A 72,089-nucleotide genomic window follows, 5' to 3' on the forward strand; every position below is an offset into this window, starting at 1 on the left:
TGTATTTGCAGTTTGCCAAGGCCGTGTATTCCCACGGCCAACCCATATTTGGAGCCTCCGCATCACTCAGCATATGGAATCCTCACGTTGAGAATATAGCTTCTGAGATGAGCGCGGTCGACGTGTGGCTGACTGCTGGATCCGCCTTAGACAACACCCTCAACACGGTCGAAACTGGATGGTCGGTAAGCTCACTAGCCTCAAACCTTTGCATACATATTGAGACCTTCAGGGGGTCCCTAATTAACATCTAATGTGATTTCTTATCCCCTAAACATCTAACATCAAATCTAAAAATTACTGTACTAATAAGCTGTGGAACAGTCCTTATAAGACATTATTCTAACACTTCTCCATGTTAGGTGAACCCTGAACTCTATGGCGATAACTACACCCGCCTTTCCACCTACTAGACGGTGGGTTATAAATCTTTGATGGGATCAAGTGATTCAAAATCCTCATGTACAAGAATTGCTTCCTTCTCATGTTTCGTTTCACTTCGCATGCATGCAGAAGGACTTCTATGTAGACACAGGATGTTTTGATCTCACCTGCCCAGGCTTCGTCCATGTGGCATTTCAAATTGCCATAGGTGCAACCATATTCCCTACTTCTACCGATAAAGGCCATCTAGTTGATGTCTCTTTTCGTATTTGGCAGGTGAGGTTATTGATAAATCAATCAAATTGGATTCTCCTTGAGATAAATGTTGAGCCATAATGCATTTTTTTATGTACAGTACACATTTGGATATGTTGAGCTCATTGACTAATAACTCATTGTGATATATGCCTATGCTGACGTTGCTTGTAGGATCTTGTAACTCATAATTGGTGGCTAGCATATGGCACAATTGATGTGGGATATTGGCCATCAGAATTATTTACAAATCTAGCACAATATGCAGACACAGCTAGTATTGGAGGATCGGTGATCAACTCGAAAGTTGGAGGAGTACATACTACTACTGAGATGGGCAATGGAAACTTTCCTAGCGAGGGTGTGGATGTTGCAGCTACTTATGCCCACTCCCTGCAGGTGATGACTTCACCAAATATACTCACAGATGCAAGGGCAAGTGATGTCGTGCTCGTCACTTCTGACCCTGACTGCTACAATATACAAACTACCACTCATGCTGCTATGGGCACCACGGTAGTCCTCGGAGGGCCGGCACATGGCCCTGGTTGTCCATGATCCTCACTTCATGCCCTCTAGTTCTGCATAAACCCATATCGTGCACACCAGCTCATGCATAAACATCCCATGGTGGGAGTTGCATCATGGGAAGGACACTGATATTTTTGGATATTGACATTTTCTGATGTTTTCTGTCATGAGTTGAAAAGTGATCCATTGATTGAAAAACTTTTGGTTCTTGTTTTAGTTGTCAAATATTGCATGTTTTATAGTATATTTATGATCAGCATCCAAAGTATGCATGTATGTATACTTTGTGATTATCTAACATCCAAAGTATGCATCGAGTCTTTACATGTTTTATGTGAAGGCATTATAGCCTACTTATAATTAGGCTTGATTTTAAGTATACATACTTGTGATTATCTAATATCGTAAGTATGCATCGAGTCTTTACTTGTTTTATGTGAAGGCATTATAGTTTACTTATGATTAGGCTTGATTTTTGTTAGATGTTTTACCTATAATTTCTCAATGGTTTTTAGTAGACAAATTAAATTTCATATGCACATCACAAAATACACTATCTTTTTTTCCCAAAAATCATGATATGCACATCACAAAATACACTATCGTTTTTCTCCCAAAAGTTATGATTTCTAACGAGCAAGGCAGTGCCCATCAAAAACCAAGCATTAATCTTATGGTGTCAACACCCGAGTATATGCATACTTATGATTGTAAGCATCCTACATATGTATAAGAGGGCCCTTATAATGTGTTTATGTGAAGGCATTAAGTGTCTTAGTTGATGTCAAAGAATACTGCTTCCAAGACATTTTTCATTTTTGTACTAGATGGAGATAATCAATCAAAATAAAATGGATTAAGAAAATATCAATTAAAGGTTCACTACACTATAGTACGATGCAACTATAGTGGTACTTTTATGGGTGATAACTAAGTTTTGAAAAAGGCAAGCACCAATGAAGCACCATTGTTAGCACAAATATGAATCCACCAAAAATTGAGCCTTATCAGAGGCAAAACAATACACCAAAGAACCATCATTTTTTGTGTAATCCTTATTTAAAAAATTCAAGCAAGCTTAATCCAATTGTATGTAGTGTTAGAAAAAAAATCCCTTTAGAGTATGAAGGCTTATCCCATGAGGGAGAGCTCACATACACGAACCCCCACTTGACGATTCAACCATCCAACACCTCAATCAATCTCTCAATCCCTTAAATCCACTATACTAATCAAGAGAACAAGCAATGCATGACAATCTCTTAATCCCATTCAAATATTGATTAAATCTTAGCTTTCCCTAATGCCAGCAAACCCATAACCGTGCATCTACTAATCCACAAGCTTAAGCAAGCATAGAATGTAACATTCACAAACCCGCAAGCTCATAGAGAGAGTCTATCCATGAATAACTCATTGCCAATGAAGTGGGCAAGAGCTTGCATCAATGGAGACTACACACACACACTACAAGCATGCAGCATACACAAGAGAAAGAAAGAAGCATTCAACTAATCTTAGATTAATCTACTTCAATGATGCTAAAAGAGATTAAGAGAAAGAAGTGGAGCTATACTCATTGGAGCTTGATGCTCATTAGAGTACAATAGAGAGAGAGTTAGAGAGTTGCCATAGCTTGAGAGCTCAAGAGCTTCACTCAATAGCTTATGAGAATGGCCAAAAATGTACTCTTTCTTTAGCTAACATCTCTTTTATAGAGATGTCACTAACCCTAACCCTAGGCCTCTTTCACACATGGGTGGACAACCCCATAAGTGAGCCTTGCTTAATACACTTAGAACTCTTTAGAACCCACATTGGCCTAAAACAATTTACATTGCACTTCGGCACAAAAATATAAAAAAATTATGTGCGTCTTTATGTTCCCATGGCTACAATCCCGCTCTCTCGCATTAATTGCTTCCGGCCTCCTTCCATAATCTGTGTTCCCGTGAGTGTTCCCGTGGAACAACCATTGCACATCAAGAATGAACATTCAAATTACCTAAATCCTACGTTTATGATATCTTGTATAGTTTCACAATAATCGAGAATAAGAAGATTTGTATCACTTGAACTAGCCATTACTCCATAATCAAAAGTTTTGCTTCTCTTATCTATATGCTCCACATGAAAGTGATGACCATGCGGCCATAATGCTTAAATTTAACGATACTATAGCAATTTTACTATCATTAATATGTTAAGAAAAGCTATTATTAATATGCCAAGAACAACAAAACATTTCTTCAAATGGGACATGTACTTGCTTACATGCCAATTGCATCCTTTGGCAAACTCCATCTCTCTCTCATTGAATCCTTTACCATTATCCCTTGATTGCCTAAGAGTATCTTCTAGCCACCTAAGTGATATATTATTGAGGAGAAGTGCGAGCTCTAGTGGGTATGGAAGATCCCTATGAAACTTCTTCTAGCATTTGTTCTTTCCACTTATCCTCCTTTGTACCTATTAATCCACTTTTTTCATTTTTTAGAAGGATTTAAGATACATAACTTGTTTACCATTTCTTGTAATAATTCATTCATCTTATGAGTGATCCCATTTTGTTATGGAACCTGTTCAACTACTTGCTTATAATCTTTTTTGTGACAAAGTCAAGGCATATGAGGATCTATTTGGCTAAGAAACCATGAGATATATACCATGATTCTTGGTGTTGTGAGGCTCCAATTTACTTGTTTATGGAAACTGCATCTAACCTTAGTTAGAGAAGAAATAAAGAAAAACTAAATAAGAAAAGGTTTCAATAAATTTGAAGCCTCTTCATACACAAGACCATGTGCAATCTCCACATAAAGATCAAAATAAAACATGCCGTCATCATCTAGCAACATCATATAGCATCATCGTGATATAAAACAACAACTTTAAACCATAAAAGTGAAATGATTCAAATCATACACAAGACATACTTCTCATTCTTAAATGCATCCATTATCACATGGTTTTTTATAGAAGACAAGTTCATTCTCTACAAGAGCTAAATTCGCTCGACCACCCTTGAGCTCCAGACAACCAAAAACTCCATGCAATGGAGAGCTAAGAAGTTGTAGATCTTAAGTGTGTGTTAGTACACTTAGGACCAGTGAGTCCTGCAGTTCTCACCTAGGTCTCCCATCATAATGGTAACCTATCTCACTCTGCAAAGTGGGCTTCCATAGAAGCATGTGTTCTACCATAGTAGAATTAACCACCATAGTGGATTAACAATATGCAAGCTGACCGCATAGAGATTTTTAGATGCAATTACAATGCTTCATATAAGTTTATATCATACTAAGAAAACCCCATTAAAAAATATCAAAATAATCAAAGGACATGTACGTCTCTAGTCCAATAACGCAATGAATTTTGTCAAACCAAGCCAATTTCCTTCCATATGCATAGTGGCTAGTTCATTCTAGCTTTGAATTCTTCTTGTCCTTTTCCTTCCAAATATAAGAACTCTATTCCCTAACCTTCAAGCTCTTCTTGGTTTAGCTTACGTTATCTTTTAGGGTAATCTCCTCTCATGAGTAAAGATGGACTTTGATTTTCCTCATTATCATGGATTTGGAGTGGTGCACACTCTTGTTCATATGTATGGAATTTCATCCCACACATCATGTCACTAGGGCAACTCATCATGTTCGGATACTCTTTAGTCCCCCTCTTTTACTTAGGGCTTGCCTTGCTCTGGGTCTTTAAATCCACTTCCATAATATAACTTCACCAAGCATATAACTTTAAGGACTTGATATTACATTCTAAGCTTTCTTGATCCCACTTGACTAGGTTCACAAGGTTCACTTTAATTCCAATACTTAATTCTAGTTATTATGAAGTTTTTATAGCATTTACAAGTCCCTTGAATTCATAAATGCATCCCCTTATCAATCCTTTAAATATCCCAAGAACGGATACTCATAATGTTTCCTAGAACTATAAATATGTCCTCTAAATTCCCTCTTTCATTTACATGCAAGTAAAGTTTGAATGATCCTTCACTAATCCTTATGAAGGCTTAAACCTTGTTCAATTTAAGCTCCTAGAATCATACTTATGTGCTTAATCACTCTTAAAAGAAATCTCCTCTCAACATGCAAGGCTTAAACCTTGTTCAATTTAAGCTCCTAGAATCATACTTCTTATGTGCTTAATCACTCTTAAAAGAAATCTCCTCTCAACATGCAAGATAAGTCAAAAGATATAGCTTCAATAATTATCTCAGTGTAGCATGATTGGACCCTTCCTAATCTCTAATTTTATAGCTTGATCTGTGTAAATTTTTAGTTAAATAAACATTTCATATGTTCCTTCAAAGTCCCATGGTAATCCCCAAAAGACAGGGTCAAAAAATCATTCTTCTAGCTATGATATTCATCATATGGTGTGTGCGTTTAAGTTTCTATACTTCACAAGAGACCCACATTTTTCCCTTTTTCTCCCAACATGGAAAATGCCCCTGTTAGCTTAAGGTTCCCATGTCCTTTATTATCACACATACTTTCGACACAACTCCCAAAACCACTACACATAAAAAACTGGAAAACATTCTACCTTCAACTCCTAAGAGAGAGGGAGGGTGTTCCTCTCCATACTTCATGATGGTAGACATGTGGGCCTCTTAGACATTCTGTACACATACATGTGCTACCAGCTCCCCTTGGCTTGTGCACTATCATGGCCTTGATTTTTGGATGCTTCTTGGGATTCCATTGCCTTGTAATTGGTGCTCTTGGTTCTCTTAGTTGGCAAGTTTGGTTACCTTCTAGGTGGACTCTCTAGGCTTGGTGGTTGTGGTGATTTATTCTCCCAATTCTTTTACCAAGAAATTTCCCACAAAATCTTAGTAGCATCTCCCCCCTTATTTAAAAAAATATTGCCCCCTCTATCGACTGTAGCTCTTCATGATTAAATAAGAAAAATTACCCCCTCTATCGAGTGTAGCCCCTCATGATTAAATAAGAGTTTTATTTTTTGATGATCTTTTATGGTGAGCTTATAAGGTCATTGGACATGTTTCATTTGATTTTAGTATAAACATGACCATATTCAGGATGAGTTTTCATCAAGTATGGCCAATTTAGGTTTTGGGCCTAGGGGCCTCCACAAACCTGACAAGGCACCCATTATGGTGGTACACTGACTTGTCAAGCCCCCAAGCCCAAAACTTAAAATAGCCATAACTTGCTCAAAACTCATCAGAATATGGTCATGTTTATACTCAAATTGAGTGGGATGGCAATAACTTGCTCAAAACTCATCAGAATATGGTCATGTTTATACGCAAATCAACTTGAATATGGTCAAGTTATGATAAGTATGAAAGTATGTTATAAAAATATTTGGATGCAAGTTATGTGTAGTATAATTTATCGGGTGTTTTAAAGAAAGAACTTTTGTCTAGGTCCTAGTAGGGAAACCTAATTTGAATAGTCTATATGGCCAAAGGCTATTGGCTAGTAGCATCGAGCCCGCATGTGTAAATGTCGCAAGACCAAATCTATATTGTTTTCAAGGCTTGGGCGATTGGGGGATAGCATAATGGTTAGTGTAGATGATTGCTTTATGTGAGGCTTAATTCCTATTTGGGGCCATATAAGTGTGTAGGTCGCGCACATTAATCATTAGTATACCACAAGTCACTACTTTTCTGTAATAATATCCTTGTGGGCTTGGAATTGTATTGTTTTCAAGGCTTGGCAGTGATTGGGGGATAGCCCAATGGTTAGTTTAGATGAGTGCTATGCATAAGGCTCTATTCTTATTTGGGACCATATTATTAACCAATAGAGTGTAGGTACACATTAATCATTAGTATACCACGAGACACTAATTTTTTGTAAACCAATATGGTTTACAATATTTTTGTGGGCTTGAGAATTTTCAAGAGCCAACACTAGTGCAAAAAGTGTTCTCCCATCACTAAGAAAAAATGTGAACAAATGTCCAATATATCATTAACCATTCTTCAATGTAGGCGAGCACATTTTCATTGTTCAATATAGATTTTGGTATACCGTTTGTGCACTTGGCAACATCCCCCACACAAAATCTAGAATGAGCACACCGACATTTATGCTAAGCCCCTTTTTTAAAAAAAAACACCATTTAATGTGTATTTCACCGTGAGGGCTCAGGGATGGACAAGAGTACCCTCGAGGTTGGGCGGGGGGACATTTATATAGTGTAAAGGCCCTAAGAGAGAGGGAGGGTGTTCCTCTCCACACTTCATGATGGTATACATGTGGGCCTCTTAGGCATTGTGTGCACATACATGTGCTACCAGCTCCCCTTGGCTTGTGCACTATCATGGCCTTGATTTTTGGATACTTCTTGGGATTCCATTGCCTTGTAATTGGTGCTCTTGGTTCTCTTGGTTGGCAAGTTTGGTTACCTTCTAGGTGGACTCTCTAGGCTTGGTGGTTGTGGTGATTTATTCTCCCAATTCTTTTACCAAGAAATTTCCTACAAAATCTTAGTAGCATCTCCCCCCTTATTTAAAAAAATATTGCCCCCTCTATCGAGTGTAGCTCTTCATGATTAAATAAGAAAAATTACCCCCTCTATCGAGTGTAGCCCCTCATGATTAAATAAGGGTTTTATTTTTTGATGATCTTTTATGGCGAGCTTATAAGGTCATTGGACATGTTTCATTTGATTTTAGTATAAACATGACCATATTCAGGATGAGTTTTCAGCAAGTTATGGCCAATTTAGGTTTTGGGCCTAGGGGCCTCCACAAACTCGACAGGGCACCCATAATGGTGGTACTGACTTGTCAATCCCCCAGGCCCAAAACTTAAAATAGCCATAACTTGCGCAAAACTCATCGGAATATGGTCATGTTTATACTCAAATTGAGTGGAATGACAATAACTTGCTCAGAACTCATCAGAATATGGTCATGTTTATACGCAAATCAACTTGAATATGGTCAAGTTATGATAAGTATGTTATAAAAATATTTGGATGCAAGTTATGTGTAGTATAATTTATCGGGTGTTTTGAAGAAAGAACTTTTGTCTAGGTCCTAGTAGGAAAACCTAATTTGAATAGTCTATATGGCCAAAGGCTGTTGGCTAGTAGCACCGAGCCCACATGTGCAAATGTTGCAAGACCAAATCTATATTGTTTTCAAGGCTTGGGCGATTGGGGGATAGCGTAATGGTTAGTGTAGATGATTGCTTTCTGTGAGGCTTAATTCCTATTTGGGGCCATATAATTAGACTAATAGTGTGTAGGTCATGCACATTAATCATTAGTATACCACAAGTCACTACTTTTCTATAAACCATGGTTTATAATGTCCTTGTGGTCTTGGAATTGTATTGTTTTCAAGGCTTGGCAGTGATTGGGGGATAGCCCGATGGTTAGTTTAGATGAGTGCTATGCATAAGGCTCTATTCTTATTTGGGACCATATTATTAACCAATAGAGTGTAGGTACACATTAATCATTAGTATACCACGAGACACTAATTTTTTGTAAACCAATATGGTTTACAATATTTTTGTGGGCTTGAGAATTTTCAAGAGCCAACACTAGTGCAAAAAGTGTTCTCCCATCACTAAGAAAAAATGTGAACAAATGTCCAATATATCATTAACCATTCTTCAATGTAGGCGAGCACATTTTCATTGTTCAATATAGATTTTGGTATACCGTTTGTGCACTTGGCAACATCCCCCACACAAAATCTAGAATGAGCACACCGACATTTATGCTAAGCCCCTTTTTTTAAAAAAACACCATTTAATGTGTATTTCACCGTGAGGGCTCAGGGATGGACAAGAGTACCCTCGAGGTTGGGCGGGGGGACATTTATATAGTGTAAAGGCCCTAAGAGAGAGGGAGGGTGTTCCTCTCCACACTTCATGATGGTATACATGTGGGCCTCTTAGGCATTGTGTGCACATACATGTGCTACCAGCTCCCCTTGGCTTGTGCACTATCATGGCCTTGATTTTTGGATACTTCTTGGGATTCCATTGCCTTGTAATTGGTGCTCTTGGTTCTCTTGGTTGGCAAGTTTGGTTACCTTCTAGGTGGACTCTCTAGGCTTGGTGGTTGTGGTGATTTATTCTCCCAATTCTTTTACCAAGAAATTTCCTACAAAATCTTAGTAGCATCTCCCCCCTTATTTAAAAAAATATTGCCCCCTCTATCGAGTGTAGCTCTTCATGATTAAATAAGAAAAATTACCCCCTCTATCGAGTGTAGCCCCTCATGATTAAATAAGGGTTTTATTTTTTGATGATCTTTTATGGCGAGCTTATAAGGTCATTGGACATGTTTCATTTGATTTTAGTATAAACATGACCATATTCAGGATGAGTTTTCAGCAAGTTATGGCCAATTTAGGTTTTGGGCCTAGGGGCCTCCACAAACTCGACAGGGCACCCATAATGGTGGTACTGACTTGTCAATCCCCCAGGCCCAAAACTTAAAATAGCCATAACTTGCGCAAAACTCATCGGAATATGGTCATGTTTATACTCAAATTGAGTGGAATGACAATAACTTGCTCAGAACTCATCAGAATATGGTCATGTTTATACGCAAATCAACTTGAATATGGTCAAGTTATGATAAGTATGTTATAAAAATATTTGGATGCAAGTTATGTGTAGTATAATTTATCGGGTGTTTTGAAGAAAGAACTTTTGTCTAGGTCCTAGTAGGAAAACCTAATTTGAATAGTCTATATGGCCAAAGGCTGTTGGCTAGTAGCACCGAGCCCACATGTGCAAATGTTGCAAGACCAAATCTATATTGTTTTCAAGGCTTGGGCGATTGGGGGATAGCGTAATGGTTAGTGTAGATGATTGCTTTCTGTGAGGCTTAATTCCTATTTGGGGCCATATAATTAGACTAATAGTGTGTAGGTCATGCACATTAATCATTAGTATACCACAAGTCACTACTTTTCTATAAACCATGGTTTATAATGTCCTTGTGGTCTTGGAATTGTATTGTTTTCAAGGCTTGGCAGTGATTGGGGGATAGCCCGATGGTTAGTCTAGATGAGTGCTATGCATAAGGCTCTATTCTTATTTGGGACCATATTATTAACCAATAGAGTGTAGGTACACATTAATCATTAGTATACCACGAGACACTAATTTTTTGTAAACCAATATGGTTTACAATATTTTTGTGGGCTTGAGAATTTTCAAGAGCCAACACTAGTGCAAAAATTTTCCCCCACCATGCCTTACACCCCACAAAATCTAGAATGAGCACACCGAAATTTATGCTAAGCCCCTTCAAAAAAAAAAACACCATTTAATGTGTATTTCACCGTAGGGCTCAGGGATGGACAAGGGAGACTCAGTACCCTCGAGGTCTTTTTTTTGCGGGGGGGCGGGGAAAACATTTCCATAGTGTAAAGGCCCTAAGATTTCTCCCAATGGATGCCGATAGTTAGTAGTACCGACTACGCGCAGTCCGAATCTTTACAAGGTTTCTGGACAATAGTATGACGGTGGTGATGAGAATAAGGCAAGGTTTATATTATAGACACTGCACAATAATATGACGGTGGTGATGATGACTTTGCGAGGGCGCAATGACAGACATCTATCGGCCAGCGACGTCCTCTTGAGCATTTTAGTATTGTCTAGTTTCGTCGTGCATGTTGTGCGAGGAAGAAGTCTTACAGCCGATCAAGTAAGAGACTCGCTAAGTGGGTACACCAGGGAGGATGTCGCCAAAGCGCATCTGCAACTCCGCGAGCTTATCAAACCATCGGTTCGGAGCATCCAGGTGGACGAAATTATCTCATTAATTAGGTCAATGCAGTAATTAATATAGATCAAATCATCAATTACTTTGATTCGGTGCGTTTATTGATCATATAAACGTCGATGCATGTTATGTTGTCTTGTGAACCCTACAGAGTCCCGATGGAGACATCATTGATTGCGTGTTGCGGGAGAAGCAGCCTGCGTTAGATCACCCGTTGTTAAGAAACCATACTATCCAGGTCAATTATTCTCTCTCTTTTTAGCTAGCTAAGCACCTTAGATTCAATCATGCGTACTGTTAAAAGCTCCTTAAGATTTAGTATATCGACGTATTATTAGGTTAACAGAGATTATTGCATACACTAACAGGAATTCCCGAGCTTTTCTCCCGATGCAATTAAACGCAATCCACATATTATTAGGTTAACAGAGATTGCTGCACATACTAACAGGAATTCCCGAGCTCTACTCCCGATGGAATTAAACGCAATCCTGAGATGGATAATTATCCGCCAGTTTTGATCGCGGGTGCGCAGCTTTGGCATCTCAATGGCATCTGTCCAATTGGAACCGTGGCAATACGAAGACCTTCTTTGCTGTATATTCTCAAGTCCCGTAGAGTCGTGCATTGTAAACAGAAGCGCTTCTCACGAGATTTTACAGGAAACATCGAGGTCAGTTAAATAATCAAATCTCGTGCTTGATTAATTTCAAGTCGATTAGGATAATGATTGAGTCCAGCTTAAGCCCATAATTTTTTTAAAGGAAGTACATGTATTTGCAGTTTGCCAAGGCCGTGTATTCCCACGGCCAACCCATATTTGGAGCCTCCGCATCACTCAGCATATGGAATCCTCACGTTGAGAATATAGCTTCTGAGATGAGCGCGGTCGACGTGTGGCTGACTGCTGGATCCGCCTTAGACAACACCCTCAACACGGTCGAAACTGGATGGTCGGTAAGCTCACTAGCCTCAAACCTTTGCATACATATTGAGACCTTCAGGGGGTCCCTAATTAACATCTAATGTGATTTCTTATCCCCTAAACATCTAACATCAAATCTAAAAATTACTGTACTAATAAGCTGTGGAACAGTCCTTATAAGACATTATTCTAACACTTCTCCATGTTAGGTGAACCCTGAACTCTATGGCGATAACTACACCCGCCTTTCCACCTACTAGACGGTGGGTTATAAATCTTTGATGGGATCAAGTGATTCAAAATCCTCATGTTCAAGAATTGCTTCCTTCTCATGTTTCGTTTCACTTCGCATGCATGCAGAAGGACTTCTATGTAGACACAGGATGTTTTGATCTCACCTGCCCAGGCTTCGTCCATGTGGCATTTCAAATTGCCATAGGTGCAACCATATTCCCTACTTCTACCGATAAAGGCCATCTAGTTGATGTCTCTTTTCGTATTTGGCAGGTGAGGTTATTGATAAATCAATCAAATTGGATTCTCCTTGAGATAAATGTTGAGCCATAATGCATTTTTTTATGTACAGTACACATTTGGATATGTTGAGCTCATTGACTAATAACTCATTGTGATATATGCCTATGCTGACGTTGCTTGTAGGATCTTGTAACTCATAATTGGTGGCTAGCATATGGCACAATTGATGTGGGATATTGGCCATCAGAATTATTTACAAATCTAGCACAATATGCAGACACAGCTAGTATTGGAGGATCGGTGATCAACTCGAAAGTTGGAGGAGTACATACTACTACTGAGATGGGCAATGGAAACTTTCCTAGCGAGGGTGTGGATGTTGCAGCTACTTATGCCCACTCCCTGCAGGTGATGACTTCACCAAATATACTCACAGATGCAAGGGCAAGTGATGTCGTGCTCGTCACTTCTGACCCTGACTGCTACAATATACAAACTACCACTCATGCTGCTATGGGCACCACGGTAGTCCTCGGAGGGCCGGCACATGGCCCTGGTTGTCCATGATCCTCACTTCATGCCCTCTAGTTCTGCATAAACCCATATCGTGCACACCAGCTCATGCATAAACATCCCATGGTGGGAGTTGCATCATGGGAAGGACACTGATATTTTTGGATATTGACATTTTCTGATGTTTTCTGTCATGAGTTGAAAAGTGATCCATTGATTGAAAAACTTTTGGTTCTTGTTTTAGTTGTCAAATATTGCATGTTTTATAGTATATTTATGATCAGCATCCAAAGTATGCATGTATGTATACTTTGTGATTATCTAACATCCAAAGTATGCATCGAGTCTTTACATGTTTTATGTGAAGGCATTATAGCCTACTTATAATTAGGCTTGATTTTAAGTATACATACTTGTGATTATCTAATATCGTAAGTATGCATCGAGTCTTTACTTGTTTTATGTGAAGGCATTATAGTTTACTTATGATTAGGCTTGATTTTTGTTAGATGTTTTACCTATAATTTCTCAATGGTTTTTAGTAGACAAATTAAATTTCATATGCACATCACAAAATACACTATCTTTTTTTCCCAAAAATCATGATATGCACATCACAAAATACACTATCGTTTTTCTCCCAAAAATTATGATTTCTAACGAGCAAGGCAGTGCCCATCAAAAACCAAGCATTAATCTTATGGTGTCAACACCCGAGTATATGCATACTTATGATTGTAAGCATCCTACATATGTATAAGAGGGCCCTTATAATGTGTTTATGTGAAGGCATTAAGTGTCTTAGTTGATGTCAAAGAATACTGCTTCCAAGACATTTTTCATTTTTGTACTAGATGGAGATAATCAATCAAAATAAAATGGATTAAGAAAATATCAATTAAAGGTTCACTACACTATAGTACGATGCAACTATAGTGGTACTTTTATGGGTGATAACTAAGTTTTGAAAAAGGCAAGCACCAATGAAGCACCATTGTTAGCACAAATATGAATCCACCAAAAATTGAGCCTTATCAGAGGCAAAACAATACACCAAAGAACCATCATTTTTTGTGTAATCCTTATTTAAAAAATTCAAGCAAGCTTAATCCAATTGTATGTAGTGTTAGAAAAAAAATCCCTTTAGAGTATGAAGGCTTATCCCATGAGGGAGAGCTCACATACACGAACCCCCACTTGACGATTCAACCATCCAACACCTCAATCAATCTCTCAATCCCTTAAATCCACTATACTAATCAAGAGAACAAGCAATGCATGACAATCTCTTAATCCCATTCAAATATTGATTAAATCTTAGCTTTCCCTAATGCCAGCAAACCCATAACCGTGCATCTACTAATCCACAAGCTTAAGCAAGCATAGAATGTAACATTCACAAACCCGCAAGCTCATAGAGAGAGTCTATCCATGAATAACTCATTGCCAATGAAGTGGGCAAGAGCTTGCATCAATGGAGACTACACACACACACTACAAGCATGCAGCATACACAAGAGAAAGAAAGAAGCATTCAACTAATCTTAGATTAATCTACTTCAATGATGCTAAAAGAGATTAAGAGAAAGAAGTGGAGCTATACTCATTGGAGCTTGATGCTCATTAGAGTACAATAGAGAGAGAGTTAGAGAGTTGCCATAGCTTGAGAGCTCAAGAGCTTCACTCAATAGCTTATGAGAATGGCCAAAAATGTACTCTTTCTTTAGCTAACATCTCTTTTATAGAGATGTCACTAACCCTAACCCTAGGCCTCTTTCACACATGGGTGGACAACCCCATAAGTGAGCCTTGCTTAATACACTTAGAACTCTTTAGAACCCACATTGGCCTAAAACAATTTACATTGCACTTCGGCACAAAAATATAAAAAAATTATGTGCGTCTTTATGTTCCCATGGCTACAATCCCGCTCTCTCGCATTAATTGCTTCCGGCCTCCTTCCATAATCTGTGTTCCCGTGAGTGTTCCCGTGGAACAACCATTGCACATCAAGAATGAACATTCAAATTACCTAAATCCTACGTTTATGATATCTTGTATAGTTTCACAATAATCGAGAATAAGAAGATTTGTATCACTTGAACTAGCCATTACTCCATAATCAAAAGTTTTGCTTCTCTTATCTATATGCTCCACATGAAAGTGATGACCATGCGGCCATAATGCTTAAATTTAACGATACTATAGCAATTTTACTATCATTAATATGTTAAGAAAAGCTATTATTAATATGCCAAGAACAACAAAACATTTCTTCAAATGGGACATGTACTTGCTTACATGCCAATTGCATCCTTTGGCAAACTCCATCTCTCTCTCATTGAATCCTTTACCATTATCCCTTGATTGCCTAAGAGTATCTTCTAGCCACCTAAGTGATATATTATTGAGGAGAAGTGCGAGCTCTAGTGGGTATGGAAGATCCCTATGAAACTTCTTCTAGCATTTGTTCTTTCCACTTATCCTCCTTTGTACCTATTAATCCACTTTTTTCATTTTTTAGAAGGATTTAAGATACATAACTTGTTTACCATTTCTTGTAATAATTCATTCATCTTATGAGTGATCCCATTTTGTTATGGAACCTGTTCAACTACTTGCTTATAATTTTTTTTGTGACAAAGTCAAGGCATATGAGGATCTATTTGGCTAAGAAACCATGAGATATATACCATGATTCTTGGTGTTGTGAGGCTCCAATTTACTTGTTTATGGAAACTGCATCTAACCTTAGTTAGAGAAGAAATAAAGAAAAACTAAATAAGAAAAGGTTTCAATAAATTTGAAGCCTCTTCATACACAAGACCATGTGCAATCTCCACATAAAGATCAAAATAAAACATGCCGTCATCATCTAGCAACATCATATAGCATCATCGTGATATAAAACAACAACTTTAAACCATAAAAGTGAAATGATTCAAATCATACACAAGACATACTTCTCATTCTTAAATGCATCCATTATCACATGGTTTTTTATAGAAGACAAGTTCATTCTCTACAAGAGCTAAATTCGCTCGACCACCCTTGAGCTCCAGACAACCAAAAACTCCATGCAATGGAGAGCTAAGAAGTTGTAGATCTTAAATGTGTGTTAGTACACTTAGGACCAGTGAGTCCTGCAGTTCTCACCTAGGTCTCCCATCATAATGGTAACCTATCTCACTCTGCAAAGTGGGCTTCCATAGAAGCATGTGTTCTACCATAGTAGAGAGCTCATTAACCACCATAGTGGATTAACAATATGCAAGCTGACCGCATAGAGATTTTTAGATGCAATTACAATGCTTCATATAAGTTTATATCATACTAAGAAAACCCCATTAAAAAATATCAAAATAATCAAAGGACATGTACGTCTCTAGTCCAATAACGCAATGAATTTTGTCAAACCAAGCCAATTTCCTTCCATATGCATAGTGGCTAGTTCATTCTAGCTTTGAATTCTTCTTGTCCTTTTCCTTCCAAATATAAGAACTCTATTCCCTAACCTTCAAGCTCTTCTTGGTTTAGCTTACGTTATCTTTTAGGGTAATCTCCTCTCATGAGTAAAGACGGACTTTGATTTTCCTCATTATCATGGATTTGGAGTGGTGCACACTCTTGTTCATATGTATGGAATTTCATCCCACACATCATGTCACTAGGGCAACTCATCATGTTCGGATACTCTTTAGTCCCCCTCTTTTACTTAGGGCTTGCCTTGCTCTGGGTCTTTAAATCCACTTCCATAATATAACTTCACCAAGCATATAACTTTAAGGACTTGATATTACATTCTAAGCTTTCTTGATCCCACTTGACTAGGTTCACAAGGTTCACTTTAATTCCAATACTTAATTCTAGTTATTATGAAGTTTTTATAGCATTTACAATCCTTTAAATATCCCAAGAACGGATACTCATAATGTTTCCTAGAACTATAAATATGTCCTCTAAATTCCCTCTTTCATTTACATGCAAGTAAAGTTTGAATGATCCTTCACTAATCCTTATGAAGGCTTAAACCTTGTTCAATTTAAGCTCCTAGAATCATACTTATGTGCTTAATCACTCTTAAAAGAAATCTCCTCTCAACATGCAAGGCTTAAACCTTGTTCAATTTAAGCTCCTAGAATCATACTTCTTATGTGCTTAATCACTCTTAAAAGAAATCTCCTCTCAACATGCAAGATAAGTCAAAAGATATAGCTTCAATAATTATCTCAGTGTAGCATGATTGGACCCTTCCTAATCTCTAATTTTATAGCTTGATCTGTGTAAATTTTTAGTTAAATAAACATTTCATATGTTCCTTCAAAGTCCCATGGTAATCCCCAAAAGACAGGGTCAAAAAATCATTCTTCTAGCTATGATATTCATCATATGGTGTGTGCGTTTAAGTTTCTATACTTCACAAGAAACCCACATTTTTCCCTTTTTCTCCCAACATGGAAAATGCCCCTGTTAGCTTAAGGTTCCCATGTCCTTTATTATCACACATACTTTCGACACAACTCCCAAAACCACTACACATAAAAAACTGGAAAACATTCTACCTTCAACTCCTAAGAGAGAGGGAGGGTGTTCCTCTCCATACTTCATGATGGTAGACATGTGGGCCTCTTAGACATTCTGTACACATACATGTGCTACCAGCTCCCCTTGGCTTGTGCACTATCATGGCCTTGATTTTTGGATGCTTCTTGGGATTCCATTGCCTTGTAATTGGTGCTCTTGGTTCTCTTAGTTGGCAAGTTTGGTTACCTTCTAGGTGGACTCTCTAGGCTTGGTGGTTGTGGTGATTTATTCTCCCAATTCTTTTACCAAGAAATTTCCCACAAAATCTTAGTAGCATCTCCCCCCTTATTTAAAAAAATATTGCCCCCTCTATCGACTGTAGCTCTTCATGATTAAATAAGAAAAATTACCCCCTCTATCGAGTGTAGCCCCTCATGATTAAATAAGAGTTTTATTTTTTGATGATCTTTTATGGTGAGCTTATAAGGTCATTGGACATGTTTCATTTGATTTTAGTATAAACATGACCATATTCAGGATGAGTTTTCATCAAGTATGGCCAATTTAGGTTTTGGGCCTAGGGGCCTCCACAAACCTGACAAGGCACCCATTATGGTGGTACACTGACTTGTCAAGCCCCCAAGCCCAAAACTTAAAATAGCCATAACTTGCTCAAAACTCATCAGAATATGGTCATGTTTATACTCAAATTGAGTGGGATGGCAATAACTTGCTCAAAACTCATCAGAATATGGTCATGTTTATACGCAAATCAACCTGAATATGGTCAAGTTATGATAAGTATGAAAGTATGTTATAAAAATATTTGGATGCAAGTTATGTGTAGTATAATTTATCGGGTGTTTTAAAGAAAGAACTTTTGTCTAGGTCCTAGTAGGGAAACCTAATTTGAATAGTCTATATGGCCAAAGGCTATTGGCTAGTAGCATCGAGCCCGCATGTGTAAATGTCGCAAGACCAAATCTATATTGTTTTCAAGGCTTGGGCGATTGGGGGATAGCATAATGGTTAGTGTAGATGATTGCTTTATGTGAGGCTTAATTCCTATTTGGGGCCATATAAGTGTGTAGGTCGCGCACATTAATCATTAGTATACCACAAGTCACTACTTTTCTGTAATAATATCCTTGTGGGCTTGGAATTGTATTGTTTTCAAGGCTTGGCAGTGATTGGGGGATAGCCCGATGGTTAGTTTAGATGAGTGCTATGCATAAGGCTCTATTCTTATTTGGGACCATATTATTAACCAATAGAGTGTAGGTACACATTAATCATTAGTATACCACGAGACACTAATTTTTTGTAAACCAATATGGTTTACAATATTTTTGTGGGCTTGAGAATTTTCAAGAGCCAACACTAGTGCAAAAAGTGTTCTCCCATCACTAAGAAAAAATGTGAACAAATGTCCAATATATCATTAACCATTCTTCAATGTAGGCGAGCACATTTTCATTGTTCAATATAGATTTTGGTATACCGTTTGTGCACTTGGCAACATCCCCCACACAAAATCTAGAATGAGCACACCGACATTTATGCTAAGCCCCTTTTTTAAAAAAAACACCATTTAATGTGTATTTCACCGTGAGGGCTCAGGGATGGACAAGAGTACCCTCGAGGTTGGGCGGGGGGACATTTATATAGTGTAAAGGCCCTAAGAGAGAGGGAGGGTGTTCCTCTCCACACTTCATGATGGTATACATGTGGGCCTCTTAGGCATTGTGTGCACATACATGTGCTACCAGCTCCCCTTGGCTTGTGCACTATCATGGCCTTGATTTTTGGATACTTCTTGGGATTCCATTGCCTTGTAATTGGTGCTCTTGGTTCTCTTGGTTGGCAAGTTTGGTTACCTTCTAGGTGGACTCTCTAGGCTTGGTGGTTGTGGTGATTTATTCTCCCAATTCTTTTACCAAGAAATTTCCTACAAAATCTTAGTAGCATCTCCCCCCTTATTTAAAAAAATATTGCCCCCTCTATCGAGTGTAGCTCTTCATGATTAAATAAGAAAAATTACCCCCTCTATCGAGTGTAGCCCCTCATGATTAAATAAGGGTTTTATTTTTTGATGATCTTTTATGGCGAGCTTATAAGGTCATTGGACATGTTTCATTTGATTTTAGTATAAACATGACCATATTCAGGATGAGTTTTCAGCAAGTTATGGCCAATTTAGGTTTTGGGCCTAGGGGCCTCCACAAACTCGACAGGGCACCCATAATGGTGGTACTGACTTGTCAATCCCCCAGGCCCAAAACTTAAAATAGCCATAACTTGCGCAAAACTCATCGGAATATGGTCATGTTTATACTCAAATTGAGTGGAATGACAATAACTTGCTCAGAACTCATCAGAATATGGTCATGTTTATACGCAAATCAACTTGAATATGGTCAAGTTATGATAAGTGGATGCAAGTTATGTGTAGTATAATTTATCGGGTGTTTTGAAGAAAGAACTTTTGTCTAGGTCCTAGTAGGAAAACCTAATTTGAATAGTCTATATGGCCAAAGGCTGTTGGCTAGTAGCACCGAGCCCACATGTGCAAATGTTGCAAGACCAAATCTATATTGTTTTCAAGGCTTGGGCGATTGGGGGATAGCGTAATGGTTAGTGTAGATGATTGCTTTCTGTGAGGCTTAATTCCTATTTGGGGCCATATAATTAGACTAATAGTGTGTAGGTCATGCACATTAATCATTAGTATACCACAAGTCACTACTTTTCTATAAACCATGGTTTATAATGTCCTTGTGGTCTTGGAATTGTATTGTTTTCAAGGCTTGGCAGTGATTGGGGGATAGCCCGATGGTTAGTTTAGATGAGTGCTATGCATAAGGCTCTATTCTTATTTGGGACCATATTATTAACCAATAGAGTGTAGGTACACATTAATCATTAGTATACCACGAGACACTAATTTTTTGTAAACCAATATGGTTTACAATATTTTTGTGGGCTTGAGAATTTTCAAGAGCCAACACTAGTGCAAAAAGTGTTCTCCCATCACTAAGAAAAAATGTGAACAAATGTCCAATATATCATTAACCATTCTTCAATGTAGGCGAGCACATTTTCATTGTTCAATATAGATTTTGGTATACCGTTTGTGCACTTGGCAACATCCCCCACACAAAATCTAGAATGAGCACACCGACATTTATGCTAAGCCCCTTTTTTTAAAAAAACACCATTTAATGTGTATTTCACCGTGAGGGCTCAGGGATGGACAAGAGTACCCTCGAGGTTGGGCGGGGGGACATTTATATAGTGTAAAGGCCCTAAGAGAGAGGGAGGGTGTTCCTCTCCACACTTCATGATGGTATACATGTGGGCCTCTTAGGCATTGTGTGCACATACATGTGCTACCAGCTCCCCTTGGCTTGTGCACTATCATGGCCTTGATTTTTGGATACTTCTTGGGATTCCATTGCCTTGTAATTGGTGCTCTTGGTTCTCTTGGTTGGCAAGTTTGGTTACCTTCTAGGTGGACTCTCTAGGCTTGGTGGTTGTGGTGATTTATTCTCCCAATTCTTTTACCAAGAAATTTCCTACAAAATCTTAGTAGCATCTCCCCCCTTATTTAAAAAAATATTGCCCCCTCTATCGAGTGTAGCTCTTCATGATTAAATAAGAAAAATTACCCCCTCTATCGAGTGTAGCCCCTCATGATTAAATAAGGGTTTTATTTTTTGATGATCTTTTATGGCGAGCTTATAAGGTCATTGGACATGTTTCATTTGATTTTAGTATAAACATGACCATATTCAGGATGAGTTTTCAGCAAGTTATGGCCAATTTAGGTTTTGGGCCTAGGGGCCTCCACAAACTCGACAGGGCACCCATAATGGTGGTACTGACTTGTCAATCCCCCAGGCCCAAAACTTAAAATAGCCATAACTTGCGCAAAACTCATCGGAATATGGTCATGTTTATACTCAAATTGAGTGGAATGACAATAACTTGCTCAGAACTCATCAGAATATGGTCATGTTTATACGCAAATCAACTTGAATATGGTCAAGTTATGATAAGTGGATGCAAGTTATGTGTAGTATAATTTATCGGGTGTTTTGAAGAAAGAACTTTTGTCTAGGTCCTAGTAGGAAAACCTAATTTGAATAGTCTATATGGCCAAAGGCTGTTGGCTAGTAGCACCGAGCCCACATGTGCAAATGTTGCAAGACCAAATCTATATTCACTACTTTTCTATAAACCATGGTTTATAATGTCCTTGTGGTCTTGGAATTGTATTGTTTTCAAGGCTTGGCAGTGATTGGGGGATAGCCCGATGGTTAGTCTAGATGAGTGCTATGCATAAGGCTCTATTCTTATTTGGGACCATATTATTAACCAATAGTGTGTAGGTGCACATTAATCATTAGTATACCACGAGACACTAATTTTTTGTAAACCAATATGGTTTACAATATTTTTGTGGGCTTGAAAATTTTCAAGAGCCAACACTAGTGCAAAAATTTTCCCCCACCATGCCTTACACCCCACAAAATCTAGAATGAGCACACCGAAATTTATGCTAAGCCCCTTCAAAAAAAAAAACACCATTTAATGTGTATTTCACCGTAGGGCTCAGGGATGGACAAGGGAGACTCAGTACCCTCGAGGTCTTTTTTTTGCGGGGGGGCGGGGAAAACATTTCCATAGTGTAAAGGCCCTAAGATTTCTCCCAATGGATGCCGATAGTTAGTAGTACCGACTACGCGCAGTCCGAATCTTTACAAGGTTTCTGGACAATAGTATGACGGTGGTGATGAGAATAAGGCAAGGTTTATATTATAGACACTGCACAATAATATGACGGTGGTGATGATGACTTTGCGAGGGCGCAATGACAGACATCTATCGGCCAGCGACGTCCTCTTGAGCATTTTAGTATTGTCTAGTTTCTTCGTGCATGTTGTGCGAGGAAGAAGTCTTACAGCCGATCAAGTAAGAGACTCGCTAAGTGGGTACACCAGGGAGGATGTCGCCAAAGCGCATCTGCAACTCCGCGAGCTTATCAAACCATCGGTTCGGAGCATCCAGGTGGACGAAATTATCTCATTAATTAGGTCAATGCAGTAATTAATATAGATCAAATCATCAATTACTTTGATTCGGTGCGTTTATTGATCATATAAACGTCGATGCATGTTATGTTGTCTTGTGAACCCTACAGAGTCCCGATGGAGACATCATTGATTGCGTGTTGCGGGAGAAGCAGCCTGCGTTAGATCACCCGTTGTTAAGAAACCATACTATCCAGGTCAATTATTCTCTCTCTTTTTAGCTAGCTAAGCACCTTAGATTCAATCATGCGTACTGTTAAAAGCTCCTTAAGATTTAGTATATCGACGTATTATTAGGTTAACAGAGATTATTGCATACACTAACAGGAATTCCCGAGCTTTTCTCCCGATGCAATTAAACGCAATCCACATATTATTAGGTTAACAGAGATTGCTGCACATACTAACAGGAATTCCCGAGCTCTACTCCCGATGGAATTAAACGCAATCCTGAGATGGATAATTATCCGCCAGTTTTGATCGCGGGTGCGCAGCTTTGGCATCTCAATGGCATCTGTCCAATTGGAACCGTGGCAATACGAAGACCTTCTTTGCTGTATATTCTCAAGTCCCGTAGAGTCGTGCATTGTAAACAGAAGCGCTTCTCACGAGATTTTACAGGAAACATCGAGGTCAGTTAAATAATCAAATCTCGTGCTTGATTAATTTCAAGTCGATTAGGATAATGATTGAGTCCAGCTTAAGCCCATAATTTTTTTAAAGGAAGTACATGTATTTGCAGTTTGCCAAGGCCGTGTATTCCCACGGCCAACCCATATTTGGAGCCTCCGCATCACTCAGCATATGGAATCCTCACGTTGAGAATATAGCTTCTGAGATGAGCGCGGTCGACGTGTGGCTGACTGCTGGATCCGCCTTAGACAACACCCTCAACACGGTCGAAACTGGATGGTCGGTAAGCTCACTAGCCTCAAACCTTTGCATACATATTGAGACCTTCAGGGGGTCCCTAATTAACATCTAATGTGATTTCTTATCCCCTAAACATCTAACATCAAATCTAAAAATTACTGTACTAATAAGCTGTGGAACAGTCCTTATAAGACATTATTCTAACACTTCTCCATGTTAGGTGAACCCTGAACTCTATGGCGATAACTACACCCGCCTTTCCACCTACTAGACGGTGGGTTATAAATCTTTGATGGGATCAAGTGATTCAAAATCCTCATGTACAAGAATTGCTTCCTTCTCATGTTTCGTTTCACTTCGCATGCATGCAGAAGGACTTCTATGTAGACACAGGATGTTTTGATCTCACCTGCCCAGGCTTCGTCCATGTGGCATTTCAAATTGCCATAGGTGCAACCATATTCCCTACTTCTACCGATAAAGGCCATCTAGTTGATGTCTCTTTTCGTATTTGGCAGGTGAGGTTATTGATAAATCAATCAAATTGGATTCTCCTTGAGATAAATGTTGAGCCATAATGCATTTTTTTATGTACAGTACACATTTGGATATGTTGAGCTCATTGACTAATAACTCATTGTGATATATGCCTATGCTGACGTTGCTTGTAGGATCTTGTAACTCATAATTGGTGGCTAGCATATGGCACAATTGATGTGGGATATTGGCCATCAGAATTATTTACAAATCTAGCACAATATGCAGACACAGCTAGTATTGGAGGATCGGTGATCAACTCGAAAGTTGGAGGAGTACATACTACTACTGAGATGGGCAATGGAAACTTTCCTAGCGAGGGTGTGGATGTTGCAGCTACTTATGCCCACTCCCTGCAGGTGATGACTTCACCAAATATACTCACAGATGCAAGGGCAAGTGATGTCGTGCTCGTCACTTCTGACCCTGACTGCTACAATATACAAACTACCACTCATGCTGCTATGGGCACCACGGTAGTCCTCGGAGGGCCGGCACATGGCCCTGGTTGTCCATGATCCTCACTTCATGCCCTCTAGTTCTGCATAAACCCATATCGTGCACACCAGCTCATGCATAAACATCCCATGGTGGGAGTTGCATCATGGGAAGGACACTGATATTTTTGGATATTGACATTTTCTGATGTTTTCTGTCATGAGTTGAAAAGTGATCCATTGATTGAAAAACTTTTGGTTCTTGTTTTAGTTGTCAAATATTGCATGTTTTATAGTATATTTATGATCAGCATCCAAAGTATGCATGTATGTATACTTTGTGATTATCTAACATCCAAAGTATGCATCGAGTCTTTACATGTTTTATGTGAAGGCATTATAGCCTACTTATAATTAGGCTTGATTTTAAGTATACATACTTGTGATTATCTAATATCGTAAGTATGCATCGAGTCTTTACTTGTTTTATGTGAAGGCATTATAGTTTACTTATGATTAGGCTTGATTTTTGTTAGATGTTTTACCTATAATTTCTCAATGGTTTTTAGTAGACAAATTAAATTTCATATGCACATCACAAAATACACTATCTTTTTTTCCCAAAAATCATGATATGCACATCACAAAATACACTATCGTTTTTCTCCCAAAAATTATGATTTCTAACGAGCAAGGCAGTGCCCATCAAAAACCAAGCATTAATCTTATGGTGTCAACACCCGAGTATATGCATACTTATGATTGTAAGCATCCTACATATGTATAAGAGGGCCCTTATAATGTGTTTATGTGAAGGCATTAAGTGTCTTAGTTGATGTCAAAGAATACTGCTTCCAAGACATTTTTCATTTTTGTACTAGATGGAGATAATCAATCAAAATAAAATGGATTAAGAAAATATCAATTAAAGGTTCACTACACTATAGTACGATGCAACTATAGTGGTACTTTTATGGGTGATAACTAAGTTTTGAAAAAGGCAAGCACCAATGAAGCACCATTGTTAGCACAAATATGAATCCACCAAAAATTGAGCCTTATCAGAGGCAAAACAATACACCAAAGAACCATCATTTTTTGTGTAATCCTTATTTAAAAAATTCAAGCAAGCTTAATCCAATTGTATGTAGTGTTAGAAAAAAAATCCCTTTAGAGTATGAAGGCTTATCCCATGAGGGAGAGCTCACATACACGAACCCCCACTTGACGATTCAACCATCCAACACCTCAATCAATCTCTCAATCCCTTAAATCCACTATACTAATCAAGAGAACAAGCAATGCATGACAATCTCTTAATCCCATTCAAATATTGATTAAATCTTAGCTTTCCCTAATGCCAGCAAACCCATAACCGTGCATCTACTAATCCACAAGCTTAAGCAAGCATAGAATGTAACATTCACAAACCCGCAAGCTCATAGAGAGAGTCTATCCATGAATAACTCATTGCCAATGAAGTGGGCAAGAGCTTGCATCAATGGAGACTACACACACACACTACAAGCATGCAGCATACACAAGAGAAAGAAAGAAGCATTCAACTAATCTTAGATTAATCTACTTCAATGATGCTAAAAGAGATTAAGAGAAAGAAGTGGAGCTATACTCATTGGAGCTTGATGCTCATTAGAGTACAATAGAGAGAGAGTTAGAGAGTTGCCATAGCTTGAGAGCTCAAGAGCTTCACTCAATAGCTTATGAGAATGGCCAAAAATGTACTCTTTCTTTAGCTAACATCTCTTTTATAGAGATGTCACTAACCCTAACCCTAGGCCTCTTTCACACATGGGTGGACAACCCCATAAGTGAGCCTTGCTTAATACACTTAGAACTCTTTAGAACCCACATTGGCCTAAAACAATTTACATTGCACTTCGGCACAAAAATATAAAAAAATTATGTGCGTCTTTATGTTCCCATGGCTACAATCCCGCTCTCTCGCATTAATTGCTTCCGGCCTCCTTCCATAATCTGTGTTCCCGTGAGTGTTCCCGTGGAACAACCATTGCACATCAAGAATGAACATTCAAATTACCTAAATCCTACGTTTATGATATCTTGTATAGTTTCACAATAATCGAGAATAAGAAGATTTGTATCACTTGAACTAGCCATTACTCCATAATCAAAAGTTTTGCTTCTCTTATCTATATGCTCCACATGAAAGTGATGACCATGCGGCCATAATGCTTAAATTTAACGATACTATAGCAATTTTACTATCATTAATATGTTAAGAAAAGCTATTATTAATATGCCAAGAACAACAAAACATTTCTTCAAATGGGACATGTACTTGCTTACATGCCAATTGCATCCTTTGGCAAACTCCATCTCTCTCTCATTGAATCCTTTACCATTATCCCTTGATTGCCTAAGAGTATCTTCTAGCCACCTAAGTGATATATTATTGAGGAGAAGTGCGAGCTCTAGTGGGTATGGAAGATCCCTATGAAACTTCTTCTAGCATTTGTTCTTTCCACTTATCCTCCTTTGTACCTATTAATCCACTTTTTTCATTTTTTAGAAGGATTTAAGATACATAACTTGTTTACCATTTCTTGTAATAATTCATTCATCTTATGAGTGATCCCATTTTGTTATGGAACCTGTTCAACTACTTGCTTATAATTTTTTTTGTGACAAAGTCAAGGCATATGAGGATCTATTTGGCTAAGAAACCATGAGATATATACCATGATTCTTGGTGTTGTGAGGCTCCAATTTACTTGTTTATGGAAACTGCATCTAACCTTAGTTAGAGAAGAAATAAAGAAAAACTAAATAAGAAAAGGTTTCAATAAATTTGAAGCCTCTTCATACACAAGACCATGTGCAATCTCCACATAAAGATCAAAATAAAACATGCCGTCATCATCTAGCAACATCATATAGCATCATCGTGATATAAAACAACAACTTTAAACCATAAAAGTGAAATGATTCAAATCATACACAAGACATACTTCTCATTCTTAAATGCATCCATTATCACATGGTTTTTTATAGAAGACAAGTTCATTCTCTACAAGAGCTAAATTCGCTCGACCACCCTTGAGCTCCAGACAACCAAAAACTCCATGCAATGGAGAGCTAAGAAGTTGTAGATCTTAAATGTGTGTTAGTACACTTAGGACCAGTGAGTCCTGCAGTTCTCACCTAGGTCTCCCATCATAATGGTAACCTATCTCACTCTGCAAAGTGGGCTTCCATAGAAGCATGTGTTCTACCATAGTAGAGAGCTCATTAACCACCATAGTGGATTAACAATATGCAAGCTGACCGCATAGAGATTTTTAGATGCAATTACAATGCTTCATATAAGTTTATATCATACTAAGAAAACCCCATTAAAAAATATCAAAATAATCAAAGGACATGTACGTCTCTAGTCCAATAACGCAATGAATTTTGTCAAACCAAGCCAATTTCCTTCCATATGCATAGTGGCTAGTTCATTCTAGCTTTGAATTCTTCTTGTCCTTTTCCTTCCAAATATAAGAACTCTATTCCCTAACCTTCAAGCTCTTCTTGGTTTAGCTTACGTTATCTTTTAGGGTAATCTCCTCTCATGAGTAAAGACGGACTTTGATTTTCCTCATTATCATGGATTTGGAGTGGTGCACACTCTTGTTCATATGTATGGAATTTCATCCCACACATCATGTCACTAGGGCAACTCATCATGTTCGGATACTCTTTAGTCCCCCTCTTTTACTTAGGGCTTGCCTTGCTCTGGGTCTTTAAATCCACTTCCATAATATAACTTCACCAAGCATATAACTTTAAGGACTTGATATTACATTCTAAGCTTTCTTGATCCCACTTGACTAGGTTCACAAGGTTCACTTTAATTCCAATACTTAATTCTAGTTATTATGAAGTTTTTATAGCATTTACAATCCTTTAAATATCCCAAGAACGGATACTCATAATGTTTCCTAGAACTATAAATATGTCCTCTAAATTCCCTCTTTCATTTACATGCAAGTAAAGTTTGAATGATCCTTCACTAATCCTTATGAAGGCTTAAACCTTGTTCAATTTAAGCTCCTAGAATCATACTTATGTGCTTAATCACTCTTAAAAGAAATCTCCTCTCAACATGCAAGGCTTAAACCTTGTTCAATTTAAGCTCCTAGAATCATACTTCTTATGTGCTTAATCACTCTTAAAAGAAATCTCCTCTCAACATGCAAGATAAGTCAAAAGATATAGCTTCAATAATTATCTCAGTGTAGCATGATTGGACCCTTCCTAATCTCTAATTTTATAGCTTGATCTGTGTAAATTTTTAGTTAAATAAACATTTCATATGTTCCTTCAAAGTCCCATGGTAATCCCCAAAAGACAGGGTCAAAAAATCATTCTTCTAGCTATGATATTCATCATATGGTGTGTGCGTTTAAGTTTCTATACTTCACAAGAAACCCACATTTTTCCCTTTTTCTCCCAACATGGAAAATGCCCCTGTTAGCTTAAGGTTCCCATGTCCTTTATTATCACACATACTTTCGACACAACTCCCAAAACCACTACACATAAAAAACTGGAAAACATTCTACCTTCAACTCCTAAGAGAGAGGGAGGGTGTTCCTCTCCATACTTCATGATGGTAGACATGTGGGCCTCTTAGACATTCTGTACACATACATGTGCTACCAGCTCCCCTTGGCTTGTGCACTATCATGGCCTTGATTTTTGGATGCTTCTTGGGATTCCATTGCCTTGTAATTGGTGCTCTTGGTTCTCTTAGTTGGCAAGTTTGGTTACCTTCTAGGTGGACTCTCTAGGCTTGGTGGTTGTGGTGATTTATTCTCCCAATTCTTTTACCAAGAAATTTCCCACAAAATCTTAGTAGCATCTCCCCCCTTATTTAAAAAAATATTGCCCCCTCTATCGACTGTAGCTCTTCATGATTAAATAAGAAAAATTACCCCCTCTATCGAGTGTAGCCCCTCATGATTAAATAAGAGTTTTATTTTTTGATGATCTTTTATGGTGAGCTTATAAGGTCATTGGACATGTTTCATTTGATTTTAGTATAAACATGACCATATTCAGGATGAGTTTTCATCAAGTATGGCCAATTTAGGTTTTGGGCCTAGGGGCCTCCACAAACCTGACAAGGCACCCATTATGGTGGTACACTGACTTGTCAAGCCCCCAAGCCCAAAACTTAAAATAGCCATAACTTGCTCAAAACTCATCAGAATATGGTCATGTTTATACTCAAATTGAGTGGGATGGCAATAACTTGCTCAAAACTCATCAGAATATGGTCATGTTTATACGCAAATCAACTTGAATATGGTCAAGTTATGATAAGTATGAAAGTATGTTATAAAAATATTTGGATGCAAGTTATGTGTAGTATAATTTATCGGGTGTTTTAAAGAAAGAACTTTTGTCTAGGTCCTAGTAGGGAAACCTAATTTGAATAGTCTATATGGCCAAAGGCTATTGGCTAGTAGCATCGAGCCCGCATGTGTAAATGTCGCAAGACCAAATCTATATTGTTTTCAAGGCTTGGGCGATTGGGGGATAGCATAATGGTTAGTGTAGATGATTGCTTTATGTGAGGCTTAATTCCTATTTAGGGCCATATAAGTGTGTAGGTCGCGCACATTAATCATTAGTATACCACAAGTCACTACTTTTCTGTAATAATATCCTTGTGGGCTTGGAATTGTATTGTTTTCAAGGCTTGGCAGTGATTGGGGGATAGCCCGATGGTTAGTTTAGATGAGTGCTATGCATAAGGCTCTATTCTTATTTGGGACCATATTATTAACCAATAGAGTGTAGGTACACATTAATCATTAGTATACCACGAGACACTAATTTTTTGTAAACCAATATGGTTTACAATATTTTTGTGGGCTTGAGAATTTTCAAGAGCCAACACTAGTGCAAAAAGTGTTCTCCCATCACTAAGAAAAAATGTGAACAAATGTCCAATATATCATTAACCATTCTTCAATGTAGGCGAGCACATTTTCATTGTTCAATATAGATTTTGGTATACCGTTTGTGCACTTGGCAACATCCCCCACACAAAATCTAGAATGAGCACACCGACATTTATGCTAAGCCCCTTTTTTAAAAAAAACACCATTTAATGTGTATTTCACCGTGAGGGCTCAGGGATGGACAAGAGTACCCTCGAGGTTGGGCGGGGGGACATTTATATAGTGTAAAGGCCCTAAGAGAGAGGGAGGGTGTTCCTCTCCACACTTCATGATGGTATACATGTGGGCCTCTTAGGCATTGTGTGCACATACATGTGCTACCAGCTCCCCTTGGCTTGTGCACTATCATGGCCTTGATTTTTGGATACTTCTTGGGATTCCATTGCCTTGTAATTGGTGCTCTTGGTTCTCTTGGTTGGCAAGTTTGGTTACCTTCTAGGTGGACTCTCTAGGCTTGGTGGTTGTGGTGATTTATTCTCCCAATTCTTTTACCAAGAAATTTCCTACAAAATCTTAGTAGCATCTCCCCCCTTATTTAAAAAAATATTGCCCCCTCTATCGAGTGTAGCTCTTCATGATTAAATAAGAAAAATTACCCCCTCTATCGAGTGTAGCCCCTCATGATTAAATAAGGGTTTTATTTTTTGATGATCTTTTATGGCGAGCTTATAAGGTCATTGGACATGTTTCATTTGATTTTAGTATAAACATGACCATATTCAGGATGAGTTTTCAGCAAGTTATGGCCAATTTAGGTTTTGGGCCTAGGGGCCTCCACAAACTCGACAGGGCACCCATAATGGTGGTACTGACTTGTCAATCCCCCAGGCCCAAAACTTAAAATAGCCATAACTTGCGCAAAACTCATCGGAATATGGTCATGTTTATACTCAAATTGAGTGGAATGACAATAACTTGCTCAGAACTCATCAGAATATGGTCATGTTTATACGCAAATCAACTTGAATATGGTCAAGTTATGATAAGTGGATGCAAGTTATGTGTAGTATAATTTATCGGGTGTTTTGAAGAAAGAACTTTTGTCTAGGTCCTAGTAGGAAAACCTAATTTGAATAGTCTATATGGCCAAAGGCTGTTGGCTAGTAGCACCGAGCCCACATGTGCAAATGTTGCAAGACCAAATCTATATTCACTACTTTTCTATAAACCATGGTTTATAATGTCCTTGTGGTCTTGGAATTGTATTGTTTTCAAGGCTTGGCAGTGATTGGGGGATAGCCCGATGGTTAGTCTAGATGAGTGCTATGCATAAGGCTCTATTCTTATTTGGGACCATATTATTAACCAATAGTGTGTAGGTGCACATTAATCATTAGTATACCACGAGACACTAATTTTTTGTAAACCAATATGGTTTACAATATTTTTGTGGGCTTGAAAATTTTCAAGAGCCAACACTAGTGCAAAAATTTTCCCCCACCATGCCTTACACCCCACAAAATCTAGAATGAGCACACCGAAATTTATGCTAAGCCCCTTCAAAAAAAAAAACACCATTTAATGTGTATTTCACCGTAGGGCTCAGGGATGGACAAGGGAGACTCAGTACCCTCGAGGTCTTTTTTTTGCGGGGGGGCGGGGAAAACATTTCCATAGTGTAAAGGCCCTAAGATTTCTCCCAATGGATGCCGATAGTTAGTAGTACCGACTACGCGCAGTCCGAATCTTTACAAGGTTTCTGGACAATAGTATGACGGTGGTGATGAGAATAAGGCAAGGTTTATATTATAGACACTGCACAATAATATGACGGTGGTGATGATGACTTTGCGAGGGCGCAATGACAGACATCTATCGGCCAGCGACGTCCTCTTGAGCATTTTAGTATTGTCTAGTTTCTTCGTGCATGTTGTGCGAGGAAGAAGTCTTACAGCCGATCAAGTAAGAGACTCGCTAAGTGGGTACACCAGGGAGGATGTCGCCAAAGCGCATCTGCAACTCCGCGAGCTTATCAAACCATCGGTTCGGAGCATCCAGGTGGACGAAATTATCTCATTAATTAGGTCAATGCAGTAATTAATATAGATCAAATCATCAATTACTTTGATTCGGTGCGTTTATTGATCATATAAACGTCGATGCATGTTATGTTGTCTTGTGAACCCTACAGAGTCCCGATGGAGACATCATTGATTGCGTGTTGCGGGAGAAGCAGCCTGCGTTAGATCACCCGTTGTTAAGAAACCATACTATCCAGGTCAATTATTCTCTCTCTTTTTAGCTAGCTAAGCACCTTAGATTCAATCATGCGTACTGTTAAAAGCTCCTTAAGATTTAGTATATCGACGTATTATTAGGTTAACAGAGATTATTGCATACACTAACAGGAATTCCCGAGCTTTTCTCCCGATGCAATTAAACGCAATCCACATATTATTAGGTTAACAGAGATTGCTGCACATACTAACAGGAATTCCCGAGCTCTACTCCCGATGGAATTAAACGCAATCCTGAGATGGATAATTATCCGCCAGTTTTGATCGCGGGTGCGCAGCTTTGGCATCTCAATGGCATCTGTCCAATTGGAACCGTGGCAATACGAAGACCTTCTTTGCTGTATATTCTCAAGTCCCGTAGAGTCGTGCATTGTAAACAGAAGCGCTTCTCACGAGATTTTACAGGAAACATCGAGGTCAGTTAAATAATCAAATCTCGTGCTTGATTAATTTCAAGTCGATTAGGATAATGATTGAGTCCAGCTTAAGCCCATAATTTTTTTAAAGGAAGTACATGTATTTGCAGTTTGCCAAGGCCGTGTATTCCCACGGCCAACCCATATTTGGAGCCTCCGCATCACTCAGCATATGGAATCCTCACGTTGAGAATATAGCTTCTGAGATGAGCGCGGTCGACGTGTGGCTGACTGCTGGATCCGCCTTAGACAACACCCTCAACACGGTCGAAACTGGATGGTCGGTAAGCTCACTAGCCTCAAACCTTTGCATACATATTGAGACCTTCAGGGGGTCCCTAATTAACATCTAATGTGATTTCTTATCCCCTAAACATCTAACATCAAATCTAAAAATTACTGTACTAATAAGCTGTGGAACAGTCCTTATAAGACATTATTCTAATACTTCTCCATGTTAGGTGAACCCTGAACTCTATGGCGATAACTACACCCGCCTTTCCACCTACTAGACGGTGGGTTATAAATCTTTGATGGGATCAAGTGATTCAAAATCCTCATGTACAAGAATTGCTTCCTTCTCATGTTTCGTTTCACTTCGCATGCATGCAGAAGGACTTCTATGTAAACACAGGATGTTTTGATCTCACCTGCCCAGGCTTCGTCCATGTGGCATTTCAAATTGCCATAGGTGCAACCATATTCCCTACTTCTACCGATAAAGGCCATCTAGTTGATGTCTCTTTTCGTATTTGGCAGGTGAGGTTATTGATAAATCAATCAAATTGGATTCTCCTTGAGATAAATGTTGAGCCATAATGCATTTTTTTATGTACAGTACACATTTGGATATGTTGAGCTCATTGACTAATAACTCATTGTGATATATGCCTATGCTGACGTTGCTTGTAGGATCTTGTAACTCATAATTGGTGGCTAGCATATGGCACAATTGATGTGGGATATTGGCCATCAGAATTATTTACAAATCTAGCACAATATGCAGACACAGCTAGTATTGGAGGATCGGTGATCAACTCGAAAGTTGGAGGAGTACATACTACTACTGAGATGGGCAATGGAAACTTTCCTAGCGAGGGTGTGGATGTTGCAGCTACTTATGCCCACTCCCTGCAGGTGATGACTTCACCAAATATACTCACAGATGCAAGGGCAAGTGATGTCGTGCTCGTCACTTCTGACCCTGACTGCTACAATATACAAACTACCACTCATGCTGCTATGGGCACCACGGTAGTCCTCGGAGGGCCGGCACATGGCCCTGGTTGTCCATGATCCTCACTTCATGCCCTCTAGTTCTGCATAAACCCATATCGTGCACACCAGCTCATGCATAAACATCCCATGGTGGGAGTTGCATCATGGGAAGGACACTGATATTTTTGGATATTGACATTTTCTGATGTTTTCTGTCATGAGTTGAAAAGTGATCCATTGATTGAAAAACTTTTGGTTCTTGTTTTAGTTGTCAAATATTGCATGTTTTATAGTATATTTATGATCAGCATCCAAAGTATGCATGTATGTATACTTTGTGATTATCTAACATCCAAAGTATGCATCGAGTCTTTACATGTTTTATGTGAAGGCATTATAGCCTACTTATAATTAGGCTTGATTTTAAGTATACATACTTGTGATTATCTAATATCGTAAGTATGCATCGAGTCTTTACTTGTTTTATGTGAAGGCATTATAGTTTACTTATGATTAGGCTTGATTTTTGTTAGATGTTTTACCTATAATTTCTCAATGGTTTTTAGTAGACAAATTAAATTTCATATGCACATCACAAAATACACTATCTTTTTTTCCCAAAAATCATGATATGCACATCACAAAATACACTATCGTTTTTCTCCCAAAAATTATGATTTCTAACGAGCAAGGCAGTGCCCATCAAAAACCAAGCATTAATCTTATGGTGTCAACACCCGAGTATATGCATACTTATGATTGTAAGCATCCTACATATGTATAAGAGGGCCCTTATAATGTGTTTATGTGAAGGCATTAAGTGTCTTAGTTGATGTCAAAGAATACTGCTTCCAAGACATTTTTCATTTTTGTACTAGATGGAGATAATCAATCAAAATAAAATGGATTAAGAAAATATCAATTAAAGGTTCACTACACTATAGTACGATGCAACTATAGTGGTACTTTTATGGGTGATAACTAAGTTTTGAAAAAGGCAAGCACCAATGAAGCACCATTGTTAGCACAAATATGAATCCACCAAAAATTGAGCCTTATCAGAGGCAAAACAATACACCAAAGAACCATCATTTTTTGTGTAATCCTTATTTAAAAAATTCAAGCAAGCTTAATCCAATTGTATGTAGTGTTAGAAAAAAAATCCCTTTAGAGTATGAAGGCTTATCCCATGAGGGAGAGCTCACATACACGAACCCCCACTTGATGATTCAACCATCCAACACCTCAATCAATCTCTCAATCCCTTAAATCCACTATACTAATCAAGAGAACAAGCAATGCATGACAATCTCTTAATCCCATTCAAATATTGATTAAATCTTAGCTTTCCCTAATGCCAGCAAACCCATAACCGTGCATCTACTAATCCACAAGCTTAAGCAAGCATAGAATGTAACATTCACAAACCCGCAAGCTCATAGAGAGAGTCTATCCATGAATAACTCATTGCCAATGAAGTGGGCAAGAGCTTGCATCAATGGAGACTACACACACACACTACAAGCATGCAGCATACACAAGAGAAAGAAAGAAGCATTCAACTAATCTTAGATTAATCTACTTCAATGATGCTAAAAGAGATTAAGAGAAAGAAGTGGAGCTATACTCATTGGAGCTTGATGCTCATTAGAGTACAATAGAGAGAGAGTTAGAGAGTTGCCATAGCTTGAGAGCTCAAGAGCTTCACTCAATAGCTTATGAGAATGGCCAAAAATGTACTCTTTCTTTAGCTAACATCTCTTTTATAGAGATGTCACTAACCCTAACCCTAGGCCTCTTTCACACATGGGTGGACAACCCCATAAGTGAGCCTTGCTTAATACACTTAGAACTCTTTAGAACCCACATTGGCCTAAAACAATTTACATTGCACTTCGGCACAAAAATATAAAAAAATTATGTGCGTCTTTATGTTCCCATGGCTACAATCCCGCTCTCTCGCATTAATTGCTTCCGGCCTCCTTCCATAATCTGTGTTCCCGTGAGTGTTCCCGTGGAACAACCATTGCACATCAAGAATGAACATTCAAATTACCTAAATCCTACGTTTATGATATCTTGTATAGTTTCACAATAATCGAGAATAAGAAGATTTGTATCACTTGAACTAGCCATTACTCCATAATCAAAAGTTTTGCTTCTCTTATCTATATGCTCCACATGAAAGTGATGACCATGCGGCCATAATGCTTAAATTTAACGATACTATAGCAATTTTACTATCATTAATATGTTAAGAAAAGCTATTATTAATATGCCAAGAACAACAAAACATTTCTTCAAATGGGACATGTACTTGCTTACATGCCAATTGCATCCTTTGGCAAACTCCATCTCTCTCTCATTGAATCCTTTACCATTATCCCTTGATTGCCTAAGAGTATCTTCTAGCCACCTAAGTGATATATTATTGAGGAGAAGTGCGAGCTCTAGTGGGTATGGAAGATCCCTATGAAACTTCTTCTAGCATTTGTTCTTTCCACTTATCCTCCTTTGTACCTATTAATCCACTTTTTTCATTTTTTAGAAGGATTTAAGATACATAACTTGTTTACCATTTCTTGTAATAATTCATTCATCTTATGAGTGATCCCATTTTGTTATGGAACCTGTTCAACTACTTGCTTATAATCTTTTTTGTGACAAAGTCAAGGCATATGAGGATCTATTTGGCTAAGAAACCATGAGATATATACCATGATTCTTGGTGTTGTGAGGCTCCAATTTACTTGTTTATGGAAACTGCATCTAACCTTAGTTAGAGAAAAAATAAAGAAAAACTAAATAAGAAAAGGTTTCAATAAATTTGAAGCCTCTTCATACACAAGACCATGTGCAATCTCCACATAAAGATCAAAATAAAACATGCCGTCATCATCTAGCAACATCATATAGCATCATCGTGATATAAAACAACAACTTTAAACCATAAAAGTGAAATGATTCAAATCATACACAAGACATACTTCTCATTCTTAAATGCATCCATTATCACATGGTTTTTTATAGAAGACAAGTTCATTCTCTACAAGAGCTAAATTCGCTCGACCACCCTTGAGCTCCAGACAACCAAAAACTCCATGCAATGGAGAGCTAAGAAGTTGTAGATCTTAAGTGTGTGTTAGTACACTTAGGACCAGTGAGTCCTGCAGTTCTCACCTAGGTCTCCCATCATAATGGTAACCTATCTCACTCTGCAAAGTGGGCTTCCATAGAAGCATGTGTTCTACCATAGTAGAATTAACCACCATAGTGGATTAACAATATGCAAGCTGACCGCATAGAGATTTTTAGATGCAATTACAATGCTTCATATAAGTTTATATCATACTAAGAAAACCCCATTAAAAAATATCAAAATAATCAAAGGACATGTACGTCTCTAGTCCAATAACGCAATGAATTTTGTCAAACCAAGCCAATTTCCTTCCATATGCATAGTGGCTAGTTCATTCTAGCTTTGAATTCTTCTTGTCCTTTTCCTTCCAAATATAAGAACTCTATTCCCTAACCTTCAAGCTCTTCTTGGTTTAGCTTACGTTATCTTTTAGGGTAATCTCCTCTCATGAGTAAAGATGGACTTTGATTTTCCTCATTATCATGGATTTGGAGTGGTGCACACTCTTGTTCATATGTATGGAATTTCATCCCACACATCATGTCACTAGGGCAACTCATCATGTTCGGATACTCTTTAGTCCCCCTCTTTTACTTAGGGCTTGCCTTGCTCTGGGTCTTTAAATCCACTTCCATAATATAACTTCACCAAGCATATAACTTTAAGGACTTGATATTACATTCTAAGCTTTCTTGATCCCACTTGACTAGGTTCACAAGGTTCACTTTAATTCCAATACTTAATTCTAGTTATTATGAAGTTTTTATAGCATTTACAAGTCCCTTGAATTCATAAATGCATCCCCTTATCAATCCTTTAAATATCCCAAGAACGGATACTCATAATGTTTCCTAGAACTATAAATATGTCCTCTAAATTCCCTCTTTCATTTACATGCAAGTAAAGTTTGAATGATCCTTCACTAATCCTTATGAAGGCTTAAACCTTGTTCAATTTAAGCTCCTAGAATCATACTTATGTGCTTAATCACTCTTAAAAGAAATCTCCTCTCAACATGCAAGGCTTAAACCTTGTTCAATTTAAGCTCCTAGAATCATACTTCTTATGTGCTTAATCACTCTTAAAAGAAATCTCCTCTCAACATGCAAGATAAGTCAAAAGATATAGCTTCAATAATTATCTCAGTGTAGCATGATTGGACCCTTCCTAATCTCTAATTTTATAGCTTGATCTGTGTAAATTTTTAGTTAAATAAACATTTCATATGTTCCTTCAAAGTCCCATGGTAATCCCCAAAAGACAGGGTCAAAAAATCATTCTTCTAGCTATGATATTCATCATATGGTGTGTGCGTTTAAGTTTCTATACTTCACAAGAGACCCACATTTTTCCCTTTTTCTCCCAACATGGAAAATGCCCCTGTTAGCTTAAGGTTCCCATGTCCTTTATTATCACACATACTTTCGACACAACTCCCAAAACCACTACACATAAAAAACTGGAAAACATTCTACCTTCAACTCCTAAGAGAGAGGGAGGGTGTTCCTCTCCATACTTCATGATGGTAGACATGTGGGCCTCTTAGACATTCTGTACACATACATGTGCTACCAGCTCCCCTTGGCTTGTGCACTATCATGGCCCTTATTTTTGGATGCTTCTTGGGATTCCATTGCCTTGTAATTGGTGCTCTTGGTTCTCTTAGTTGGCAAGTTTGGTTACCTTCTAGGTGGACTCTCTAGGCTTGGTGGTTGTGGTGATTTATTCTCCCAATTCTTTTACCAAGAAATTTCCCACAAAATCTTAGTAGCATCTCCCCCCTTATTTAAAAAAATATTGCCCCCTCTATCGACTGTAGCTCTTCATGATTAAATAAGAAAAATTACCCCCTCTATCGAGTGTAGCCCCTCATGATTAAATAAGAGTTTTATTTTTTGATGATCTTTTATGGTGAGCTTATAAGGTCATTGGACATGTTTCATTTGATTTTAGTATAAACATGACCATATTCAGGATGAGTTTTCATCAAGTATGGCCAATTTAGGTTTTGGGCCTAGGGGCCTCCACAAACCTGACAAGGCACCCATTATGGTGGTACACTGACTTGTCAAGCCCCCAAGCCCAAAACTTAAAATAGCCATAACTTGCTCAAAACTCATCAGAATATGGTCATGTTTATACTCAAATTGAGTGGGATGGCAATAACTTGCTCAAAACTCATCAGAATATGGTCATGTTTATACGCAAATCAACTTGAATATGGTCAAGTTATGATAAGTATGAAAGTATGTTATAAAAATATTTGGATGCAAGTTATGTGTAGTATAATTTATCGGGTGTTTTAAAGAAAGAACTTTTGTCTAGGTCCTAGTAGGGAAACCTAATTTGAATAGTCTATATGGCCAAAGGCTATTGGCTAGTAGCATCGAGCCCGCATGTGTAAATGTCGCAAGACCAAATCTATATTGTTTTCAAGGCTTGGGCGATTGGGGGATAGCATAATGGTTAGTGTAGATGATTGCTTTATGTGAGGCTTAATTCCTATTTGGGGCCATATAAGTGTGTAGGTCGCGCACATTAATCATTAGTATACCACAAGTCACTACTTTTCTGTAATAATATCCTTGTGGGCTTGGAATTGTATTGTTTTCAAGGCTTGGCAGTGATTGGGGGATAGCCCAATGGTTAGTTTAGATGAGTGCTATGCATAAGGCTCTATTCTTATTTGGGACCATATTATTAACCAATAGAGTGTAGGTACACATTAATCATTAGTATACCACGAGACACTAATTTTTTGTAAACCAATATGGTTTACAATATTTTTGTGGGCTTGAGAATTTTCAAGAGCCAACACTAGTGCAAAAAGTGTTCTCCCATCACTAAGAAAAAATGTGAACAAATGTCCAATATATCATTAACCATTCTTCAATGTAGGCGAGCACATTTTCATTGTTCAATATAGATTTTGGTATACCGTTTGTGCACTTGGCAACATCCCCCACACAAAATCTAGAATGAGCACACCGACATTTATGCTAAGCCCCTTTTTTAAAAAAAACACCATTTAATGTGTATTTCACCGTGAGGGCTCAGGGATGGACAAGAGTACCCTCGAGGTTGGGCGGGGGGACATTTATATAGTGTAAAGGCCCTAAGAGAGAGGGAGGGTGTTCCTCTCCACACTTCATGATGGTATACATGTGGGCCTCTTAGGCATTGTGTGCACATACATGTGCTACCAGCTCCCCTTGGCTTGTGCACTATCATGGCCTTGATTTTTGGATACTTCTTGGGATTCCATTGCCTTGTAATTGGTGCTCTTGGTTCTCTTGGTTGGCAAGTTTGGTTACCTTCTAGGTGGACTCTCTAGGCTTGGTGGTTGTGGTGATTTATTCTCCCAATTCTTTTACCAAGAAATTTCCTACAAAATCTTAGTAGCATCTCCCCCCTTATTTAAAAAAATATTGCCCCCTCTATCGAGTGTAGCTCTTCATGATTAAATAAGAAAAATTACCCCCTCTATCGAGTGTAGCCCCTCATGATTAAATAAGGGTTTTATTTTTTGATGATCTTTTATGGCGAGCTTATAAGGTCATTGGACATGTTTCATTTGATTTTAGTATAAACATGACCATATTCAGGATGAGTTTTCAGCAAGTTATGGCCAATTTAGGTTTTGGGCCTAGGGGCCTCCACAAACTCGACAGGGCACCCATAATGGTGGTACTGACTTGTCAATCCCCCAGGCCCAAAACTTAAAATAGCCATAACTTGCGCAAAACTCATCGGAATATGGTCATGTTTATACTCAAATTGAGTGGAATGACAATAACTTGCTCAGAACTCATCAGAATATGGTCATGTTTATACGCAAATCAACTTGAATATGGTCAAGTTATGATAAGTATGTTATAAAAATATTTGGATGCAAGTTATGTGTAGTATAATTTATCGGGTGTTTTGAAGAAAGAACTTTTGTCTAGGTCCTAGTAGGAAAACCTAATTTGAATAGTCTATATGGCCAAAGGCTGTTGGCTAGTAGCACCGAGCCCACATGTGCAAATGTTGCAAGACCAAATCTATATTGTTTTCAAGGCTTGGGCGATTGGGGGATAGCGTAATGGTTAGTGTAGATGATTGCTTTCTGTGAGGCTTAATTCCTATTTGGGGCCATATAATTAGACTAATAGTGTGTAGGTCATGCACATTAATCATTAGTATACCACAAGTCACTACTTTTCTATAAACCATGGTTTATAATGTCCTTGTGGTCTTGGAATTGTATTGTTTTCAAGGCTTGGCAGTGATTGGGGGATAGCCCGATGGTTAGTTTAGATGAGTGCTATGCATAAGGCTCTATTCTTATTTGGGACCATATTATTAACCAATAGAGTGTAGGTACACATTAATCATTAGTATACCACGAGACACTAATTTTTTGTAAACCAATATGGTTTACAATATTTTTGTGGGCTTGAGAATTTTCAAGAGCCAACACTAGTGCAAAAAGTGTTCTCCCATCACTAAGAAAAAATGTGAACAAATGTCCAATATATCATTAACCATTCTTCAATGTAGGCGAGCACATTTTCATTGTTCAATATAGATTTTGGTATACCGTTTGTGCACTTGGCAACATCCCCCACACAAAATCTAGAATGAGCACACCGACATTTATGCTAAGCCCCTTTTTTAAAAAAAACACCATTTAATGTGTATTTCACCGTGAGGGCTCAGGGATGGACAAGAGTACCCTCGAGGTTGGGCGGGGGGACATTTATATAGTGTAAAGGCCCTAAGAGAGAGGGAGGGTGTTCCTCTCCACACTTCATGATGGTATACATGTGGGCCTCTTAGGCATTGTGTGCACATACATGTGCTACCAGCTCCCCTTGGCTTGTGCACTATCATGGCCTTGATTTTTGGATACTTCTTGGGATTCCATTGCCTTGTAATTGGTGCTCTTGGTTCTCTTGGTTGGCAAGTTTGGTTACCTTCTAGGTGGACTCTCTAGGCTTGGTGGTTGTGGTGATTTATTCTCCCAATTCTTTTACCAAGAAATTTCCTACAAAATCTTAGTAGCATCTCCCCCCTTATTTAAAAAAATATTGCCCCCTCTATCGAGTGTAGCTCTTCATGATTAAATAAGAAAAATTACCCCCTCTATCGAGTGTAGCCCCTCATGATTAAATAAGGGTTTTATTTTTTGATGATCTTTTATGGCGAGCTTATAAGGTCATTGGACATGTTTCATTTGATTTTAGTATAAACATGACCATATTCAGGATGAGTTTTCAGCAAGTTATGGCCAATTTAGGTTTTGGGCCTAGGGGCCTCCACAAACTCGACAGGGCACCCATAATGGTGGTACTGACTTGTCAATCCCCCAGGCCCAAAACTTAAAATAGCCATAACTTGCGCAAAACTCATCGGAATATGGTCATGTTTATACTCAAATTGAGTGGAATGACAATAACTTGCTCAGAACTCATCAGAATATGGTCATGTTTATACGCAAATCAACTTGAATATGGTCAAGTTATGATAAGTGGATGCAAGTTATGTGTAGTATAATTTATCGGGTGTTTTGAAGAAAGAACTTTTGTCTAGGTCCTAGTAGGAAAACCTAATTTGAATAGTCTATATGGCCAAAGGCTGTTGGCTAGTAGCACCGAGCCCACATGTGCAAATGTTGCAAGACCAAATCTATATTCACTACTTTTCTATAAACCATGGTTTATAATGTCCTTGTGGTCTTGGAATTGTATTGTTTTCAAGGCTTGGCAGTGATTGGGGGATAGCCCGATGGTTAGTCTAGATGAGTGCTATGCATAAGGCTCTATTCTTATTTGGGACCATATTATTAACCAATAGTGTGTAGGTGCACATTAATCATTAGTATACCACGAGACACTAATTTTTTGTAAACCAATATGGTTTACAATATTTTTGTGGGCTTGAAAATTTTCAAGAGCCAACACTAGTGCAAAAATTTTCCCCCACCATGCCTTACACCCCACAAAATCTAGAATGAGCACACCGAAATTTATGCTAAGCCCCTTCAAAAAAAAAACACCATTTAATGTGTATTTCACCGTAGGGCTCAGGGATGGACAAGGGAGACTCAGTACCCTCGAGGTCTTTTTTTTGCGGGGGGGCGGGGAAAACATTTCCATAGTGTAAAGGCCCTAAGATTTCTCCCAATGGATGCCGATAGTTAGTAGTACCGACTACGCGCAGTCCGAATCTTTACAAGGTTTCTGGACAATAGTATGACGGTGGTGATGAGAATAAGGCAAGGTTTATATTATAGACACTGCACAATAATATGACGGTGGTGATGATGACTTTGCGAGGGCGCAATGACAGACATCTATCGGCCAGCGACGTCCTCTTGAGCATTTTAGTATTGTCTAGTTTCTTCGTGCATGTTGTGCGAGGAAGAAGTCTTACAGCCGATCAAGTAAGAGACTCGCTAAGTGGGTACACCAGGGAGGATGTCGCCAAAGCGCATCTGCAACTCCGCGAGCTTATCAAACCATCGGTTCGGAGCATCCAGGTGGACGAAATTATCTCATTAATTAGGTCAATGCAGTAATTAATATAGATCAAATCATCAATTACTTTGATTCGGTGCGTTTATTGATCATATAAACGTCGATGCATGTTATGTTGTCTTGTGAACCCTACAGAGTCCCGATGGAGACATCATTGATTGCGTGTTGCGGGAGAAGCAGCCTGCGTTAGATCACCCGTTGTTAAGAAACCATACTATCCAGGTCAATTATTCTCTCTCTTTTTAGCTAGCTAAGCACCTTAGATTCAATCATGCGTACTGTTAAAAGCTCCTTAAGATTTAGTATATCGACGTATTATTAGGTTAACAGAGATTATTGCATACACTAACAGGAATTCCCGAGCTTTTCTCCCGATGCAATTAAACGCAATCCACATATTATTAGGTTAACAGAGATTGCTGCACATACTAACAGGAATTCCCGAGCTCTACTCCCGATGGAATTAAACGCAATCCTGAGATGGATAATTATCCGCCAGTTTTGATCGCGGGTGCGCAGCTTTGGCATCTCAATGGCATCTGTCCAATTGGAACCGTGGCAATACGAAGACCTTCTTTGCTGTATATTCTCAAGTCCCGTAGAGTCGTGCATTGTAAACAGAAGCGCTTCTCACGAGATTTTACAGGAAACATCGAGGTCAGTTAAATAATCAAATCTCGTGCTTGATTAATTTCAAGTCGATTAGGATAATGATTGAGTCCAGCTTAAGCCCATAATTTTTTTAAAGGAAGTACATGTATTTGCAGTTTGCCAAGGCCGTGTATTCCCACGGCCAACCCATATTTGGAGCCTCCGCATCACTCAGCATATGGAATCCTCACGTTGAGAATATAGCTTCTGAGATGAGCGCGGTCGGCGTGTGGCTGACTGCTGGATCCGCCTTAGACAACACCCTCAACACGGTCGAAACTGGATGGTCGGTAAGCTCACTAGCCTCAAACCTTTGCATACATATTGAGACCTTCAGGGGGTCCCTAATTAACATCTAATGTGATTTCTTATCCCCTAAACATCTAACATCAAATCTAAAAATTACTGTACTAATAAGCTGTGGAACAGTCCTTATAAGACATTATTCTAACACTTCTCCATGTTAGGTGAACCCTGAACTCTATGGCGATAACTACACCCGCCTTTCCACCTACTAGACGGTGGGTTATAAATCTTTGATGGGATCAAGTGATTCAAAATCCTCATGTACAAGAATTGCTTCCTTCTCATGTTTCGTTTCACTTCGCATGCATGCAGAAGGACTTCTATGTAAACACAGGATGTTTTGATCTCACCTGCCCAGGCTTCGTCCATGTGGCATTTCAAATTGCCATAGGTGCAACCATATTCCCTACTTCTACCGATAAAGGCCATCTAGTTGATGTCTCTTTTCGTATTTGGCAGGTGAGGTTATTGATAAATCAATCAAATTGGATTCTCCTTGAGATAAATGTTGAGCCATAATGCATTTTTTTATGTACAGTACACATTTGGATATGTTGAGCTCATTGACTAATAACTCATTGTGATATATGCCTATGCTGACGTTGCTTGTAGGATCTTGTAACTCATAATTGGTGGCTAGCATATGGCACAATTGATGTGGGATATTGGCCATCAGAATTATTTACAAATCTAGCACAATATGCAGACACAGCTAGTATTGGAGGATCGGTGATCAACTCGAAAGTTGGAGGAGTACATACTACTACTGAGATGGGCAATGGAAACTTTCCTAGCGAGGGTGTGGATGTTGCAGCTACTTATGCCCACTCCCTGCAGGTGATGACTTCACCAAATATACTCACAGATGCAAGGGCAAGTGATGTCGTGCTCGTCACTTCTGACCCTGACTGTTACAATATACAAACTACCAATCATGCTGCTATGGGCACCACGGTAGTCCTCGGAGGGCCGGCACATGGCCCTGGTTGTCCATGATCCTCACTTCATGCCCTCTAGTTCTGCATAAACCCATATCGTGCACACCAGCTCATGCATAAACATCCCATGGTGGGAGTTGCATCATGGGAAGGACACTGATATTTTTGGATATTGACATTTTCTGATGTTTTCTGTCATGAGTTGAAAAGTGATCCATTGATTGAAAAACTTTTGGTTCTTGTTTTAGTTGTCAAATATTGCATGTTTTATAGTATATTTATGATCAGCATCCAAAGTATGCATGTATGTATACTTTGTGATTATCTAACATCCAAAGTATGCATCGAGTCTTTACATGTTTTATGTGAAGGCATTATAGCCTACTTATAATTAGGCTTGATTTTAAGTATACATACTTGTGATTATCTAATATCGTAAGTATGCATCGAGTCTTTACTTGTTTTATGTGAAGGCATTATAGTTTACTTATGATTAGGCTTGATTTTTGTTAGATGTTTTACCTATAATTTCTCAATGGTTTTTAGTAGACAAATTAAATTTCATATGCACATCACAAAATACACTATCTTTTTTTCCCAAAAATCATGATATGCACATCACAAAATACACTATCGTTTTTCTCCCAAAAATTATGATTTCTAACGAGCAAGGCAGTGCCCATCAAAAACCAAGCATTAATCTTATGGTGTCAACACCCGAGTATATGCATACTTATGATTGTAAGCATCCTACATATGTATAAGAGGGCCCTTATAATGTGTTTATGTGAAGGCATTAAGTGTCTTAGTTGATGTCAAAGAATACTGCTTCCAAGACATTTTTCATTTTTGTACTAGATGGAGATAATCAATCAAAATAAAATGGATTAAGAAAATATCAATTAAAGGTTCACTACACTATAGTACGATGCAACTATAGTGGTACTTTTATGGGTGATAACTAAGTTTTGAAAAAGGCAAGCACCAATGAAGCACCATTGTTAGCACAAATATGAATCCACCAAAAATTGAGCCTTATCAGAGGCAAAACAATACACCAAAGAACCATCATTTTTTGTGTAATCCTTATTTAAAAAATTCAAGCAAGCTTAATCCAATTGTATGTAGTGTTAGAAAAAAAATCCCTTTAGAGTATTCTTTCATAGATTGGATGAGAGTTTTTCTTACCTAGAAAATACTAGTTATTTTGAGAAATTTTATTTTGAAATAATTGATATATAGATCTTTGAAGAAAAAATAGGCCAAGGTAAATACCTCTCCTTATTTTAAGTGGTTGGACACAAAAGAATGCCGTTGTTATGTAGGCCATTGATGCACTACTATAGGATGACCCGTTTTTTATGCCTTGTATCGACGGTTTCGGTGCCGTCAAAATATCCCTCGATACAAATGTCAAAATTAGACGTTGAAATGTAGTGTCAAAATAAGTGTCGAAAGTAGGGTCAAAGTAAGTGTCGAAATCTTTTTTTATTATTTTTTGTTTTGGACTTCTTAAAAAATTAAGTATGTAGAAAAAGAAAACATTGATAAAAACCAAGTATTTCTTGGTAAATAAAATTGAAATAAGATTTTATAGCTCATCATCAACTCTCTCATCTTTAGCTAGATCCATGGTTCCGAATACATCTATTTCCAGAAATGCCTCTCCATCTACATCTCCGTCAATAGGTGTAGCCTCCGTATTGTCCCCTTCTATTCCAGGCATTTGAGGTGGTTGTGTTGAAAGTTGTTCTTCTATTTTTTCTTCGAATTCCAGATTAGTTGTGTTTGCTTCTAGTTCAAGTGCTAGTAATTGTTGAATTACTATACCTTCATTTGATCCTTCCTCTAGTTGTTCAGCTGGATAAATATCTGTTTCTTGTTCTTCTTGAGTGGGTTTCTTAACCTCTACTTCATGTAAAATTTCCATATCTTCAAATAGTTGTTTAGTGCATGAATCAATTTGTATTACAAGCAACCACCTATGATCTCTCAGGTCCACCTTGAAGACGACCTGCTCACAATGCTCTGGTAGCACAAATGTGTTCCTTTGGTTTGTCCATATCTTTGTGGAGTATACTTGAATAAATCTGCTCTTATCTCTGTGCATGGTTGCTTGTGGTCCTTGAATCACTACCTTGAACCACTTCACATAAAAAATGAACATAGAAAACTTTCTGAACCCAACGTCTTTGATAATGTCTTGTGTTGTTCCATAGTAATCAAGCATGACAACTTCACTACTTAGATCACTTGCACTTGAACGACTTCTTGCATGAAATTTGCTTTGACATTGTAATTAAATATTATTCTCTTCTTATCTATTTGCTCCACTTGACCGTGTGAGCAAAGTGCGCTAAATTTGTGATACTGCAAGCAAAAGAAGATCGTGAAATTATATCAAGAATAAAAACTTATACAAGACTATGTGTTATGGTCTCTTGTGTACATATAAAAACTCACTTACACAGTAATCACAACCATCTGCAATCTCCTCCTCCTCGTCACTTATAACCTCGCCACTCTATTTTTCTTGTTGTATGGTTTGCTGAAAACATCTACCAGAATGAAATTTTGGAAGTTGATCAAGTGAATCTGGGTATGGCAATGCTCTAGTTGTTTGACTCTTTCTAAAATTCAAACAGTCTCGGTCTCTTTCCCTCTTTGCTAGGTTATACCTCTCAATCCATTTCTCCATAGCAGTTGAGTTGAGGATGAAAAATTTATTTGTCTTGTCTTGCAATGTCATATCCATTGTTCTTTGAAGCCCTTGTCCTTGAGGCTCTTCCCCAACAAGCCAATCATCCTCTTCTTGTGTCCACAATCATGGCATATATGGGTCTGACATATTAAAAAATTATTTTATATATACAAGAGATTCTTGAGCAAGCCATCCCATTGCCATACTGCCCTCAAGGTGAGCTTTTTGACGAACAAAACCTTTCAGTGTCTTCATAAATATCTCGAGGAAGAACATTCATCAACTATGAATAACACCTGCTCTACAGCAACCTCGTTAACCACACGAACAAGCAGGTGCAATTGAATGGTCAGGAAACTTGTTGGAAATAATTTCTCCACCATTGTCATTACTTCAATGGAGTTTAGACGAGTTGCTTCCAATGTATTTCTTCTAATCTCCTTCTTTGATATCTGATGTAACACTGCACTAATCTTTTATATTGTCTCTCTTATGTCTACGCTGAGGCAATCCTTAATGGCTATTGGCAGCACAAACTATAAGATTTTGTGCCAGTCATGAGGCTTTAAGCCACTAATATCTTCATTCTTTGTGAATGCTCACTTCAAGCAATGCATACAACCACTGGGAGTACGAAACTCACTGATGCACTTTTTACAAAACTCCTTAATGGCTATTGGCAGCACAAACTATAAGATTTTGTGCCAGTCGTGAGACTTTAAGCCACTAATCTCTTCATCCTTTGTGAATGCTCACTTCAAGCAATGCATACAACCACTGGGAGTACGAAACTCACTGATGCTCTAGGGAGAATCACCTTCCCATTAGGTCTACTCCCCATGCCCATAAGTGCTGCTTGCAATCCACCTCTTTTAGATCACCCTTTGTGCCTTTCTCTCTTTAGCACCTGTGATGGTTATCCAAAGCATATTGGCTATGTTCGTGAAGCTGTGCATAGGGTCAAGAAGATGATTGCCTAGAAGATCACTTTAGTATGGGAGTAGATGGAAGATGGATCTAGCTAATTCATTCCCGGGGGTGAACAACTTGGATCCACTCCCCATGCCCTCCTCCAATCACTTGGCTTTAGCACACGATGAGGCCTCCCTAGAAATCTCTCTACTTGTAACTCATGGTTGTCGGGAAGATACTTTTTGTGGCCCTCAAAGATAACCTTCTTCAAAGCTGTTGAGTATCGAGCCTCTAATCTAGGCCCACATATAGGAGGGCATACATTATAACCAGATATTAAAAGCCCTGCCAAACATGCTAATCATTATGATGAGATATGCAAATAAGACAAAAATACCAAAATCGTGAAATTAAATAAGATCAAGGAATCTGAGAATCATTAACTTACCAAAGCACTCTCCATAGCCCGGCCAATCATGCATGGTCCACATAAGTATTCCTTGCACTATTGCAACCCTTTCTCCAAACCGCTTAGATGCATCATGAACTTGGATACCATCCCATAACGTGCGTAGCTTATCAACTAATGGAGCCAAGTAGACGTCCATGTTCTTAACCTTCTTGTACTTCCCTGGAACTATCGAGGAAAGAAAAAGGTGCCGCTTATTTATTGCTAATAACCATGGTGGCAGGTTATAATTCACTAGGTAAACGGGTCATGTACTCCATGATGAACTTCATAAGCCAAATGGATTGACTCCATCCATTGCTAGTCCGAGATGACTATAACAAGGCTCTTCCCCAAATTCCACCCACTTCTCTTCAATATGCCTCCATGCTGGAGAATCAGCGGGGACACACATAATGTCATCTGTGGATCTAGAGTTTTGATGCCAAGTCATTAAAGATGCAATGGATTTACAACTGAACATTTTTTGAATACATGGAATGATGCGGGAGTATCATAAGACTTTAGCAGGGACCCTTTGTCCTTGGACATCTTGCCTATATCTCGATGAACCACACTGTGGACACTTGTGAAGAGTGGCGTACTCATGCCAAAAGAGAATACAATTATTCAAAAAAGCATGGTGTGTGTTGTTATAGTCCATCCCTATTATGGAGTGCAACATTTCTTTTGCCAATCCGAAGCCATCTCATTATCTTCTGGTGCAATGTTGGCACTGATCACAACCCTCCTTGACAAATAATGCATAGTCTTTGAAAAGTATTGGCTCCACTAGTACCCCAATTGGCGTATTTTCATGGCAATGATCTCTATCGCAAAATGTCCACTTGCTACTCTTGGTGTTCTTGTTCCATGATTGTAAAATATTCATTCTCTCAAAAGACGACGACATCTAAGAATGTCATCCTTATCTCTTTTATAGGCAATGTTTGCTCTCTTTCAGCAACTTCCTTTTGCTAGATGCTTTCGTAACTGCTTTCCTTATGGAAAACCATTAGCTAGAAAAAGTTAATGATTTTCTCGCTCCATTATGGAATAGCCTTTACCTTGAATAGTGTAGCATCATCACCTACTCTTATTAATGATTCACCATTAGGTATGTGAGATAAATGATAAGCCATGACATGTTTCTTGTGAGGCTTCACAACCACTCTAAAGTCAAATTCAAGAAAAATCAACAACCTTCTTGTGGAATATGGTTTGTTTACAAGATACAAAAAGGCTTGGTGTGATCAACATAAAATAACACCATATTGGGGAATATGGGAATTTCTCACAAGTTTGGGACATGTGGTCAAAACTTTGGATTTTCCATAACTTGAACACCATTAATCCAAAATGAGTGATTTATGGCTCTTTAGATCCCATTTTTCAAGCGCTTTCCAATGATAGGTCACATGATAGGGCTTTGAGAAACTTACAAACATGTTATCTATGTCCCCCCTTTTTTAGTATTCAAAAATGAGAATTGGGAGATTCCCAAATTCTCTAATATGGTGTTAAATTCAAATTTATTAGAGAATATGTTATGAATATATGGGATGTCCTCCTCGTAACTGCATGTACCTTCTTGAGATTGATGAGAGGCCGACACATACTCTCAATTTTCCATTCTTTTTGGGTAAAACCATAATTGGTGAAACCTAGTCCAAGTGTCTGATCTCATAGATAAATACACATTCAATAAGCTTATTGATCTCTTTCTTAACATTTTTAGCGTACTTGTGATTCATAGAATAGTGTTGTTGGTGGACAAGTCTAACATTTGGTACCATGGGGGTTGTGTGTTGCATAACCTCAACAGGTACTCCCTTCATGTCATGGTAAGTCCATGCAAAGAAATCCTTATCTTCCTTGAGAAGAGTAATAAGTTCAACTTTGTTTTCCTTGGTAAGATCCTTAGCAATGTAGGCTAGCTTATAATCTTCTCCAAGTTTGTCCCAGTCTACTTCATTGACTTCCGCGCAAGTTTGTCATATACTCCATCCTTACTATTATCTTTGGAGTTTTCAAACACTACCTTGTTATCCCCAACTCTGTAAAGACTTATAATGTTCAGGTGTTTGGATGCAAGTCACGTTTAGCTAAGCTTTGGTTCATCAGAGACTTTTACTTGGGTTTATTAATTGGGGGTGGTCTACAATATATGCCTTTTTGTAACTCTTCTCCCCAATTGTCTATAACCTTTTGGTATTGGACTGTGGTTTTTCTTTCATTTAGTCTCAAGTGTCTATTATATCATTTTCTTTTCCTATGTTTTCTTAGTGATGTCCTACTCGTTGTTGAGAAGTTTCCTCTTTTGGTTGTGTTTCAGGTTTGGTGTCATTTGTGCCAGTTTTTCAATCTCCAATGTTTGTTGTGGTATTATTTTGGTCTCAATTTCAGACTCTTCATCTCAAAAGTGTATGAATTAGAGGTGGTCCCATGTGGACTCAACCTCACTATACTTTCTAATTCCCTCAGTGTTTGGGTGTATGTTACTCATCATTCGCAAAATGGTACAACCTTAGGAAGTTCCTTGCCATCAGGAGTCACCCATGTTGTTCCTAGCTTACCCCACGTGTCTGATGTGTCCATCATTTGAATCATCATCTCCCTCGTTTATGGCATGTGGCTTGGAGCTTGAATCCTTCCTTAGGTTTGTGTCAATTTCCTTTTTGCAAGTGAAGTAGTACTGCAATGAAAAAGAAGGGATTGTGGTATCATATTGATTTTCAAGAATTCCACCACTACCCACCATAGGATGTATGTGGCCAGTCAAGGAGCAGTTTAGCTTAATGCATAAAAGGTCATCCTAAGATCATGGGTTGTTTAGAAAAATCCATCACAATGAAGGTATACTTCACTTAATGTTTTAATACTTTGATCTTAAGATCTTGTAGTATCCAATAGGCTTGGCAATTACTCCATTGACCATCTTTACAACAATGTTACAGACTTCAAGCAGAGGTCTACTCATCTTTTCTTGAAACTTCTTGGTGATTAGGCTCACTCCTATGCCACCATCTAGAACTCCCATTATTGTGATTCCTTTGGTAGTGAGATCAAAAGGGTTGCATTAGTCTCATGAGTGTGTTTTTTGAGGGAGCTTTGTAGAGGGAGCTTGGGAGGGAGCTTTTGCTAGCAACCCTTATCTCTTAAAGATGTGAAAATTCTCTCGCCAATCTCTCCACCACTAGCTCCTCCTGTCTCCTCGCACTACCTCCACCACCACACCTCTCAGCCTAGTCCCCTTTCTCCCCTCTAGCCCACCTTAGCTCCTCCCTTTCCTCTCTCTACCTCTATATTCTCTCTCTCTCTCTCTCTCTCTCTCTCTCTCTCTCACTCACTTCATCTTACTCCCATTTCTCTCTATCTATCTCTCTCTATCCCACCCTCTTCCCTCTCTCTCTCTCTCTCTCTCTCTCTCCCACCCACCCTCTTCCCTCTCTCCTCCCTTGCCTCTCTCTCCCTCCACCACTCTCTTTCCTCCTGTCTTTCTCTCCTTCCACCACTCTCTTCCCTCTCTACCACCCTCTCTCTCTCTCTCTCTTACTCCCTTCCTCTTCCCTCTCTCCTCCCTTTCCTCTCTCTCCCTCCACCACTCTCTTTCCTCCTATCTTTCTCTCCTTCCACCACTCTCTTCCCTCTCTACCACCCTCTCTCTCTCTCTCTCTTACTCCCTTCCTCTTCCCTCTCTCCTCCCTTTTCTCTCTCTTCCCTCTTCCCTCTCCCACCTTCTCTCTCTCTCTCTCTCTCTCTCTCTCTCTCTCTCTCTCTCTTCGACCCTCTCTCTCTCTCTCTCTCTCTTACTCCCTTCCTCTTCCCTCTCTCCTCCCTTTTCTCTCTCTTCCCTCTTCCCTCTCCCACCTTCTCTCTCTCTCTCTCTCTCTCTCTCTCTCTCTCTCTTCGACCCTCCCACTCTCCTTCTCCCTCTCCCTCTCCTTCTCCCTCTCTCTCCTTCTCTCTTTCTCCCCTTCTTCCCTCCCGTCCACCCTCCCTCTCACTCTTTCTTCTCCTATGTATCTCTCTCCTCCATACTCTCTCTTTATCTCACCTCATCTTCCTCTCTCTCTCTCTCTCTCTCTCTCTCTCTCTCTCTCTCCCGCCTTTGTCTTTCTCCACCCTCTCTCTCTCTCTCTCTCTCTCTCTCTCTCTCTCTCTCTCTCTCTCTCTCTCTCTCTCTCTCTATACTAGGAGGCTTCCTCTCACTTTTCTACTATGCCTCTCTCTCTCTCTCTCTCTCTCTCTCTCTCTCTCTCTCTCTCTCACACACACACACCTCATCATACTTTCTATATCTTTTATCTCTCTCCCTCTTACCTCATATTTGCATGTGAGATCAACATCTTAAACATAACTGCCTTGATTGAAACAAATGAAAATTTTTAGGTGGGTAGAAGAATAAGCTTCATGGTTATTGTCAAACTTTTTTGACCACCTACATAAGACATCCTTACACTTACATAGCCTCCCTTAAAAATTCTCGCTACATATATCAACCTTATTTGGTCTACTATAGGTATTTGTCATCATGGATACTCTTGCTTACATCATGAACTAACATCAACCCATTAATATGTAGCTTGGTGGTGATGTCATTCTCCTTATATCAAAAGTGTTATGTTACATATTTGTTGGCATGTATGGGATTTTCCTCATTACACGTGGCCTCCTTGGAACCACATGATACAAAATAAAATCTCATGGACTTGAAACACATTCGAAAGAAGAAGAAGATTCGGTATATAGACTCATACATAAAATCTTTTAATATCCATTCAATGGTTTATCTTAAGTTGTTTTTAATCATCTATTGCTTTGCCACATGTCAAAACCATAGTACACCTCTAAGTTTCGATTGCATAATGTACGTGTAATTTTCTATCCAATTTTTAATAAATAGATAATTATATTCAAACATAACAATATTAGTAATACTATATTACTTCTATCTTTTATCAAACACTGACATGTGATGATGAAAGTTGAACCTTACATAGTAAAATAAATATGGAAAGGATGGAATCATAGTTAGAGACATGACGATTAATTTAAGTCTTATTCAAAACTCCCCTCATGACATCATTCTATTTTCAGAGTAGCTATGTTTAGACCGTTGTGACCCATGTCACCATGTGAACCTTTTTAGGTCAATGTTGGGTTTGTTATCTTCTCCCAGTGTCAAAAAAAACTCTCCTTTACTGTGATTTTCACAGCTCAAATTGAAAAAAATTGTTATAATTTTGCATAGCCTTGAATTTTAAGATTTAAAATTTTAAAATTTTAGTTATAAAACTCGTTAACCTATACATTTTTTCAATGAAAATCGGTTGAACTTGAAGGTGATCCTATTTTTCACTGGTTAGAAAAAAAGTTTTTTTCTGACATTGAGATTCTTCTCCAACTACTTACCTTTCTAAATAGAAGTTGCTTTAAAAAGATTCTATTATTTCCTTTATTATAAACACCTTTTAGGATGTCTTTGGAAAATGTGCACAATGGAACAACAATTCAAAATTTATAATGGAAACTTTATATGTATTTTATCATAGTAAAGCATTGAAACATGATGCAGACTAGATTTTGAGGAGCCCACATAAAACAAGCACAAGTAGCCTTGGATTATGTGCTTTGTGTAGCATTGGACTATATAGTTTTATATGAACTCGTTTAAAAAAAAGGATGGAGAGGTGCGCAATAATTTATACAAGTTAATTTATCATAGGATTGTTGGGCCGATCAAATCTATTGTTGGGAATGATTTATTTCATCGAGAGTGACTCATTCTAACGTAAGATATACTCCATTGAAGAATGCCATGACGGATGCTAGCAAAGCGAATCTGTAACTTTGCTTAATTACAAGTAAATGAAAATATATGCCTCAAATATATAAACACATCAAATTATTATTTTTGTTTTAAAAAAAGAAATAATGGCTAGATTTCTATATGTAAGTTATGCACCAGAGAACTAGAACCATATAGATACAAATTTTGCAAGTTTTACAAAATTGGTACACATGATTTTATTCATTCAAATTTAAATGCTTATTTAATGTATATGGTGTGTTCTTTTATCAGGTAATAATAATAACAAAATTCATTTGAGGTTTCTTTTTTCTCTTGCAAAAGAGAGAGAAAGGAGGAAGATAAGTTAGTGCACAAGCGTAGGTGCGAGAGTGATGACGGATTAGGTGTTTTTTTCATCACCACCATGTGCAAGAGTACTAGAAGGAGAACCCCATCGCCCCCTGTATGTGTGTGCACCGCCAGAGACCATATTATGTAAAAATTTAGAATCCTAGGGGGAGGGGAACACTCCCTAGCTTCTTCACTTTCTAAATGCATGTGTGTTGATGAAGACGTAGATAGCACGCTCAGGCTATCACTGCCATTCCATCACCATTCTAAAAGGAGCCATGCAATGATGGCTATGGTCAGTGCTGTGGAGCTCAATTTCATCACCCCACGTATAAGAAGTCACAATTATGCTTTAATTACAGACATAGATAGAGAGAGAGAGAGAGAGAGAGAGAGAGAGAAGGATAGAGAGAGAGGGAGGGAGGATAGAGGAGCGCATAAAGAGAAGGATAGAGAGAGTGAGCAAAGAGAAGGATAGAGAGAGAGAGAGAGATAGGGAGGATAGAGAGAGTGTGTAAAGGGAAGGATATAGAGAGAGAGAGAGAGAGAAGAGAGGATAGAGAGAGTGTGCAAAGAGAAGGATAGAGTGAACAAAGAGAAGGACAAAAAGAGAGATAGGAGGCTATAGAGAGTGAGCAAAGAGATGGATAGAGAGAGAGGGAGGATAAAGAGAGTGAACAAAGAGATGGAGAGAGAGAGAGAGAGAGAGAGAGAGAGAGAGAGAGAATGAGAAAAGAGAAGGATACAGAGAGGGAGAGAGGAAGGATATAGAGAGTGAGAAAAGAGAAGGATAGAGAGAGAGAGGAGGATAAAGAGAGTGAGAAAAGAGATGGATAGAGAGAGAGAGAGAGAGAGAGAGGAGGAGGATAAGAGGAAAGAGAAGGATAAAGAGAGAGAGGGAGGATAGAGAGAGTGAGCAAAGAGAAGGATAAAGAGAGAGAGGGAGGATAGAGAGAGTGAGCAAAGAGACGTATATATCTAGAGAGAGAGAGAGAGAGGAAAGAGTGAGACAAGGGAGTGAAACAAGGGAGAGAGAGAATAGCAACGGAAAGATGTGAGATGGTTGGAGAGAGTAGAGGAAGGGCATCTGGTAATAGATAGAGAGAGAAAGGGAGGAGCAAGGCAGAGAGAGTGAGCAAAGAGATAGAATAGAGAGATAGAAAAAGAGAGAGAGGGGATAGTGAGACAAGGGAGAGAGAGAAGAGCAACGAAAAATTGTGAGATGGTTGGAGAGAGGAGAGGAGAGGAAGGGAAGAGTAATAGAGCAAGGTTGGTGGTGGAGGGGGCTAAGTTGGGCTGGGCTAGTGGTGGGAATAGTTAGAGAGAGAGTGTTCAAGTAGAGAGAGAGGGCAGCCAAGAAAAGCTCCCTTCGTCGAGCTCCCTGTGTGACCATCCCCTAGTCTCATTACTCTCAAGGTATTGCCCCAATTTGTTCAATGGAATTTTGAGTATAGCTTTAGTTTAGTCATTATCCACTTGAGGCTCTGGCACACTACCACATAAAGGATGTTGCTTATGTATGTTTGTGAATGGTGGTAACCCAGCATGAAGTTCCCCATTGAGGAGAGCTTTCAATGAAGCAAAAAGTTATGGGTCTCCACACAAATGCGATGATTGTGGTTTCTATTATTGAAGCCATGATTCCATCAATCTAGAAATGTTCAATGGAGTAATTGTCACCTCTCTGCCATATGAGGGCACTAGTGAGGTTGGAATCTCCACCTCTTTGAGACGGGGTTAGGGGTCTCATAATTAAACATTCTCTTAAAAAGATTAGGATCCATGCTAGGGATAGTTGAGTTTTCATTTTCTTCTAGGATGCCACTAGGAATGTCCAAAGATTTGTGGATCCTAATGGGTTTTAGATTGTTAGGATGAACAATGTCTGAGATGCACTAGTTTTGGTTTTGTTCTAACTTATCCTAAGTCTTTGCAACCATATCCCTGAGCTCATGAAGTTGTTTCAATTCTTGTACATGGTCAGGATATGAACTAAGTTTGAGTTTTTTTTGTTTTTTTCACCGTATAAGTCTCATCTTTTATGGTATCCGTTGGTTTTGCTTAGAGTCAATCTGTATGCTAATAATTGTATTAGAATACTCATCAGTGTCATTCATGTAGACTGGTTAATTGAATATACTCCCAAGTTTACCTATTGTATTTTCTTAGTAGCTTTATTCTCCTTTAAAGGTTTCTTTCTTCTATGGATCTTCTTGTTTTTGGATTTTGCTAGTGAGGTAGCTTGGGTTTCTATATTCTTTTTTACAATCGATGTGTTTTGAGCCATGAATCTTGTTATTGCATTTACATATGGGTTAGGTTTCTTGACCATTTTGCTGATTTGCAATGACTAACCTCATTAGGCAATCTTAGATCTAATGATCTATGCCATAATGATTATAGTTTACAGGCGGTGGCATGGTAGAAGATGCAGCTTAAGTGACTATTTTGTGCTTGTCGGGACATTCAACAGCTCTGTGGGGTCCCTAACAGTTATAGCATTGAAGAAGCATTCTCTTAGTGGTAGCATTGATGTCTTGGCCTTTTCCTACCATAGCTAGCTAGTACACTGGTGTGACTCCTCCTCCAGCATCAACTAAATAACAGTCAAGGTAAAGGTTTGTGGAGTCTTCAGTCACATGAGATGCGATCTCGAACTCAGCCTGGTACTTAGGATAATCAAGAGATCACTCAAATCAAGAGATCACTCAAAGCGGAGGTGGGGGTTGAGGTCCTAAAACGAGTGGGGATAATGACACATCTGGTGCATTATAAATTCCCTTGCTGATAGGTTATGTCGAATGCTCAATGATGGGTTGAGATGTGGTCGCAGGGTTTTGGGAGTGCTAGTAAAGTTAATTGGGTCTAGAAGCATTCGTGAGAGCTTGTAGGCATGTTCAGCATTGTGAACCTTCATGACCATAGTGTCAATAAAAAGTGCAATTTCCATTAATACTGTGCCAGTAGGACTAGACACTCACTATGCCATTAATATTGTACTCGTAGGACTAGACACTCACTTGTTGCATGCCCTTGTTGGTAGATTAAACATGATTGTTGGAATTGTTTAATCTAATTGTTAGAATTCGGCTTTTCATATTGTTTCTCTTTTAAAAGTGGAATTTGATTACTTTAGAATGCTTTAAATCATTTGGGGATAATTTTTAGGTAACTTAAGAGTAAGAAAAATTGAAAAATGGTCAGTCATACAAAGAGGTTATGGCAAAATTTTCTTAAATTCTGTGAAATAAGTTTTAGCTTTTATTATTCAAAAAAAGTAATCCCCATCGTTTGTGTATTCTAAAAGTGTTATTTTCATTCTATGCATAGAAAAATGCATAGTAGAAATATTTTTATTTATAAAAGTATTATTTCTATTAAAATTAAATTCTATGCATAGAAAGATGCATATTGATTTTTTTTATATAAAAGTGTTACTTTCATCAATTTTGATTTTATGCATAGAAAGATGCATAAAGAATTTATTTTTATTTCAAAAGAGTTATTCTCATCAATTTTGATTTTATGCATAGAAAGATGCATAAAGAATTTATTTTTATTTCAAAAGAGTTATTCTCATCAATTTTGATTTTATGCATAGAAAGATGCATAAAGAATTTTTTTTTATTTCAAAAGAGTTATTCTCATCAATTTTGATTTTATGCATAGAAAGATACATAAAGAATTTTTTTTATTTCAAAAGAGTTATTCTCATCAATTTTGATTTTATGCATAGAAAGAGGCATAAAAAAAAATTTTTATTTCAAAAGAGTTATTCTCATCAATTTTGATTATATGCATAGAAAGATGCATAAAGAAATTTATTTTTATTTCAAAAGAGTTAATCTCATTAAAATTGAATTTATGCATAGAAAGATCAATAAAAGATTTATTTTTATTTCGAAAGTGTTATTCTCCTTAAAATTAAATTTATGCATAGAAAGATGCATAAAATATTTATTTTTATTTCGAAAGTGTTATTCTCTTTAAAATTAAATTTATGCATAATTAGATGCATAAACAAAATTTTATAAACGTGTTATTCCCACTGAAGTTATTCTTATGCATAAATAGATGTGTAAAGAATCTTAATATCAAAAATAAGAATTCTCTTACATTCTATAAATGGATGTGATGAGAATAGAAATAATGAGAATGAGAGGTAAATAGATGTGATAATATGTGATCTGAATCAGATAGATGAGAATGAATAGAGAATGGATGAGATGGAAAAAGAAGTGATGAGAATGAGAGGTAAATAGGTATGATGAGATGAGATGCGAATCAGATAGATGGGAATGAATAGAGAATGGATGTGATGAGAATAGATGTGATGAGGATGAGAGGTAAATAGATGTGATGAGATGTGATGTGAATCAGATAAATGTGAATGAATGGATGGATAAATGTGGATGTATGTGAAGAATAGAAGTGGATGTATGTGATAGAATGGATGTGGATGTGTGTATGTGAAAGGATGGATGTGGATGTATGTGAAGAATAGAAGTGGATGTATATGAAGAATAGAAGTGGATTTATGTGAAAGAATGGATGTGGATGTATGTGAAAGGATAGATGTGGATGTGTATGTGATAAGTATAGATGTGGATGTATGTGAAAGGATAGATGTGGATGTGTATGTAATAAGTATGGATGTGGATGTATGTGAAAGGATAAATGTGGATGTGTATGTGATAAGTATGGATGTGGATGTTTATGGGAGAATACATGTGGATGTAAATGTGATGTGGATATGAACGAGAATTGAGGCGATGAGATGTGATGTAAATTGGATAGATATGAATGATATAGGATGTGAATGAATGTGTTAGCATGTGAATCGAGATGTGAATGAATGATATAGGATGTAAATCATTGAATGATATGGGATGTGAAATAAGTGATGAGATAGAAAAAGATGTGATTAGATGAGAATGGAAATTCTTATGAAATGAATGTGGATGGATGTGTGGATAATGTGGATTGATGTGGATGGATGTATGAATGATGTGGATTGATGTATGGATGATGTGGATTGATGTGGATTATGTGGATTGATGAGTGGATGATACAAATTGATGTGGATTAATGTGAATGGATGTGTGGATAATATGGATGAATGTATAAATGATGTGGATTGATGTATAAATGATGTGGATTGATGTGGATGATGTATGAATGATATGGATTGATGTGGATTAATGTGGATTGATGTATGAATGATGTGGATTGATGAGTGGATGATATAAATTGATGTGGATTAATGTGGATGGATGTTTGGATGATGTGGATTGACGTGTGGATTGATGTGGATGGATGTATGAATGATGTGGATTGATGTATGAATGATGTGGATTGATGTATGGATGATGTGGATTGATGTGGATGATGTGGATTGATGAGTGGATGATATAAATTGATGTGGAATAATGTGGATGGATGTTTGGATGATGTGGATTGACGTGTGGATTGATGTATGGATGATGTGATTGGATGTGATTTGGATGTGATTGGATGTGATTGGATGTGGGAATGATGTGATGTGATAGGGATTGATGAAGAAAATAAAATTGTGGCAAGATGAGAAAAGATGGGGTCTAATGTGAAAGGATGTGGAGTAATGAGAAAAGATGGAAATATTGTTGGAAAGTGTATTTGTATGTGAAATTTATTTTTAAATGACTATTTTATGTCAAGAATGCTGGGAAAGCATTTTGACCGTCTTGTGAATGAGCTCGTGGAGACCTATCTATTAAAGTTACAACTGCTGATGGAGAGTCATCGGAGGACGTCTCACGTCTCACGTAATAAGGTCGGCCGAGGTCTTGACAAGCCTTGGTTTGATTTAAATGGTGAGCTTCTCGTACAATGGTGAGGGACCAAAGAAGCGGCCTATGAGTGAAGCGCTAGGTGACCTGCGAAGGATCCTAGAGGGTGCTAACCATACGTTGCTCGGGCTCTCGGTCGCCGAAGATACCCACAAGTACGTCGGGGAAGACTTTGGAACAAGGAGTAAGAGTTGCTTTTTGAATTCGGGCATGGATCTGGTTGGTTGACCTTGCTAGTCCTCAACGGATGAGTCCATGGCTCTTTTATATGGATCCGTTAGTTGATCTTGCTGATCTTCATGGAGATTCCATTTTGATATCTGAATATATTGCCAATTACTATGAGGTAAGAACTATCGAAAAGTCTCCTGAGTGAACAAGTGGTGAGTGTTCTGGTTGCCAATGATGCCATAGGTACACCGATGAAGGAATGTTTGGAAATAAGGATTCAACTGGATAATTAAAGGATTATGATCAGTGACACTATGGTTTCATTAAATGATTGTTTTAAAGATTGTTGAATCTATGAAAAAGGCAAGTTCATATTGGGTGTGTTCTCCAACGCATGCAATTCAGCAGTCCCTACAGCCATAAGCACATCAGATCAGCCCCAAATCAGCATAAGACACCTGCGTTTTTTGCATATGAACAGCCGCCTGCAGTTCAGTCCATTGCAGCCTGCGTTTACAGATCTTCAGCCCCTACAGATCTGCGTTTCTGTCCAGTAGCAACCCCTGCAACTTGCGTTTCAGTCCAGCCTCAGTCCTACGCCAGAAAACAGCTCTAGAGCCCTGCGTTTGCAGATTTCCAGCAGTCCTTCCATGCGTTTTCAGTCCCACAGCAGTTTACATCAGTATTCAGCCTTCCGTACATCACCCAGGCATTTACCAGCCCTTTGGTGAAGGTAACACAGCATTCATAAGCATTTACAGCATTCTAACATAGCTTAGAACAGTCCACCATCTCCTTTTCTCAGCCTCAGGTGTGCAGCCCTTCCTCATGCCCTTGGGAAGAGTGCATAGGCTCGAGATCAGTTCATCGAGGTGTTTTTACAGCCATGTACAGTTCAGCCAAGCTTCCGATCCTCCAAGATCTTGCGTTTGGCTTATCTACAATCCACAGTCATTCTCTCTAAAGAAATAAAGCAAATACTATCTCGTTATCGGGATAGGGGGCCCTTCAGTGGGTAATTCGGGACCCAATCTGGTGTACAGTTCTCATATCTCTCTCTCATATCTCTTTAAAGTTTGAAGTATTAAAGTGGATTGCTAAACTCACGAAACTCAGGATACAGAAGACGATGTGAGCATTTGTGTGACAGGATCTTCCAATACAAAGACTTCCGCTACATATCACAGCCTATAAAAGGCACTTTTGCTCATCATTTTTTTCACTCACTCTCTCTTGGGTGTGGGTCTAGACATAGGACTAGTGTTAGGGTATTCTACCTTTTCCAGAAGGCAGCCCATGGCTGCAAGGATTCATGCACCTTTTTGTACTATATGATATACTGAATTTCCTCTCTCTCTACTCTCTCTTCTGTTTGAGTTTCTGGATCAGCATGTTCTTGGTGGTGTTTAGGGCTAAAAGAAGACTCCCATAGCTTCCGCATGTAACATGGGCACCCCCCCCCCCCAAGAAATTTCTGCATAGGGCTTCCAAGACTTTGAGTTTAGCATTTGAGGGTTGCCAGCAAGGAGAGAGAGTAAATGGTCGATGAGATTAGGATGTGTTTCAGAACAACCAATCTGCCAGCCATACTTCGTTGAATTCCATTTGTCAAATTTCTGTTTCACTTTGGTTAGCACTCATTCCCATTCTTTGTGTTGGCTTATGCCGAATCCCATTGGGATACCTAAAAGTTTAAAAATCCTTCCTTTTGGAATAACTTTGCAACCTTCGTCCAATAACCCTGGGGTGGATCATGATGCATTGAGGGCCACCCGTGCCCTGGCTGTGCACAAACTTGATGAACCTTGGACCCAAACCCATGTCTTGGAGGGATTCAAGGCTGAAATCCAATTCTAGTCTATCATAGACTTTATCAAAATCTATTTTGAAGAAAAAAAAATCTTGATTTGTGGTTTGGGCTATGATGGCGTCTAGAATGTATCTCTCTGCCTTTGATAAACCCTTTCTGTTCCTTTCTAATCCAGGCATCCAATTGTGTTGACAAGTGGAGGGCCAAGGCCTTAGCAAACACTTTGCATGCCAACGACAACATAGTTATAGGCCTCCAGTTGCTCAAAGTGTCTCTCTCTCCCCTTTTGTGGATGAGCTTGATGACCCTGTCATTTATTGAGAGAGGTAAGGCCCCAAATTAGAGGGATTCTCTCCAGACCATAAGGAGGGGGGACCATTATTTCCTTGAATCTTTTGAAGAATTCACTTGGCAGTTGGGAGCCCATCTAAACCTAGGCTTTTTCCCTTTTTTAAGAGGTCTATGGCCCACTCCAATCATCCTTAGTGAGGTCCCTCTCAAGCAGGGCCACCAAGTTGGTGGGCATGGTCTTCTTACTGCATCTAGCAATTCTTGCACACACATGTTACCTGATTAAGAACACCCCTCTCTCTCTGTTTAGATGGACACCCTGATTCTCACCTAATGGCCCAAAACCGACAAGAATCCCAGTTTGGGTAGAGCTACCTGATCTCCCCCACAAACTGTCCCGCTCTGAGGATATGGAGGGCTCAAGCGTGTTATTAAAGGACATGAGCTCAAATCATGGATAAAGGTGAAAACATTCCATGACTTAGTATACATGGCACCCTCTCAAGAGTTCACCTGGTCAAATGGCAGGGATGGATCCCACCTTCGCAAAGCCAGACTAGATAGATGTTATCTGTACACGTCACTATTTCGGAATATGAGCAACTCAAGGGTGACTATCGTGCACTCTACCCAGGTATCAGACCACAAGCCCATTCTGGTCTATATATAGAAAACTGGCAACAACATGAAAGTTGGCTGGCTCCACGCTAGCCCTAGCCTTTTTCAGCTAGAATATGTTAAGAGAAGAGCATTTTCTACTCAGGCGTCTCTCAGGAAGCCTCCCCAGCTAGAGCTTGGTCCCACAGCTACCCAAGAAATGCTTAGCCATGTGAAAAAGAGGGCTGATCAACACACGCACAATAGGATGAAGGAAAAAATCAAAGCGCTGGTGGAGGAGTTGGAAGGTAAAGTTAACAAGGGAGATATTCTACACCAGCACCAATACATATACAAATCAAAGCAGACCTCACAAGGGAAGAGGAAATAGAGAACAAACAGGTGCAGCACTTTTTGAGACAATGGTGGGCAGGAAAAGGGGACAGACCTAACAAAGAAACCTTTGTCATCCTTAAAAAGAAGAAGGCAAAAGATACTATTCCTATGCTTAAGGAAATAGAGAAAAAACAGGTGCAGCACTTTTTGAGAGAGTGGTGGGCTGGAAAAGGGGACAGACCTAACAAAGAAACCTTTGTCATCCTTAAAAAGAAGAAGGCAAAAGATATGATTCCTATGCTTAAGGGCACCAATGGCCACACAGCCTCCTCCATGGAGGAAAATTTGGAAATTTTCAGCTCACATTTTTGAGGGAATCTTCAGTGCACCCTTGGTCAGGTCGCCTGAAATCTACTGTCCCCCTGCTCCGAGGATATGGAGGGCCATACCCTTCTGAACATGAACCTAAAATAGTTATTAGGGAGGTACTAGGGAGATCTGATCGAGATGATCACCCCTCTTGAGAGCCAATTATTCCCGATCCAACCATAGAGGACGTCTGTCGGTGGTCTACGGCCGTGACACAAGACGATGAGAACCTTGGCCTGGTAAGATTTCATGCTTTCCTTTACCAAATGGAACGGTAGGGAAACAAAGAACTTACCTGTTGTATCTCGACACTTTTCTTGCTCATAATTCCCCTCCTTCTTCATGCATAGCAAAGTTAGGCGACCTGAGAATACTGTCGGCGGGTCCTTGTGCAGGGCCATGGGCAGAGTTTCGATTTTCTTCTCTTCTAGTTCCTCCTCTGGAGTAGGAGGCCTTGCCCTCTTCCTTGTTCGAGGAGAAGAGCTGGGTGTCGGCGTCCGTCCTGAGCTCCGCCGGGGGGCCTCCACCTTCAGTCTGGATGTAGAGCGGGTTGTGGAGGATTTGCCTCAAAAAACCCTGGTGTGCAGAGTGGGGTCACTTGAGAAGAGGTTTGCATGGAGGGGCAACTGCCTACTGGGAATTGGAGATTAGATGCTAGAAAGACTGCTAGATGGAGATCTGGTTAATAAACTTCTTTTCATAAATCACACTTATGTGGATCAATTACAAGACTAGTGTTAAAAAAAGAAAAAAAAAAGGAAAAAAAAAAGAGCACATTGGTAAAACTGAAACACTATGTTTACTTCATGAATAAATTACAAGATAAAAAGTATTTGTATATCATCCACATGAGCTTAATACAGGTTTGATACATGTGCAACACAATTTAAAGCAACCCAACAATACCAAGCCTTCCCTATTCTAAAGCTTAGGAGGGAGATAAATGAATGGATCTCCATTCTGAGTACCACATTTGTATTCCTATGCCTTGTCATCTCGTGAAAAATAGGGAAGAATATTATCATCAACATCAATATCATCTTGATTCCAAAAATGTTAATAGGATTTTGTCTTTAGCCAAGACATTTAAAAGCTTCATCTCCTTCAACACCGTCATTAGCATTACTATCATGTGCATGATCACTATTCTTGCTTAAAAATCTATAGTTGATTTTGATTCTATATAGTGGTCTATGAAAAAACTCGACAAACATTCACAATCTTAGAATAGTTAGGTATCTTCGCAACTTTCCATAATGCTCTTGCTCGTGATGAGACTCATTCCCATTCCCAATCTTAAGAATAATTTGGGAAGCAGTAAGATAATACCTTCGTTCTAATGGAATTGATTTGTTAGATTTGTGGCACTTCAGCTTAACTTCTTGGGAGAAAGATATTTCGATGCCCTTTTTGTGGTCCATAAAACTCTTGAGAGAGGGATACATTCACTTAATAATATGGCTGTTAACCCATTCCTAGGGTTAACAAGAGCTACTACCATTATCTTACATCAAGGAGTCAAGGTAGATGCACCAAAAGGTCATACATTCAAGATATGAAGCAATAGTGTCCAAAGCTACAACTTGGACGGGCACCCGTAATGGTGTGACGGAATACTTATGGTGATTCCCACTTCAAGAGTGTGTGGTAGTAAGTTAGGATGAAGTCCCAAGTGATGTACTTCATGGATATATTATGAGAGTAGTTATTGTCATAGCATTAGGCCTCTTATGAGCCTAATGTGCCCGACCGGCCACAGTTTAAGTGAGTGTGAACACTTATGGCCATGTATATAAGTGAATATCTCTCATAATACAAGGATACTCTCTAATTGTGCACTCCAATTGTGCAATATAGTCTTGCTCTTGCTAATCTCTCACCTTAATGCATGCTAGTGAGCGTGTGTGAGTGAAGTACTGCAATGCACGGCGATGTGACAATGCTCGTGGGAGGTGCGGTGGAATTGCTTCTCAAGGAGTTGTAAAGCTTGGAGACCTCAAGGGTTACAAGCTCGGCCATTGGAAAGATTGTCATGATAGTTGTGGTTCACTGGGTAATCTCTTGTTGGATGTGTTTCAAGGGGGGTTAGGGTGAGCCATAACAATGGTGAAGGGTTCCACCTCTCTACAATGCAAAGAGACCTTCAACCCCTCTAGTCCCGAACCTAAGTGTACGCCCGTACCAACCTAAGCATACCTACCCATCTTGTGTTGCTACCCTGCTCTCCTCCGTCGCGTCGCTCCCTCCTCTATCGGTCACCTTCCTCCTCCTCCTCCCGCCCTCCTTTTCTCTGCTTGCCTTCGCCGCCACGCCCTGATGGTGCTGCCCTATCTCCCCATTTCTCCTCCGCCTAGTCCCTTCCTCGACAGCTCCAGTAGGTGTTCTATAACATTTGGGTAATCACCTTTGGTCTCACCCCCTCAGAGGACTCTAATGCCAGCCGCTTCATCTTCCTCGTTGGAGACCATCTCAAACTGTATATTTTTTTATGCAGATCTCCAGTTCCTTGTCTCTACAATTGAGTCTTTGGAAGTGACCACGCTTGTCTGCAAATTGGTCGGAAGACAAGAGCAACGACCAGTCTAGTCTGCAAACTAGTCAGCAACAACTAGGGCCAGAGCGTGGGCATCTGCTACAAGCAACCCGACAGACCAGCTTCCATCGTATGCTTCCTTGGGCTACTTGTGCTCAAGAAGAAGGGGGTGGAGACCCCATTGCTTCCTCGAGGGGGTGGAGTTGTTCAAGGACGAGGTGTGTGTATATTTTTGTGTGTTATATATCTAGTCTTATTGTACTGCGGGTGGTGATTCCGTGTTATATTGGTGTGTCTATATCTATGTGTTATATATCTAGTGGGTGATCCCGTGTTATATATTAAACCCGGGGATATGATTGATATTGGGCACAAGTAAGAGTAAAGAATCTATCATGTCTATCAGTCCAATGAGTAAAGGATCTATCATGCCTATCGGTCCAATTGTTTAGCCTAGGACTACTTTAGGAGATTCGTCACTAGATATGCAATGTATGTAAGGTTATTTACAAAATTCCTATAGTATCTACGTAATCCTAAGAATGATCATAAATCACGAGAACTAGGCCAAGTGAAATTAGAATTGATCTTCTTTGGATCCACTTAAATGCCTTCGGTTGAGAGACAAAAAAAACGGCTCTTCTCAAGGTTGAAATAGAGTTGGTTTTCTTTCAAAGAGAGAATACTAGCTCCATATGTTTCTTAAAATCTTCAATATTTTTGCTGAAGAGTAGTATTTCAGCAAAGAGTATGACCACAAAATCTTGATTTTGAGGAATACGAGATTTGTCACATAAAACTAAAAGTCACAGGAGCATTGGTAAGTCCAAAGGGCATTACTAGAAACTGATAATGACCAGAGTGAGTCCTGAAGGTAGTCTTATACACATCCTCCTTAGCCATTCTTACTTGATAATAGCTAGACTTAAGGTCAATCTTGTTAAATACTCCAATCCCTCTCAATTGTTCCAATAAATAATCAACTTTGGGAATGGGGTATCTATTCTTTACTTATTCTTGTTTAAGGCTCTATAGTCGATACACATATACGATAAGTGATGTTCTTTTTCTTAACCAAAAGTACGGCAGCACCACACAAGGTGAGAGTTGCTAGGTCTAATCAAACCTTTGCCACCAGGATTGCCAAGATACAGGGTGAGGATCTTCTTGCAGTGCTCCTTCTAAGTTCTCAAAAGGCATATGAATGCATGGACTAGGCTTTCTTGAAAAGATGCAGGGGGGAAGAGAGCTTGAGCTCTTGCAAGCACACACACACACTCACAAACCCTAATAGAGAACACACAAGATGAGAGGCTGAAAATCTTCTTCTTCTCTACTCAACACTCAACACACCATATACAAGAATAAGAGTACACAATAATATGGAAGGTACTCAACCAATACATACACGGGTTCTCTATAGTGTGAACCCGACTAAATGAGCTGGCGCTATAACTATGCCAGTCTCTAGAATGGCTGTCACACAGCCTGTCATCCCACTGGCCGCATATCACCCAAGATCTCACCAACCATGCCAGTGGTGTAAGTGTGGGGCCTATCCCCCAGGCGGGTCATCAGTGGCCACCGCCTCACTAGACGAGCTCGATATCTCAACACTCCCCCTCGAGCTCAACTCCATCTCATGTACACCAAGCGAAGCCCTGAATCTGCGGAGCTTCTCTGTACCCAATGCTTTGGTGAAGATGTCAGCTACCTGATCCTCTGTGCTGACATAAACAAGGTCAAGGTCTCCTGCCAAGACCTTCTCTCTGACGAAGTGGTAGTGGACCTCTATGTGCTTCGTACGAGCATGAAAGACTGGGTTCCTGGCCAACTGTATACTGCTAATGTTGTCACAGAAAATGACAACTTGTCTATCCACTGATAGACCCAAATCTGCAAGTAGCTTTCTCAACCAAGCTACCTCACACGCTGCCATAGCAGCTCCTCTATACTCGGCCTCTGTACTCGATAGAGCAACCGTAGGCTGCTTCTTGCTGCTCCAAGTCACAGCAGCACTCCCCAAAGAAAACATGAATCCACTGGTAGATCTTCTGTCTGAGATACTATCAGCCCAATCAGCATCTGTGTACCCATGTACACATATCTCTGTCCCAGTCTCATAGAATAGTCCACAATGCAAAGTAGACCTCACATACCTCAGTATGCGTCTCACAGCATCCAAATGCGGTTTCCGTGGAACCTGCATAAACTGACTCACCAACCCAACAGCATAGCTCAAATCTGGTTTGGTGATCGTCATGTAGATCAAACTTCCTACTATGCTCCTGTACATAGTAGGATCCTCCAAGATCTCTCCTGAATCTGCACTCAACTTGCCATTCTGATCCAATGGCACAGAAATAGGCTTACAGCCTGTCATACCATACTTGGACAACATGTCCAAGCCATACTGTCTCTGCAGTAATCCAATACCATGTGGTGACCTAATCACCTCAATGCCCAAGAAATATCTGAGCTCCCCCAGATCCTTCATCTCGAACTTCTGTCTAAGCAAGATCTTTACATCAAAGATCTCTGCATCATGGTCCCCCGTAATGATCAAGTCATCTACATAGATGACAACAAGCACAACCCCTCTATCACCATGTCTCACATACAATGAGAAATCTGCATTGGCTACATGAAAGCCAATAGTGACAAGATATTCAGAAATCTTGTCAGACCATGCTCTTGGTGCTTGCTTTAAGCCATACAAGGCTTTCTTCAACCTGCAAACATGCTCAGGGTGACCCACATCTTCATAACCAGGTGGCTGCAACATATACACCTCTTCTTGCAAATCCCCATGCAAGAATGCATTCTTTACATCCATCTGATGTAAAGACCATTGCTTTGACGCAGCCACTGCTATCACAACTCTCACCGTTGCCATCTTGGCAACTGGGCTGAAAGTTTCCTCATAATCAATCCCATATGTCTGCGCATATCCTTTGGCTACCAACCTAGCCTTGTACCTGTTTATGCTTCCATCACTGTTATGTTTAACTTTGTACACCCACTTGCATCCAATGGCTTTCTTGCCTTCAGGCAATTGCACTAAATCCCAAGTCTCATTTCCATATAGTGCATCCATCTCCTCATCCATAGCTTTCTCCCAACACACATTTCCAACAGCCTCATCAATGCATGTGGGCTCTACAACCTGCACAACTTTTGCCATATATGCATAGTGATGTGCCACATAACCATCATATGTAAATCTCTGCACAAGGTTCTTCACTCTCCCTGATCTTCGCAGCTTTTCATTCATGGCTTCCATAGCCTTCTTTACACCAGGTGTTCTCATAGCTGGGATCCCAAGCTCCTCATCAAGGCTCATATCTGAGCCACTAGACTCTCCATCAACATGACAATGCCCTGCAGAAATGTCAGGCATACCAAGGGGCTCAACCACTTTCTCTTTTCCTTTACGTGATGTACTAATCACATTTGCAGGGCTGGTATTATGACGCAGCCTGCCACTCCATGGTCTATCAATAGACCCACTAGATGAGGACTCTCCTGGTCCACTCAAAGACTGTGATTGCTGACCTGCATTCTGTGCAACCACACTTCCACTCACATCAGCCCCAACAGCTTCTTTTTTAGCAGCATACCAGCTGCTCATCTCATCAAAAACAACATCCCTGCTTACCCTCAACTCACGTGTAGCAGGGTTATAACACCTGTATCCCTTTTGCTCAAGGGAATATCCAATAAACACACATTTTTCAGCTTTCGGATCCAGCTTGGTTCTCAGCTCATCTGGCACATGCACATACGCAATGCATCCAAAGACTTTCAGATGAGACAAATCTGGTTTCCTGCCAGTAAACCTCTCCTCTGGAGTTACATCATGTATGGCTGCAGTTGGAGTCCTGTTCATGATGTATACTGCTGTAGAAACAGCCTCAGCCCAATAGCAATGCGGCATATTCTTCTCTTCCATCAATGCTCGCGCAATCTCAGCAATGTGCCTGTTTTTTCGCTCAGCAACTCCATTTTGCTGCGGAGTGTATCTGCATGTGAACTGTCTCCGAATACCATTCTTCTTCAAAAATTCAGAGAACTCATTGGAGAAGTATTCTCCCCCTCCATCTGACCTTAGGCACTTAACATATTTCCCTGTTTGCTTTTCAACCAAAACTCTGAAATTCTGAAAGTGAGTGAACACCTCACTCTTCTCCTTCATGAAATATACCCACACTTTCCTTGTGT

General features: G+C 39.0%; 3 protein-coding genes across 3 annotated transcripts in view; all 3 read left to right on the forward strand.

Annotated features, from left to right (window-relative positions):
- The window catches only part of LOC147637762 (protein neprosin-like), a 2,182-nt gene extending 985 nt beyond the window's left edge, over positions 1-1,197 (forward strand). Inside the window, exons 4-6 of the mRNA XM_086799043.1 lie at positions 12-185; positions 514-660; positions 814-1,197. Of these exons, the coding sequence (XP_086655169.1) occupies positions 12-185; positions 514-660; positions 814-1,197 (705 nt within the window). The remainder of the gene's footprint in view (positions 1-11; positions 186-513; positions 661-813) is intronic.
- Positions 1,198-10,713: 9,516 nt separating this feature from the next.
- LOC147637763 (protein neprosin-like) lies at positions 10,714-12,895 on the forward strand. Its single transcript, XM_086799044.1, has 6 exons — positions 10,714-10,944; positions 11,078-11,164; positions 11,378-11,599; positions 11,710-11,883; positions 12,212-12,358; positions 12,512-12,895. Exons 1-6 carry the CDS (start codon positions 10,714-10,716, stop codon positions 12,893-12,895), a joined length of 1,245 nt encoding a protein of 414 aa, XP_086655170.1.
- A 9,309-nt stretch (positions 12,896-22,204) lies between these two features.
- LOC147637764 (uncharacterized) lies at positions 22,205-45,785 on the forward strand. Its single transcript, XM_086799045.1, has 14 exons — positions 22,205-22,435; positions 22,569-22,655; positions 22,869-23,090; positions 23,201-23,374; positions 23,703-23,849; positions 24,003-24,344; positions 32,733-32,954; positions 33,065-33,238; positions 33,567-33,713; positions 33,867-34,208; positions 44,268-44,489; positions 44,600-44,773; positions 45,102-45,248; positions 45,402-45,785. The coding sequence occupies exons 1-14, from the start codon at positions 22,205-22,207 to the stop codon at positions 45,783-45,785; spliced, it is 3,015 nt and encodes a 1,004-aa protein (XP_086655171.1).
- Positions 45,786-72,089: the final 26,304 nt, after the last annotated feature.

The sequence above is a fragment of the Cibotium barometz genome, chromosome 6 (genome assembly GCF_041138505.1).
Source record: "Cibotium barometz isolate CiBa-2024 chromosome 6, ASM4113850v1, whole genome shotgun sequence".
NCBI lineage: Eukaryota > Viridiplantae > Streptophyta > Polypodiopsida > Cyatheales > Cibotiaceae > Cibotium > Cibotium barometz.

Bases quoted from the DNA above. Each gene is read 5' to 3' on its own strand.
- LOC147637764 (XM_086799045.1), top strand. From the start codon at position 22,205: ATGACGGTGGTGATGATGACTTTGCGAGGGCGCAATGACAGACATCTA. The intron at 34,209-44,267 runs GTAGTCCTCGGA...ACATACTAACAG, and splicing joins ATGCTGCTATGGGCACCACG to GAATTCCCGAGCTCTACTCC. The intron at 45,249-45,401 runs GTGAGGTTATTG...CGTTGCTTGTAG, and splicing joins TCTCTTTTCGTATTTGGCAG to GATCTTGTAACTCATAATTG.
- LOC147637763 (XM_086799044.1), top strand. From the start codon at position 10,714: ATGACGGTGGTGATGATGACTTTGCGAGGGCGCAATGACAGACATCTA. The intron at 11,165-11,377 runs GTCAATTATTCT...ACATACTAACAG, and splicing joins TAAGAAACCATACTATCCAG to GAATTCCCGAGCTCTACTCC. The intron at 11,884-12,211 runs GTAAGCTCACTA...GCATGCATGCAG, and splicing joins CGGTCGAAACTGGATGGTCG to AAGGACTTCTATGTAGACAC.